A 72089-nucleotide genomic window follows, 5' to 3' on the forward strand; every position below is an offset into this window, starting at 1 on the left:
TACACCACTATTTATTTATTCATTGTTCTTATTTATTACAAAATGCAGGGAAATGTATTACATATTGCGTTCAGGCTGTGTATTACAAAATGCGGCAGATTATTACAAAATATGATATTCATAATGAAGTGAAAATGTATTACATTTTGTCGAGTTATTACATAATGCTGTGTTACACACCTTCTCATGTGTTTTTCTTGTTTCATCACTATGGAAATGAACTAAACTAAATTTGAGTTTCATAGACATTTCCAAGTTTTCAGATTATTGGGACAGACAACTCCCATGTGTTTCTAATGGGAGGTTACTGTTAACTGCTTCTGTTTTTTCTTGCTTATTTGTGTTCCCGAAATTCTTACGTCTCATCCTGTGTGAACCTCAGACGGAGAGGATGTCCCATGGTTCCCAATGAAAATCTCAGAGTTAGACCAGTGTTCCCACAGAGTGTTGATGTACGGATCAGAGCTGGACGCCGACCATCCGGTAAGATACTGCAACTTTCACTTACACTTTACATTTTAGGCATTTAGCTGATGCTGTTATCCAGAGTGATTTACAATGAGTGTTAACAGTAGAATGTGATTTACTTCTGAGATCAACCAATAGAAAGGAGGTCAAGGGTCAGAGGTCACAGCAACCTGACAATATTGCTGTGACCCTAGAATGATCATGTAAAAGAGAATAGGGAGATTTTTCAATAAAGTAGAGGAAGAAGATATGGGGTGGGGCATATGAAGTGTCAAGAGATTAGTTTTCATGCTCTCATGTCTTTTGTCTGTGTTACTGTTAATGTTATAATATTATAATATTTTAGACGTCAAAGTGGCAATCCACAAGATTCACTTTTTAATCTCTGCTGTTCAGCGCTCATCGCAGTGGTGTTCCAGCACTGCACTTCCCACAGATCACCTGTCAATCAAACAGTGTGGGCGGGGCTTGGATTTTCTGTTGATGCAGTTTGAGTTTCTCTTGTCTGTTCAGCCATGGTGGCTATCGCTGCTCAAGCTAACTACCCAGTTCTTCTTCTTCTGTTGATTCCAAACAAACCGGAAATGTAAAACGCATCACTTCCTGTATGGATTTTTCCCAGGAAAGAGCTACCAGACACCGGCTGTTTAGAACAGACAGTGGAGAAGATTTATAAACTGGAGATAGATCACTGTTAAGTTAGAGCAATCAGTGATAGAGAGGAGCAACTTGGACATTTATTTACATGAAAATGTCACTGATTGTTACTTTAAATCGGCAAAACACTTAAAAGAACATCTTGCATACTTCAAATTATAATATAAGCATTTAGCTGATGCTTCAATCCAGATTGATTTATAGTGAGTGAACAGGAGAGGGGTTTAGTGTTTTGCTCAAAGACACTAGACACAATAGACACATATTCCACATTGGTTGTTGTGGAAATGAACCTGTGATCCCCCCTGTGACCCCCCCCCCCCCCCCCCCCCCGCCCCCCCCGCCCCCGTAGAGAAAACCCTATGAGGCTCCTCCCTCAGCTGACCTCTTGACCTTTTCTCTCCCTCGCAGGGTTTTAAAGATAATGTTTACCGCCAGCGGAGGAAATACTTTGTGGAAGTGGCTATGAATTATAAATTGTAAGCATCTATCTATATTTATATCGTCTATATTCCCTCACTGAATAACACTGATTTTCACTGCTGATGGATGAAAACCTTGTATCTCTAAAAAGTGAATTTATTAGGAAAAAGCAGCTTGATGTTCACATTGACAGCCATGTATTTTTGAAATCATCAGGTTTCATGGGTCATGAAACTTAAATTGCACATAAAGGATCACCGAAGCGTTTGACTCGAGAGTGAGGGACAAGAGTGAAAAGGTTTTCACATCAGCAATTTATTTTTCCAATCTATCCATTAATTTTATTTTGTACATTAATTTCTATACATTAATCTTTGTCTCAATATAACAACTAAATAGTATAAGTATATTCTAGTCCTGCTAGACTAGAATATACAGTATGCTTTCTTTATACTGTGTAGTGGTAATTGTGTCTATATTTCTTGTTGCAAGTGAACTGTGATGCAAACAAGAAAAAAAGAGTATTTGTAAAGTGCACAGCTTAACCAAATATGTTAATTATAATCTATACATTGACCTATGTAATTTGTTATCTTAATTTTGAGAAACAATAACACTAACTATATCACTGGTGTGAGATAGAGATAAGGTAATTATACCAAAGTGGCACAGGTTATGTTGTGTAAAAATGCTACATATTGCACCTTTAAAGAATACTTACTTAAGTTGTTAAGTTTTTACTAGTTATAATTGCAGATATGTAGGCCGACATATATTGATATCTGGAATTAACATTTTCACCTGTAATCAATGAATTATAGATAGTGAGACTTAACATTCTGACAGGTGAGAATTACATATGATACATTATGATATGATGACATAGAAATATAAATAGTTAAAAATTATTCATAGATATCTAGAATTGGAGGCTGAATCAATGCTAAAAGTTCATCCAATATAACTAGTCAGAATTACATTACAGAATTAACCTTTCAACGATAATTGAATTAATGATATCAAGAATCATCATTTTTACTTGTAGTAACTGTGGATATGTACAAGATATCAAGAATTAAGAGAATTAAGAATTGATAATTAAGAGAACTTACTCTTTATGTTAACCCCGTCCCCTGCCTTTGCTCCACCCCAGCGGGCAGCCCATCCCTCGTATCGAGTACACCCCGGAGGAGGTGCGGACCTGGGGCGTGGTGTTCAGGGAGCTCACCCGGCTCTACCCCACCCACGCCTGCCGCGAATACCTGAAGAACCTGCCGCTGCTCACCAAGCACTGCGGCTACCGAGAGGACAACATCCCGCAGCTGGAGGACGTCTCCCTGTTTCTCAGAGGTTCTCCTGTCCAATTACTAGATCAGCAACATTACAAGAAACCAGTAGAAAGAAGGCCAAGGGTCAGAGGTCACAACACCCAGAAAAAACATCAGTAGAAATTTTCCTGTGACCCCAGAATCAATTCAAGTCAATTCTGCCATATGTGCAGGACATACAGAGGATCAAAATGCTGTTTCTCTCAGATCACGGTGCAGGCAAATACAAATACAAAAGAAAAACAACAAGGGTATAAAAAATACTAGGATAAAAAGATACTAAAAAAGGACTAAGAATTTAAATAATTATAAGTTAAGCTGGGGGTCTGGGAGGACAACAACAAGGCACAGATCAAGAACAAAAAACTGCAATAATAACAGTAGTGCAAGTAGTCATAAAAGGATGTGCAAGAATGATCATGGATGATGGAGTAGGAAAAGAAATAACTGCTGCAGGGGGGAAAGGGAGAAAGTCATTAATATTTTAGTTTCATTTTGTTTTCCTGCAAGCAAACTCTGCAACTCAAATTGTATTTGTTAACATTTTTGTGTTCGGTCATATATTACAGGTTAGGATAAATAGATAGACAGACAGATAGATGGATACAGTACATACAGTACATACAGACATACATACATACAGTATATACATACAGACATACAGACATAAATACAGACATATAGACATACTGTACATACAACATTGTGAAATGAGCATGAACTCTGAAACGCAGATTACATGTTATGGATGAGAATAATGTGAAGATTATGATCCTCCACCATGAAAATTATTATATGACAACAAAAGGAATTATTATTGGACTCAACTGAAATGTTAGCTAAACTTTTCATGTGACCAACAGATGAAGTTGGTCACATGAAAAGTTTAGCTAACACTTCAGTAAACAACTTTGGTTAAGGTTAGGTTCAGATTTTGGTCGTGGTTAAAATTGTACTTCCCTTCCAGTAGAATAAGTAGAAAACTTCTTGTCATGAGGAATTGAACCGGGGGTTTCAATGTCAAACCACTTCCTGTTTCTGTAGAAAACTGACATATTCGCTCTAAGACTGAAAACCTCCAGTGAGAAAAAAGTAAATTCGTGAGCTGTATACACAAAGTCCAAGGCTTTCTAAATCCAGTACAGAGGGAAGAGTTTACTTTTTTTCTCACAGAAAGTTTTCAATCTTAGAGCTTGTATCTCAGTTTTCTATAGATTTGATCCCTGTTCCCAATGAGCTCCTATACACATAAGGACTTCTCTACTTTTTCTTAATCCACAAGAGCACCAAGTGTAACTTCTGTTTCTAGTTGTCTCCTCCACCTAATCTCTCCCTCTCTCCCTTTCTCCCTCTCTCCCTATCATTCTGTTCTATGGTTGACTGTTGATTACAGAAGCCGAGAACGGCCGTGCTAATTGTGTTAATTATCTCGTTATCTTGTGAAAACGAGCTTTGTTATCTCGAGATAACGAGATAATCAACCCATTATCACGAGAAAACAAAATGTCGTTCCCTCTTATTACTTATAATGTTTATCAGAGATCAGGAGTGCCATGCCAGCATGCAGAGATGGCGTCTTGACAACTGTAGCAACTGATTTAAGCTGAAAATGTCAGATCAAGGAGTATCCATTACTGATCAACGCATCAGACTGTACTTCAATCAAGGTCTAACACAGGCAGAAATTGCGTTGTCTTAACATTCAGATCAGTCCTCGTCATTTAAGGAGAAGACTAGCAGTTATGAATCCTCCCTGATAGTCATGACCGTGATCTTGAAGGCTGAAATCAGGTGTGATCAAATGAACAGGACACTCATTTTCGAGTTCTCCATAATTATCCCGTGATCTCGAGAAAACAAAAGTTTTCTCGTGATAAATTATCTCGTTATCTCGAGAAATCGGCCTTTTGTTTTCTTGAGATAACGAGATAAATTAACCCGTTATCTCGAGAAAACGGCATTAAAAAAATAATTGCAAGCACGGCTGTTCTTGGCTTCCGTAGTTGATCACTTAGATCTAGTTAGATCTGTGACAGGCTCGTGATAAAGAGCTATGGAAATAAACAAAGTTGAACTTGAACTAATCCTAAAAACAGATTTCTCTCACTTTTCATGCACAGAGGATGTTATTTGCATTTTAAGAAATCATGCTCATTTCACAAAATTTCATTAGATCAAACTGTACATACACTACCAGTCAAAAGTTTGGACACACCTGATTGAATCTACTATGTTTTTCATTCTCTTAAAGCCATTTTGATCTAAAGCCTTATGCTCAAATGCTTTAAATCTGTTTTGTAGACAAATATAAATAGTGAAGTTGATCCTATGTATGAATTTCTTTCCAAAGCCTTTGCCTTTCCATCAAGGCAAAGGGCGGCTGCTTTAAAGAATCTAAAATATAAGATAGTTTTGATTTGTTTATTAACACTTTTTTGGTCACTGCATAATTCCATTTGTTATTTCATACTTTTGATGTCTTTACTATTATTCTAAAATGTGGAAAATGGTAAAAATAAAGAAAAATATTATGTCCCCAAACTTTTGACTGGCAGTATACACTTACATAGAAAGAGAGACTGACAGGTGTTTCATTAATTTACTGGTCCTGTTGTTTTCAGAGAGGTCTGGCTTCACGGTGCGGCCGGTGGCAGGATATTTGTCTCCCAGGGATTTCCTGGCTGGTCTGGCCTACAGAGTGTTTAACTGCACCCAGTATGTCCGCCACAGCACCGACCCTCTGTACACCCCCGAACCGTAAGTCTCCTCAGCCCTGAACTCTCACTGCAGCACAATACTTCAACTTTTATATCTGTGCTGCCATTTCTTCCTTCATCTCCTGCCACCAAAATACATTGCGGGAGGCAGCGATTTGGACGAAACTTAGGGGGATGATGCATTTTGGCACTGTGTTCTGGTGTTTTACAAAAATACACTGATTGGCCTGATGGGGGCGCTGTAAAAATTTTAAATTTGTAAGGCCATAACTGCTACAGCATTGGACTGATTTTGAACTTGGAGGGATGATGCATCTGGTTACTGATTGGCCCAAAAGCTGCCTGCATCATTCATGGGGGACGACAGTGGTGGAAGAAGTACTCAGATCTTTGACTTAAGTAAAAGTAGCAATACCACAGTGTAAAAATACTTTGTTACAAGTAAAAGTCAAAGTACAAAAGTATTAGCAAAAGTAAAAGTACTCATTATGCAGAATGGCCCATTTCAGAATCATATATATCATGTCATTGGATGATAATTATTGATGCATTAATGTGTTCATCACTTTAATGTTGCAGCTGGTAAAGGTGGAGCTGATTTGAACTACTTTATATACTGCTGGGTAGCTTAACCTATAAAAATATATCATAATTTATTAGTTGATTTATAATTTGTATTAATAATCTAAATCTGCAAAGTAAGTAGTAACTAAAGCTGTCAAATAAATGTAGTGGAGTAAAAAGTACAATATTTCCCTCTGAAATGTAGTGGAGTAGAAGTATAAAGTAGCATGAAATGGAAATACTCAAGTAAAGTACAAGTACCTCTAAATTGTACTTAAGTAAAGTACTTGAGTAAATACACTTAGTTACATTCCACCACTTAGTCACATTCATACAGTTCCACACATTCACACTGGGAGCTGCCCAGTACAACCGCAGTCTTCCACTGAGCAGCCCCACTGGAGCCATTTTGGATTTTGTTTTCTAGTGTCTCAGCTGGAAACAGTGGATAAAACCTTAAGCTGAAAAAGTTATGGGTTTTTTCTGCTTATTTGTGATGACCTTTATATCTGCGGCACAGCGACACGTGTCACGAGCTGCTGGGCCACGTGCCGCTTCTCGCTGATCCGAAGTTCGCCCAGTTCTCCCAGGAGATCGGCCTGGCGTCTCTGGGAGCGTCGGATGAGGATGTGCAGAAACTGGCAACGGTGAGTATGTATTTAGTGTTTTTTTTTTTTCCTTTTACTTCTGTGTATTTAAATTGTATCCTTTGTTGTCCTTTTTACTATTGTTTTTATTGTTTTACTCCATTTATTTCTTTGTTTTTATGCCTTTTTATTCTGTGAAGCACTTTGTAAACAGTCTTGTTAAAAGGTGCTATACAAATAAAGTTATTATTATAACATGTATATAACATGTTGAAAATACAATAAACTTATTCTAATTTTGTGTAATAGAATGTATCACTTTCCTTTAGATAATACAATATGTTTTTCATTGTTTCAAATCAACATTTACATAATGACTATGTACTATACTATACTATACTATACTATACTATACTATACTCAGTGTATAATAACAGTATGTTTTGTGTATTTTGAACAGTGCTATTTCTTCACTATTGAGTTTGGGCTGTGCAAACAAGAGGGTCAGCTAAGAGCTTATGGGGCCGGTTTACTGTCTTCTATTGGAGAACTGAGGGTAAACAACACACACACACACACACACACACACACACACACACACACATGCACACAATGCATTACTATCACAGTGCTCATACGTTAGTGTAGCCTACAATTGTGATTTCTTCACCTGGTGAGCAGTAGTATGGATACGACACACACCGATGCCCCTCCCCCTTCTCTCTGTTCGTTTCCCAGCATGCCCTGTCTGATAAGGCCTGTGTGAAGATGTTTGACCCGCGGACGACCTGCCACCAGGAGTGTCTCATCACCACCTTCCAGGAAGTCTACTTTGTCTCCGAGAGCTTCGAGGAGGCCAAGGAGAAGATGCGGTAACAAAAACAACACAAGCTCACACTGTGTGACACAGGAAGCTGTGGTAGAAACATTTAGCGTCCTTAAAGCTGCACCATTTATATATGTAAAAAATACACCTTCATTTTATCAGCCTAAATCACTTAAGTGTGTCTGCAACAGCGTCTTATCTCCACTAATTGAGACGCTGTGGATGTAAATGATTATGATTCTGATGCTGGGTATGGACTCTGAACCTCCTCACCACCTCCACTCCACCAGACACTGAGGAGAAAACAGGTTACTGATGTCATCTTACATGATTTCTGGGTGTTGAAGTCCTTAATGTTACCTAGGGCTTGCCTAATGGAGTTCAAGTTCAATTTAGAAAAAACTACAAAAAAAACATCATTATTTAGTTATATATTTTAATTTTTTTAATTTTTGTGTATTATTTAATATCTTTGAAACATAGAGGATCCTGTTAGCAAAAGTATTCTCATTCTTTCAAAGGAGTCTTTAGTTAGTTGCTATCCTCTAGCATTAGAAAAGCCAGGCCCCGTTAAGTGACTGTTTTGAATTTTAGAATTAAAATATATCCGTCTATAATATATTCCCACCAATACAGTAGTCTACTATAGAGGAGAGAGCTGCATTTCTTGTTTGCAGCCTTCTCTCACATCATCTCATATCATCATACTGATTCCCTTTGAAGATGAACTTCCTGTGTGAGGAAACCAGTCTGCTCAGCTCTGGACTTTGCTATTTCACATTTCTTTGGTTCTGCTCTGTTTTTGCCCTGACAGGGAGTTTGCCAAGACGATAAAGCGTCCGTTCTCGGTGTATTACAACCCCTACACCCAGAGCATCGACCTGCTCAAAGACACCAGGAGCATCGAGAACGTGGTGCAGGACCTCCGCAGCGACCTCACCACCGTGTGCGACGCCCTGGGCAAGATGAACACTTACCTGGGCATATGAAGCTGGTTAAGGTTGGCATGTGAAGTTCGCTCCTGTTTCATCGAGCTCTGACAGCGATTTAAACATTAACACACAACAGCGCTTAAGCAGCAGATCTGAGAACAGTGGTCATTGCAGCTGTGTTCATTTGCTTATCTGAGCTAAATTTACATGCAAACAACAAACAACATTTGTAAAATGCACAGAACAATTAAATATTATAATATGAGTAAAACACATGGAAGTGACAAAAAATATATATTTTTCACATGAAGATGAACATGTTGCATAACTTTCAAGCCCAGCTAGTTTGTCTTTTTTGTCCATTTTGATTAATTAGAAAATTGATCACTCTGTAACTTCCAATATCAGTAAAACTTAAAATAATTTAACATAAATGATTAAAAAGAAGTTAAGCCTAGGCTGAGGAGATTTCCATTAAAGGTGCTAATGTGTTGCGTTTTGAAGCATTAATACATTATTGTTACCATAAACAAATGAGAGCATGGTGGAGACGATTGGTCTCCTCTATCTCACACCAGTTGTATTGTTAGTGCTAGTGTTTCTCCAAATTAAGACTACATTTCCCATAAGCCCCATCACTTCCTGCCCCTCCTCCCCCTCCCTGAAGAGGATCAAGTTAGAAATGATTTTTCCATCAACCTTAAACTCCTTCCACCATCTGCTGCCAGAAACTCTGAAAGCTTTAGCTCCGTTTGCTCTGGAAGAACAGAACCTCTTCCTGTTTTGTGCCGTAAAGCGATCCAGCAGATTTCCCTCCAAATCCCACCAGGTGGCTCAAAATATAAATTTGCAGGGTAGAGGCTGGTAGAGACTGACAGTCTCCTCTGCGATGGTCTCATCTGTTTATGGTAATTATACTAATGTCTCAAAATTAATGTGGTAATGATTTATTGATGTTAAAATGCTACATGAAGCACCTTTATGTAGCTAATAATCCAGAAATGTAGAATTGCAATATTCTTGTTGAAAAGGTAAGAGAACTCTTATTGGTAAAATGTAATCCATACCAGATTTGCTGCCCAGTTGTCTGCTACAGTGATAAAGTTGTTCGCCAGCCTCTCTTCCTCATGTTTTTAGCTTCTTCCAAAAGATACAGTTGTATTTGAAAATACTGGTATGGCCATGTTGCCAACTCCCTTTCATATGTGGTTTCATTTTCTCTTTTGATTTGCATTATGGACATGTTTGGGCAAATCTGTGTGCTACACCCCTGCTTCTTACTCACTGTGCTTCTTGATGGAAATGGCTCATTCATGATTGTTAATCTGACAGGCTAATTTTCTCATTTGATTTAAACAGTTTAGCAAATTATCACTGAAGAACAAGATAAATATTTCCCCAGAGTACAAGGAGCCATAATCTTGTCTAAATGGGATTCTACAAGTAAAGGCTTACTTACTTTTTCAGCAGGGCTACTGTGGTTTTTCATCTCTTAATTGATGAAAAGGCAGCAACCTTTTGAATCATTTATGTCGCATCACAATCTTATCAAGATTAAGATTCACTGGATGATCTTATTTTATTCCAAACAGCCAAGCAACAAATCATCAGCAGTTCACATAGCTTGTCTCACCACTATATGACTGACACAAAACATAGTATGATGTAAATGTTTGAAAGTTCGTAAAAAATTGTGATTTTAGTTTCTGTACAGTGCAAAGCTATGAAAAAGTATATATAAAAGTGTAAATTTTCATGCATTAAAAACTATTTAGCGTGTTGGTGTTTGGTGTGAAGCATATTCCTTTGTATTAATTTTCTTCCGACACACGACTGATATAAAATGAACATCAAAATAAGCTGCCTTGAATACCTTTACCAGTCTCCATCCTGTTTCAGTGCATGGCTGTATGAATGAATTGTGTGTGTATGTGTGTGTGTGTGCGTGTGTGTGAACGTACAGATTAATGTGTCTAGACATAACAAAAATAACTTTCTTAAGTCTGATGGCTCACAAGTACATAATAACAATAACGTGCTGGAATCGTCATGTATTTTCCCAATTAAATTAACATTGCTCTGTACAACTACACTCCATGATGCCAAAAAATGCATGATGAAAAAAAAAAAAAAGTCAGGACAAACATCATGGCTTGCATATGAAATGAATGATGACTTCTTGGGAATCAGTTGTGGTCTGTGCAGTGCAAGTTCAGTCAATGTCGTCACTGTCGAACGCTTTTTCCTAGATGGGACAGAGAAGACAACACACTCAGAATCATCTTCAGAAACATTTTAGCATTATACAGGAGAAAAATGTATATTTCCAGGCCACAATTTACTACATCGAGGCTGGGATGGTATCATGTGTATGAGATAGACCTCATTTCCGTGATCTGATCTATGTGATTGCACAGGACGTATATCGTTTCCTGGTTTTAGTTAATTAGTGCCCTCATATCATTATTTTCTTGAAAATTGGGTTGGCATCACTGATACTGCTCTGAATCTGTTCAAATCCTATCTCACAGGGAGGAATTTCTTTGTAGTTGCTGGGAACGCTTCTTCTTCTGTAGTGAGACTCACCTGTGGTGTCCCTCAGGAGTCAGTTCTTGGCTCTCCACTATTCTCTATCTATATGCTCCCTCTTGGCAACATTATTCGTAAACACAATGTCCTGTTTCATTGCTATGCAGACGATACCCAGCTCTATGTTCCCCTAGTACAACCTAAGTCTTACACTGTTGGCCACTGAGCTGCTCCACTGGAGCATTTAGGATTAAGTGCCTTGCCAGAGGGCATCTCAACAGTAGTTAGCAAGGGAGGGTGAACTTCCCCTGCCCAGATTTTACCAGGCTCTTTGGGAATTTGAACCGGCAACCATGCTGTCAAAATTGCACCCTATGATTGCGCCTAGGTGCGCAGAGCATGTACTCATTTTGTTTTAGCTAGTTTTTATCCTAAGGTTTTTCATCTTTCTGGTGCATTATTCAGTATCGGATTGCATCACTTCAGCGTTTTCTCCCCAGGAATTCATGGTTATATTTTCTTGTAATCACCAGAAGGTGGGTCATAGAGACAAACTTGCTCCGCTAACCTCTCTTCAAATTGGTCCATCTCAGATGACTTGTATTTACAGCCACAGTGGATGTGTGGTAGTGTTTTCACCAAAAATCTTGCCTCACCTCTCTGAAAAGCCAATCAACATATCTGCAGTGTCTGTGGCTCCTGCAGCATAGTTACATTTTTCTAGAATGGCGTGTCTGAGGACCCTCTCTGAGACCCTCTGCAAGTGCCGCAGACAACCTGAGGACCTGTGCGACCACTGTTACCATTCAATTATAAATTAAGCATTAGCCAACTGAGTCACCAGGATATCCCACTTGTCTGTAATCTTTAGGCTAATGCTGCCGCCCCCCTTTTACCAATCTAAAGGTCGCTCACCCAGCCTCCATGCTGTTGGATCCAGGCAGAGTGATGCTGGCGGAGGTAGCGCTCCCCGAAGCTCAGGGCCCGTCTCCTGTGGACTACGTCTACGGCTGACAGCCTGCTGGTCACCTCAAAGGCCCAGGCAATCTTCTCCCTCTGGATCCTGTCCTTGGACCCTGCCTGACCCAGGTCTACCAGGCTCTGCAGGCTGGAGGTCAACTTCTCAAACAAGGCATAGTCAAAGACGTTTTTGAGCCGCTCTTGGAGGACCTCGTTCTGCTTGATCTGAAATGGAAGGAAAGGGAGGAAAATGTGCGGTGAGATCACAGAGTGAACACATGGATGAGTCAGACAGGTTGTAGTGATGCGTGTGGTGATGTATGAGGTCTATTCCTGTAAATTACACAAACAGTACATTACATAAACAGCCTCACTATGTATTAAATGTAAGGGCACATTCACACCAAACAGTGAGTGAGAACGTAATCTGAACCAATGTTGTGGTTTCCCCAGGTGACAAAAGAATCTTTTCTTGAGGCAGAAGAATGGTATGAAGATCTTTATTGGCAACAAAGACCTGAGTTTTTCTGCAGAAGAACTGGCTTCATGCCAGACCACAATAGCTTTTATACATATTTTCAGCATGACACCCCTTTAAGTTAACCACTCCTTCCCATGGGGTTTTTCCATAAGATCTCTCTATTCAGTGTCACTTCTGGGTGGGGGCCGAGCATCATGTGAGAATCGTACCATATTGATAGACTGTCTCCTAACGTTCCTATCAACGTCTCCTTGTGCATTCCTAGACGTCTGATTTCCCTCAATGTGGCAGGCTAGTGGCCTTGTGGGTTATTTTGGGCCTACTTGGAGCTGTTCATTCTGCCAGTATATGGCTTTTGAGATCTTCTGTGTTACAGGCCTGTGACTTGATCTTATGCGTATTAGGATATATGTTTACTATATGTATATATAAGCTATAAGCATGATTTTCTACTACACCAACAACAGGAAACAAACCAAAATGCAAGGTTTTAGGGGTATAAGGAAACTGGTGTTGACATCTGATAGCCAGCAGTTCCTCATGCTTGGAAAGTGTTATATCAATAAATCTCTGATTGAAATAACACAATAGTGATTCAGCCTGTACCCAATACCTGGTTTCTGGTAGGTCTTTCCTGGAAAAAGGAAGTGATTGTGTTTTACATTTCCAGCAGCAACAGCAGTTTGTCTTGGATAAGTAAAGCTTCAAGCTCCGCCCACACTGTTTGACTGACAGGTGATCTCTGGGAAGTGCAGTGCAGAAACACCACAGCAATCAGCGCTGAGCACCAAAGATGTCACCTAAATAACAAATATGAGGATCTCGAGGATTACCATCAGGATTTAATATTGTATACAAAACATTATTACATATGAACACACACCTGCTCGTCCATCACATCTCCAGAGGTTTTCAGCAACTCCACCAGTTTCTTAACGATCTCTGCAGCAAAACAAGAGGTGGGTCAAATCTGTATCATGAACTGTATATACAATGCATTCTATATAACATGTACACAGTATCTGATAACAATGATAATTTTAAACCTAATTTCGATTTCTAAATTTCAATTTGTCACCTAGATAGACTACCTGCTGCAACCATACTGTATGCCATGCTGCTTGATTGCACATAGCCACATAATATCAAATACTATATATGTGGATTTGATGCAAAAATGCTTCATATCCATTTTGGGTAAAAAATGTCATCTGTTGCTCAATATTTTAAAATCATAGATAATTACATGTTCTTAAATGTTGGTATTTTGTAAGGGGATTTGTAAAGGGATCAAGATGGTGAGATTCCACAGTGAGTTTTACTTTAATGCCAGCTATTAGTTTCTCATATGGGAATTAAATATTCTCATATGTAGAATGATATGTAACATTTACTTTTCACAGTTTGTTTTGCTCTGTCCCTTTGCACTGTATGTGAGGCCCTGCTGATCTCTTACCATGTTTCTATGTATGTACTCTAGGGCAGTGGTTCTCAACGAGGGGTCCGGGGACCACCAGGGGTCCTTGAGGGGGTTCCAGGGGGTCCCCAGCAAATTGATGAATTGTTAAACTTCACCATTATTTCATTTACAAGAAGTTAGCACAATTAGAGAATGTAGAAGAATTACTATTTTGATCATAGTCTCACTGTTATCTCTCTACCTACAATACAGATAGTCATGGAATTCTGGACAAAATCATATGGAGGTCCGTGGCCCTAATGTGAACTAAATTAGGGGTCCTTGATATGAAAAAGGTTGAGAATCACTGCTCTAGGGGAATATGACAGTGGATCATCCATCACTCCAATAAAAATCAATAAGGGATCACACCCAAGATCTGAAAAGGCTAAGAAACAGCGTCTCACCAGATTCAAGGCTAAACAAGGCAGACAGATATGCAGGTGTCATGTATGCATAAGTGCACAATCATATGATGTAACTGAGGACCCTTCTAGGTCTCCGAGTCGTTCCCCAAGGGATATTTTGATCGGTGGGTCCGGCCCGGTGCAGCACACTATTTACGAGTCAGATGACTGTGATTTGACTGTATGGTTGGACTTCTTTATGATATGAAACAATGTGAGAGGGGAAACCCACCATCTTGGTCTTCCAGGCCGGCTGCTGTCAGGTCCGCTTGAGAGATTGATGCTGAGTCAGCGATCTGTGCCAGCCTGTCTGCCACATCGCTCAGCGAACTAGCTAAAGACAGACCCACACACACACACACACACACACACACAGAGCAACAAACAGAAACACACACACACACACAACTGAATCCTCAGTTTTGGTAACAATGGCAAACCTAAATGTAATTCACTACAGGGTTTTAAGAGAACATGAAAACACACATTTTAAATGCTGCTTTTGATTCAATTCAGTTCTCCTCTTCTTGTGTCTCTTTATGGTGTTGCTATCTTGTCTCTGCTATTGGCTTTGGTCTTTTTCATGACCCTAAACTGTTTTTAACCGTGTTTGTAAAGCATTTTGGGGCTACATCGTATGAAATGTGCTATATAAATCAAATTTGATAAACTTGACCAGGTATGACATGCATGTTGGGATGCTCACCATCTTGGCCCTTTGATCTGTCCAACACCGGCGGTCCAACAACCCCGACAGAGCCCACAACACAGGGCACAGGTGCTGTCAAAAGAAGAAGTATCTCAATATATTCATCTTTTTTTGTAGAATTTGCTGCGCACAGGCTGGTAGCAAATTTAGAGGCAGTTCAAATTGTTATTATGCTCTTTTGACAAAACATATCACTCACATCTCAATGCGTCCGCAAAAAAAGAACAAGCCCACCCCTGAGATGACGTGCTGAAGCCTGACTGGAGTGACCGCTGGTTCCTCCTGGTACAGTAAGCCTCAAGCAGCAGGAACTCCTCACTCTCCTCCACACCGTCCATAGCCGCCCTGCTCTCCATTTCACCAGCTGGGGCACAGGATAGAATAGAATAGAATTTAATAGAATAGAATAGAATAGAATAGCTGTTAATTACTCATCTCTAAATATATTACAACCAGGCTAGAAACAGAGAGCTAGCTGAAAAAGCTTGTTGGTGTGTGGCTGTAGATCCATTCAGTAACATTCTCAGTAAAAGTGAATAGTGTGATAAGGTGGATTTGTTTCCAAATGTAAGTTACTGTGACACAGTAAACTGTCTTGTCTTTAGCCCTAGTCTCTACTCTAGGGCTGGGCAATATATCGATATTATATCGATATCGTGATATGAGACTAGATATCGTCTTAGATTTTGGATATCGTAATATCGTGATATGGCATAAGTGTTGTCTTTTCCTGGTTTTAAAGGCTGCATTACAGTAAAGTGATGTCATTTTCTGAACTTACCAGACTGTTCTAGCTGTTCTATTATTTGCCTTTACCCACTTAGTCATTATATCCACATTACTGATAACTATTTATCAAAAATCTCATTGTGTAAATATTTTGTGAAAGCACCAATAGTCATCCCTACAATATTGTCGCAATATCAAGATCGAGGTATTTAGTCAAAAATATTGTGATATTTGATTTTGTCCATATCGCCCAGCCCTACTCTACTGTAGCTTAAGAAGAGTCAGCTGAACAAACTAACACCGATGTTAATGCTAACATGTGACTACTAGCCACTGCTAATGTTTGCTTCTAGATATGTTAGCTAATTTGATTATCAGATGTATTAACAGTGTTGGTTAGCTGCTCCAATATGGCCAACAGAGGGTGTGGTACTGTAGGTCACCTGAAAGCCCACAGTGTGCAAGTCACCAGCAAAATGATGATCCCTGCCAAATGAAAGTGGGCTGGTACCAAGTAATTTTGGATGCCTTGCAGCACATTTGTGGGATATATGTAGCTACCAATGATCTGTGAACAAGACATGATGACAGAACATAACATAGTACTAGCATGGGTGTGACAGCACATCAAAACTCAGTATGCCTGATCAGGGCCCTTAACACCATAACAGTGTTTTTTTTTTTTTAACATTTTATATAGATCAATGTTCTTTAAAATGTTGCATAAACATGTATACACAATCACATAGCCTACACGTACATGTACACACACACACACACCACATACTGTACATACACAAAAGTGTAGCCCTGGGAAGGATGTGCAGAAGCTGATATAGCCTAGTTATCATATATTAACTACATAATCTAAATTTGTCCATTTGATTATACTTGCATGTTTTTCATCAAAGCAAAGCGTACTCAGGATTACTTACTGTTACTTTCGCTTTATAAATGCAACTCAGCTTCCACCACTGTCAGCAGCGCAATGTATTCATGGACTGCAGGAGGATCTTGTTGAACCTTGTTACTTCCCCTTTCATATAAATGCAGCCAATTAGAGAAGCTTTTGGTCACTGGTCAACAGTGTGCATATACACCATGTGTTATAGTCTGCTGCCACCCAATGGAAACAAGTTGCAGGATATTTCAGATATTAGGAGTGTGATGTTGGCCTTGTGCTCAATCAGAATTTAGTGCCTTGAACTAAATGTGTTTTGTCTTATAGTCTATTATACAGTCCATAGCTATATTATATTATTCCACATAGTTTATATCTACTTATAAATGTTGCTGCAATATCCATTGCAACAACTAACTGTAGTAATCCTACAATATATTTTAGAAAGCTAGTGCACCCATAACACAACTAATTTAGAAGTCCTAGAAGGAATATTATAGGAATACCCTGGGAGATGTTTTCCACAGGTTGACAATTTACTTCACTTGTTGGGTGGGGCCATCACACGTGATTGCAATTTCACTGTTTACCCCGTTTAACACGGAGTTGTTGTGTTAAGCACTGAGCATTGGTATTTATTAATTTTTTATTTTTTTTTATTAAACCTTTATTTAACCAGGTGAGTCCCATTGAGATTACAAGATCTCTTTTTCGAGGGAGCCCTGGCCAAGATAGCAGCAATACAAAGTTTCAAACAACATACAAGCAAACATTAAAAGCATGTAAAACAAAACATACACACATGCAACTCGCAGGATCATACGCCTAAAAGACAGACAGGAGGAAACAGGTGTAGCTAAGGAAGCAAGTGCAAGTTCCAAATGAATTTGCCTCCAAACCCTTCACTACATTTTTGAATGCCCTAATCGGGATCAGCTCATCTAGCTGCAAATCTGTCTGCAAGTGGTTCCAGGCTGCAGGGGCGGAGAACATAAAGGCCCGTTTGCCAAATTCAGTGCGAACCCTAGGGACGGACAGTAAGAGGGTGTCATTAGAGCGCAAACAATAATTACTGGTTTTGAGTGAGATATACTCACAAAGGTAAGAGGGGAGCAGACCGAGGATGGACTTATAAATAAATATGTACCAATGAGTGAGTCTGCGCAAGGCCAGTGAAGGCCACTGAACTCTGGCATAGGGTGCAATGATGAGTGAGAGCTTTCCAGCCTGTGACAAACCTCAGAGCGCTGTGGTATACAGTATCCAGCCAATGCAAGCACTGGGCAGAGGCGTGCATATACAACAGATCGCCATAATCATAAGGTATGTAAGTATTATATAGGCAGATGAATACAGGTGAGGCTGATGAATGCAAATAGTATATGAAATGTCTCAAAAGACTGCAGTTATAAATGCAAACTAATTTACCACTAAACTGGAACACAGTTTGTAATGATTAAACAAAAAGCTGCAGACAAAGCGTCTTTAATTTCAATATATCACTTCCTGTTGTGGATTATGGATCAGTTGCTTACCTGCGGTGAGAGCGGTGCTGAACCAAGGAAACTATATATAATACATGCTTTACATTTTATGATTCTTTTATAGTTTCCTTGTGCTGAACAGGGAAATACTGTACGACTTGTACTGCACTGATATGAACTCTTTATCAGAGCGCTGGCTAGATGCCGCCATAAAAAAAAGTGTCAAGTTTCTGTTGACAAGACAAGCACATGCGCGGTTGTACAATTTTAAGTTTCACTTTCGCTTTCATAACAGGAACAAAGGTGATTTCAATGGAGCCTGCCAGGGTCTTCATCTCCCTATAGTCTCTCTCTGCTTTCTTTCAGCTCCTGGGTTTCCCTGTTTGCCCGCCAGAGGTCACTAGTGTGTTCCCCAGCCAGTGGCAGCCTCTGCAGCTGCATCTTGTCTCCTGGTCACCCAGCTGTCTTACATTGGCTCATTAGGCCAGTCCAGAGCCGTTGAAAGAGAGAGTTGCGACACTCTTTGTTCTCGCCGCCACGCGATCACGTGGTTCATGTAGCTCTCAATAGTTCCAAACAAATCCGTGCTGTCACCTTGTTTGAGTGGTTTTCAGCGGGACAGACAGCAGCAGTGACTATATTTACAGCAATTTTCGGTAAATATTAACGCCTAATGTACATTGATTACTGTTGTGTTCTATCATTTAAATGTCTGCTACTTTATTATTATTAGTTACATTTATTTATATTATTACTTACTTTATATTAGGGCTGAACAATTAATTGAAATTTTATCGAAATCGCAATATGGCGTACTGCAATTTTCAAATCGCAGGAGGCACAATATTTGTTAAAGGCAAAATGTGTGTCAAAATAACATTTTAAATTAAATATTGTCATGCTGCAGAGATGTCCTGGCCTACATATCATATTCTACAGACTTAAGAAAACATCTTTGTTTGGTACAGATCCCCGCAAAAATCACATGAGAAAATGAGAATAATGATGTAAAAATTATCATTCCCTCTAATATCGCAACTGCAATATCAGTCAAAATAATCGCAATTAGATATTTTTTCAAAATCGTTCAGCCCTACTTTATATCACTAGGCGGCAATATTGTAAAGCAGAGCTAGAGATGGCTACGATACTATGCTACTATGCCAGCTACCTACTGAGGACTATTGTTTTACTTTACATTTAACATTAGCCTGTTGAATTAAACGGCACTTGTTGTTCTTTTATTCATCAGCCCACATTACAATTTACTACGTTGCCGACACTTATATTCAGTATATATAATAGCATTTCTGGGGAGTGGCGGAGAGACAGCATTAATCAGTTTTTCTGTGTTTAATTTTGGAGGGAAGGGGGACTGTTCCCATAACGTAGTGAACATTTACGAAAAATATTAATGCATATATACTTTAAATGTATTAATTTACAGTATGTATGCATTAATATTTTTCTCGTGCTTCTATGGTCATAATTGCTCACATTCTAATGTTATCTTAGGTTAAGACATTCACATAAACATGCACACAAAGTGAATATGGAAATGCAGAGTAACAGCTCGAGGTATGAAAAGAATACAATGTACACACTATAGATCAGATATAAACACTATAGACAATAGTGTATTCATATTTATACTTACTTAAGTCACTTCTACAACAATGTTCAGGTTAATACACTTGATACATTTACCATAAATTTCAATTAATGTAAAATGAACTTCACAGAAGTCATTGAATTTCATGTTGTTAAACTCAAGGCTGTGTAATGGGGTTAAAATCAAGTAAGTTAATTGAAGGCTACAACCAAAGGAAACAGGCAGCAAGTTCAAGTATGGTCAACACAATTTTGTGATCAGATTTTTGTTAGTCGGCATTAGAGGAGGATACGAATAAACTCTTACTGAGTCAACAAATCACATTTTCAAAGATCTTCTCATGTCATTTTTCTTTGGTTCCCACTCTGAACATTTGCTGCCTTTTGCCTTTGTTCGGCAGTAAAGTGGCCGGCCAATCGATAGACTTCAACAGTATGACGACACGTTCACTGGCTAAAAATGTCTCTCTGGTTACTTTGCAGGATAAACCAGAATAGAATAAAAACATTATCACCTGTTTAAAATGGATTGACAAAACATTACATGAAATTTGATGAAGCACAAATTTGAAATTCCGAGTCTCCAGTGCATATTCAAAGTCGCCAGAAACTTCTTGTTCATCCATTATAGCAATCTCAACCTGGCAACCGTAGTGTTTTAGTAGTACATAGAAAATAGATGGAGCTTTTGTTGTTTGTTCCTACAGTGCAGCCTGAAACCAGCTTTCAGACTTTCGTTTCGTACTTTGTTCTTGTAGCTTTTGTGCTAAAGCTTGTTCCTGTCACATCGGTGGCATTTTGGGTATGCAAGTCCAGAGCCTGTAGTCAGTTCCGCCAATCGGGGGTAATGTATAAATATTAGTCAATCCCAGTTCAGTGGTGTTGGTCCAAGATGGCGATGCTACAGTGAAGTATGGGCTACTGTCTGATTTTGAACATTTGATATAATGTAAAACTCCAAATAGGATCAAATTTATATCTGGTGGCAAAATTTTACACTTTTACTGACATTAGATTTGCATTTGTGTTTGGTCTGGCCACTACTGCTTTTCCTCACTTGGCTTCAAAGACACGCCCACTTCCTGTTCCCCTGGTTGATAGAGGTCGTTGAAGGGCTTGGTGAAGTTAAACATCACATAATCAGTGTAATAGAAGTCATAGACCTTTTGCCTCTCTGTGGAGGTCAACTGTGCAAAGTAGCTTTCGGTGATTTTGGAGGAAGTCCTTTCTTCGAGGGGGTTCCTGTCTTTGAAGTTGGGGTAGGTGAGGTTACTCGGCGCTCCGATACTTTGCAACAGAAAGTTAGCCTCTTCTTCTATACTCTCGAACTTCCCGATGAAGTTGTATTGGAGAAGGCAGGGGTTGCAGAGCTGGCTGACAGGCTCCCAGTGGATGTCCATCCCCACTGGCCGATTCACATCTAGCAAGTAGAGGACAAACTCCCTGAAGGTGACCCCGTCGCCGGTCTGCAGGTCAACTAGAGTGGCGTTTGGACGGTATCTGTCAATAATCTGGCGTCCAAACAAGTGGTGGTAATAAGAGTTTGGGCTCTCGAACTTATCACGGAAGGCCGACACCAGCCGCTCGAAGGGCTCCCGCACGAAGAGGAGCTTGGTGTAAGAGTGGAGTACCTTGTCAATGTCGACGCGGCTGTAGGACTCCAGGCGGCGCAGGTGGTTGTCGGTGTGCACCGTGTTGTGGGGGATGTCGCGGATGGAGGAGGCGGTGCTTCCACCCAGGATCATGAGCACCCGTTTCCAGTTGGAGCAACCGACCTTGGGCACCTCACAGTACAGCAGCCTGTACTTGTCGTCAACGTAAATTTGCGCCAATTGCTGGCCCGAGATGAGCTGTTCGGTGATGCCGGATTGGTATTTGACGCAGAACTCAGTCAGCGTACGTTGCCGGGACACCTGTGTCTTCGCTATCCTTATCTGTTGCTGTTGTTGTTCTTCCTCATCAGTAGGGGTGCTAGAGGTTCCAAAGTTACTCTTTAAAAGCAGTTTCCTGTGGCGTTTGGGGACAGGGTATTTGGGGCTGGCTGCCTGGTCTTCAGACGCCGAGAGTGATGAGTCGGGCAACTGCTGGACAGCAAGAGAAGTTTGGTGAAGGTCGAGACTGGAGGATAAGTTTTCTGGTCTTGGTGTTGTACCTTCGTCTTCAGTCTGCCCTGGATGGAAGCTCCCAGTAGCTATGTTGTCTGTGTCAAAGTCCTAAAATGTAAAGCGAGCACACAGGGGAAATGACAGATAAAGTTGTGTTGAATTTGGAAAGAAGAAAAATTATTTGCAAGTGCTTGAACATTTTGGAGAAAAATAAATCATTACCTTCACGTTTATCAATCAATATCTCTAAGATATGATGCAGTCTATGCAAATATTAATATTAAACAAGGACTTCAGTTACAAAAGAGTTCAAAATTGCCACTGAATTCTATCCTCAAAAACAGAACTAATTTGTATGCAAAGGTCTTATGAAGACTCATAACTTTATTAATAACCCATAATGTGCTTTACTTTCATGCTGGTAATCATTTTGGAATTAGGTTTTGTTGTCACATGCACAAACACACACATATTAAATACTATACAGTTTTCCCTCTGTATTCATTTGCCAGTGTTGCACTACCACAACAAGGAAATTACCACCACTGCTAGAGAAAATGTGAAATTAAGATTAGCACCATAATTTTGTCTTACCATCATCTAAAACTTTTAGAAGTAATGATTTTAATATCATTATAAAGCATTTTTATCACTACAACCTCAACTTGAAACATAACTTATACACAAATAGCAACAGAGCTACAGTTCACTCACCTTATGAACGGGCCAGCTGGAAGCCACCATTAAGTTTGCACCTGGGAAGCACAGATATGAAAACAGTATGGTTGATACATTTCATGAAAGCAGGTAATAGCAGTGTATGGCTGCTGTGTAGTCAACAGTATACAGTAGTATTAGGAGCAACCTATCCACCTATACACCCTATATCTTGCTGTATACCTTATACTTCCATACCCTCATTTTTAACACCCAACATGCCAATTTCCCCCTGCCATTTTAAATTTTAAACATGAAAAACCATGTCACACTAACCAGAATCTAACAGAGCTCTTATTGGTTCTTAGTTCTTCCCCTAGCACTTCTCTATTATCCATGATTATTTTAGGGTCACAGGAATATTTGTTCCATCTTTTGTCGCTTCGTGAGATGGCCTCTAGAGGGCGTCTCAGACTAAGAGATGGTCCTACCCGATCTGAGTCACTACCTGATCTGAGTCACTACCCGATCTGAGTCACTACCCGATCTGAGTCGCGCATGCGCCATTTTACAACATTACGAAGTAGTATCCAGTTACGGAATTATATTTATCACCACTTTGGCTGATGTGATGTGACACATGAGGGGTTTGTTTGCTCCATCAGTGAACTACCCAACTCGGTAACATTAGCGATTAATATAAAATGGCCATGGCAACATAAAAGCTATAGCTGGCTAGTGAGTCTGCATCAACCTTAATGCTATTCAGGCGGGAGACAATTACATTTGTCTTTCCAATTGAAGAATCTGTGGTAGTGACAGAGCTAATGGCCGAAATTTAAAGGTGGGTCTGTGCCGTAAACCGTTTACGCTCACGCATGTGCGACTCACATCTACGGTCACATCTATCGGGCAGCGACAGTGCGCATGCACGACTCAGATCGGGTAGTGACAGGCCCTTATGCCGCTTTTCCACCACATGGTACCAGCTCAACTCGCCTCGACTCACTTTTGGTAGTACCACTTTGGTTTTCCACTGCAGATAGCACCCCCTCAATGTGCCCCACCCCCCCCACAAATGGTCGTCATAGCGACACTGCGAAGCCGCATGAAACGCGACACAGTAACAATGGAGGATATCGAAGGGATGGTGTTCTTGATTCTCGGTATGTGGCTGTTAGTCACAGCAAGGAAACAGATTTTATTTCAGAAGAGGCTGAAGGCAGCAAGACAAAAGACTGCTCTCTGGCTTCTCAAGGCGACGCAAGAGGGTAAGCTAACCTGGTAGCTAGCGTTAGTATATACGTCCCGTGTCGCGATGACGATTCTCTCTGACCAATCAGTAGTCTGCAGTGTTTTCACGTCACCTTTTGGTATCGCCTCAGCTCGCTTGGAACCTCGACGGAGGTGCTACCAAAAAAAGTACCAGGTAATATGGTACCTGGTACTTGCCCAATGGAAAACCAAAAAAGGCGAGTCGAGTCAATACCATGCGGTGGAAAAGCGGCATTATTGGTTCTCCGTTCTTCCCCTAGCACTTCTCTATCATCCATGATTATTTTAGGGTCACAGGAATATTTGTTCCATCTTTTTCACGTCGTGAGATGGCCTCTAGAAGGCATCTGGCCCAGAGAGTCTCTTGACAGAGGAAACAAATCTAGACCGGAACGCATCGGTACGCCATTCCGGGAGTGAATTTGACAACTTAACGCGCGTTTTGGTTCTTAAAAAATAAATACAGATCAGTACCAGTGGTTCTACCTGTTTTAGGAGCTTAAACTACTGGCTCGGTTCGTTTTATGACCAAAGTTTTCCGGCTGGGACAGTGCTTAAAAACGGAAAATTCCACTCAACCGGGATGCCGGGCAACATTAAACAAACTCACAATCAAATGACAGCCACAGTTAGTTTAATCTGAGCCGCGGAGCTGACAGGTTGTGTTGTGAAAATGTCGAAAGAAGAAACTAGACGTTCTTTCCTATTTTCAATAAAATGTGAGTGATAAAACAATGTGTTCAAGTTAATTTTCTATGACGTTTCTATGAAGTAGCACCATTATGAGTGAAGCTAGGCTGCTGTATTGCTGCCTCTCCACCAAGTCAAGTATGTATAGCTGCAGCCTGGAGCACCCCCAAATGGGCGGGGCCTCACCTCACCATGTTGACATTCCAAAACAGCCCAATGAACAGAAATCTATCTGTCAATAATTCATGCCGTGGGCCTGTAAAGGATCTGTACTTGTTCAATTTCCCGTCACATTATTATTCTATTTCTTAAATGAGGTATGGCACTGCAACAATCCCCAGTTCTGAAAGAGTAGTAAAAAAAATAAAAATAATTAAACTGATACCATGTACTTAGGACATCTGAGGGAGTACTTTAAAAGATGTCTGGCCTTAAATCATTCTGCAAAATTCAATATGAAACAAAGCACCAATTGACAAAGCCGCTGGGTTAATAAGTGGGGTAACCCCGGCTGTGGAAATAGCTCCTCTCAGTAAGTGACTGTTTTCACTGGAGACGGACATGGAAATCACAGCATCCACTCATGATTACACACCAGGAACGATACATGGCACAACACTGCAAACCCTAAAAACAATGCCGCCCCGCCAGACTGGGACCATTTTTGTTGACTGGTTGAAGGATTCTCTCCCAATCTGATACAAGTGAAAGTGACTTGCCTTCAGTGTAGGTTTTTACTGGGTAGTGCTTCCTATTGTATATGAATGACATTAAACATGACAGTCTATTCAGTCTATTCAGTATGTGAAAAATAACTGAACTACTCCTCCTGCTCCTCGTCCTGAAAAGAAGTTACTGAGCCTAATGTAACTAGTCTCTGCTTTGAGGCACATACAAAGATAAGATGTGACAAGAAGTCATCCTTCTGTTACGGGCGTGGCCGAACCCCGAGAAGATTCCCTAGTGTTTCCTTGTGTTTCTCCTTCCCTGTGTTCCCTGTCTGTCTCTCTCTCTGTCTATGTTTTGTTTGTGTGTGTATTGGCGTGGGCGTGGTCTCCCTTCCTCGTTCTTCTGGCTCCCGGCTCTGCTAATCCTGCACACCTGTCTGCAATCGGCTCATCACCTCACTCAGTCTGCTCACCTGCCTCTCATCAGCTCATCTACCTGCAGTATATCTACCCCGGCTCTTCAACCATTCTTCGCCAGATTGTTGTTTCAACCACAGTGGTAGTTACGCTCAAGGCCAAATCTAGTTAAACTCCCAGTGACTTTGTTTCTCCGTGTTACCTGTGACTAACCAGCCTCTCTTATCCCAGGACCATCACCCGCCTGCCTGCTTCCCTGCCTGCCAGCCACCCCCTAGCCTCCAAGCTACCCCTGCCTGCCATCAGCCCCACATCCAGATCCTCCCTTACAATAAACCTTTTCCTTACCCTCACCACCTTGTCTGTGTCCTGTGCTTGGGTCCCACCTGTGTTCATAACACCTTCACCACATAAGTTCTTTATTGCATCATTTGAAGACAAATAGCCACACCCCAACAAACATCTATTTTACTTTTTTTTTAAATTTTTTATGCTTTATTTGACAGAGACAGTGAGACAGAGAGAGACAGGAAGGTATGGGAGATCTAGGTGGCTGCGGGAAGGACTGAGCCTTATGGTACGTGCTCTACTCGGTGAGCCACCAGGGCACCCCCATCTATTTTACTTTTTGATTTTATTTTAGATTTTTTAGAATAGAATATGACGTCCAAATGATGGCTGGTTACCTGCCAAAGTGTCTGGTGAAGCTGACAAACTCATGAGCCAAAACATGTTAGCATTTGTTTGATTTGACAAAGGTAACAGATTACATAATGCCACTTTAAGCTCATGCCTGGTGCAGGTGGGTGATCTCCCACCTTGCTCTACAGCATGAAGAACCACTGACCTGTCTGCTGCTGGAGGACTTCGGTGAGATCCTTCAGGTAGACGAGCAGCAGCAGGCATGTGGCTCCCAGCATCATCAGGAACCACAGGGGGCAGTGGAGGGAGCAGGGCAGCTTCATGACGACGGCCAGCCGCCTCCTCTGGCTACACAGAGCGTCCATCAGCCTACTCTCCATCTGGCTCAACCCAGCTCAGCCTGGACAGCACAACCTGACAGGAGTGAGCTCAGTTTTTACATCCCTACTAAACCCCAACACTAAACAGTATGTGATGAGTGAGAGAAAGAGTCCAAGTGGCTCAGAACAAAATAAAAGAATGATTTAAAAAAACAAAACAAAACTAATTCAGTTCAACCAAATATTCCTCCCAAAAATGAAAATAAAAGGGATCCACTCACTCAACACTGTTCAGTCAGGTAGTCAGTCAGTCAAATCCCAGCAAACATTTCCTCAACCTGTCATGGGACCGCTTGTTCCATTGCCTGCCTCTCCTGCTCCTTTCACTCCCCAGTCCTGCCATTCTCCACCTGTCCACCAGATATCCTCGGACTTCCCCTCATCACCTGTTCCCCCCTCCTGCTTCCACCACACCTGTCTGTCATCAGCCCATTAGCCTTGTGTCCTTGTTCTGCTTTCTCCTGCTTGTTCTGCTTTCTCCTGTCTGTCATAAGCCAATCACCTCCCGGACTCTCCCCTGCCAGCCAGCTGTCCCTCATATGTAATCAGTCTGTATATCTTGTCTTGGTTCCTTGTAGTCCTTGCCAGTTCGTCTGTTGTGTTTTCGCTGTGTTACCTGTCTTTGTTGTGTTCCCCGTGTTTCCAGTTTTGTCACCAGTGTTTTGTGTTCTCTGCTAAGACCATTCTGCCTGGTTTGTACTCTTAGTTTTGCCTTTTGCCTGTCGGCCTGTTTTAGTTTTGCCTTTTTGGATTTTCTGTTTTGTACTCAGTTCTGCCTCAGTTCTTCAATTAAAGCCTTTTGCTTTAGTTAAATTCCCTCTCTGCCAGTCTTGCATTTGGGTCCTAGTCTCTGCCTCTCCTGACATTACAAACTGGCAAGGACTACAAGGAACCAAGACAAGATATACACACAGACTGATTACACATGAGGGACAGCTGGCTGGCAGGGGAGAGTCCGGGAGGTTAATGGCTTATGACAGGCAGGAGAAAAGGACACAAGGCTAATGGGCTGATGACAGACAGGTGTGGTGGAAGCAGGAGGGGGGAACAGGTGATGAGGGGAAGTCCGAGGACATCTGGTGGACAGGTGGAGAATGGCAGGACTGGGGAGTGAAAGGAGCAGGAGAGGCAGGCAATGGAACAACCGGTCTATTTGGTTTATTTGGACCATTTGCCGACATGACAGCATATAATCTTAGGGGAATGGTGATTTCGAGGAAAACAGTGGTATAACTGAATAAACACTGTATTAAATTAAAGGATACATTTTTGTCACTTGAGTGTGAACGGTAATGTTTACGCATGAATCGCAAAGGTTATTATTCTAAACGCAGTATGCTATCATGTATACGGCCAATATAGGGGCTAAAATAGGTTTATCTTTTATTCCAGCATTTCCTCTAGTTGTCTTTATAGGAACTTTTATTTTTCCTTGCACATCAACACTACAAGTAATCCCTTCGGCCTCCACCGCATGCGCCACCGGTGAGATCAGGCACTTCGAGTTTGACAGGGGATGCGAGTTGGTCAGGTGAGTTAACAAAAGGCACTTCGCTTTAAAATGCAAAGACGTATCGTGCTTTTACCCTTTGCATTCAAAACTTTTGAGATTGAGGCTACATGGCTTTTTTTTCTAGATAGCTGGTTTTCGTATTTGTAAATAACAATTGGGGCTCTGTGTTCTTTAGTGGGAAATGAAACACGTGCATATTCGTGTGGCAAAGAATGGCCTCTAAAATGACGTTGGCATTTAAACACTCCAGTTAGCTGCATAGAAAGCACATAGGTTTAACTGTTGCACACCACCACAATATCAGCACACAAAAGTTGCTCAGTCTATAGAAATATATAGGAATCACTCTCCGCCGTGCCTGTGAGTAGTGTGTCATTTCATGTATAAGTTCAACAACTCGTGCTTAGCAGGAGGCAGCGAATCAGGGACGGACAAATTAATGAGAGGTTTGGCTGTGTGACCTGGCAATAGCCCCAAGGCTAGTCGTAAGCTTGCTCCCAAGTGGCTGCCCAATTTCAAAACCCACTGGTCCTACTTGTTTGATCACTCTGTGCGCCTTACAGGGTGATCAAACAAGTAGGACCAGTTGGTTTTGAAATTGTGCAGAGGAAGATGAGAGAATTGTCCATGTCTCTCCTCTCTCTGGTGTATGTACAGTGTGTACATGTGTGTGTGTTTGTACATGAGCATGTGCATGTTTTCTGTAGTAAATCTGTATGAGTTCATGTATGTAGAGGTGTACGTGCCTGTGTGTGTGTGTTGTAACAGTTTGGACCTACACACAAGTTTCTGGGGTGCCAGTCAGGTCTCTATGGAAGCGTAATGCATTCAGTTGAGAAAAAAAAATTACCCTGTTTTTCTGAGATAATTATCTCAGAATTCTGAGAAAAGTTTGGATTAAACTAAACAGACGGGACATGTTTGCTTCCATGAAATCGAGCTCTCAAGTAGGAATGAGAGCTTCTCTTGGGATTTTGAGATATCTCATTAATTCAGAAAAACAGAGCAGAATTATTTTTTTTTCCATGAAAACTTTTCTCAGAATTCTGAGATAATTATCTCGTTAATTCAGAGAAACAGGGCAATTTTTTTTTCTCAACTGAATGCATTAGCTTCCGTAGGTCTCAGTCTCAACCCTGACAATTATGTTAGTTATAAGTGTGTATAGTCAAACCCACATAAAGGATGCATATAAAAAAATCATAATCAATAAGTTCACATTATACACCCTGGTGACACTGTATGATTGTGTGATAACCAAACAACAAATGCAAAATATCTCACAAAATAACCATGCTGAGGCAAAGATACATTTTTAGTTCAGTATTCAGTTCAAGGCGATTCAGGAGAGTAAGCCAGCAGTATGTGATGAGTGAGAGAAAGAGTCCAAGTGGCTCAGAACAAAATAAAAGAATGATTAAAAAAAAAAACTCTTCATCAAGAAGTGATTCAATCCAGTTCAATCAAAAATATTCCTTCCCAAAAATGAAAATAAAAGGGATTTACTCACTCAACACTGTTCAGTCAGCTAGTCAGTCAGTCGGTCTATGCAGCCTTTATGTCATAGAGCCTCCACTCCCCAGCAGTCCTACTCCTCCAGCAAGATAAGTGACAGCACAGCGTCACTTATTGCGCCAATGTTTTCTTTCTCCCACTGAGAAGCAAAGGTATACGCCTTGAGAAACATTTTAAGTATGTAAGCTGTGTTAAGAATGGCCTCTCAAATGACGTTTGCATTTAAACACTCCAGTTAGCTGCATATATAGGAAGCACATAGGTTTAACTGTTGCACACCACCACAATATCAGCACACAAAATCAAAAGTTGCTCAGTATATAGAAATATATAGGAATCACTCTCCGCCCGCCTGTGAGCAGTGTGTCATTTAATTCATAATTCCAACAACTTGTGCTTAGCGGGAAGCAGCGAATCAGGGACGGACAAAGTAATGAGAGGTTTGTATGGGCAGAAATATGTGTCACTAGAAACTGAAATGTAATTATTAGGGGGCCCGAGCACGATCTCGCGCGAAGCCCTATTGTATTTCGTTCTTGGTCATGATTTTTATTTTTATTGTTTGCTCGCGTTTTTGAGGGCCTAAACGTGCTCGAAAAGTTGCGAAACTTTGCACATGCGTCAGAAGTGGTGAAAAATTATATATTTTATGGGTCTCGCTCATGGGCGTGGCAAAACGGCTCGATAGCGCCCCCTACAAAATTTAAACAGAGTATCCCTCGCCGTACGTTCATCCTAGACTTACGAAACTTGGTAGGCACGTGTATCATGTCCAGACTTAAAAAAAAGTCTGGTGGTACCATGCGCCTAAAACCAACAGGAAGTCGCCATTTTGAATTGATTGTGACATTTTTGGGCGTTTTTGGCCATTTGCAGGGGTCGTACTTTAACGAACTCCTCCTAGGCGGTTGATCGGATCCATGTAAAACTTGGTCAACGTGTATAAAAGAGTTTGACGATGAAAATTATCAAAAGCTTGCGTTTTCGTCACACGGCGTGGGCGTGGCGTGGCGTCGAATTTTCGTGTTTCGCCACGAAACAGGAAGTGGCTTGTAACGCGACTGTACATGGTCAAATCTGGACCAAACTTCACACGTTGGATGAGAGTCCCGGCCTGAACACATCTACATGCCAATATTCAGTTATAGTCATAGCGCCACCTACTGGCGACAGGAAGCTTGAGTTTTTGTCACACGGCGTTGCCCTGGCGGCGCGGCGAATTTCGATGTTTCGCCGTGAAACAGGAAGCTGCCATAACTTCAGTGTACATCGTCCGATTTGCACCAGATTTCACATGCTGGACAAGAGTCCAGGCCTGAGGACATCTACAGGCCGATTAGGAGTCATAGGCATTGCGCCACCTACTGGTGACATGAAACAGCAAGTGAGTTGTAACGTAACTGTACATGGTCAAATCTGGCCCAAACGTCACACGTTTGACTAGTGTCCAGGCCTGAACACATCTACGTGCCGATATTCGGTTATAGTCATAGCGCCACCTACTGGCGACAGGAAGTTGTGTGAACTTGAGTGTACATTGTCCGATCAGCACCAGATTTCACATGCTGGACCAGAGTCCAGGCCTGAGGACATCTACAGGCCGATTGGGAGTCATAGGCATTGCGCCACCTACTGGCGACAGGAAGTAAGCCTTGCGTGACGATCGCCACATGATTTACATGCAATTTTCACGGTGTGGGCCACGTCGACCGGTCGGTGTCCGGTAACGACGCCGCGGCTGCTGCACGCCCCGACCGCGGCACGCCCCGACTTGCACACAGAGGCGAGGGCCCGCTCATCACTGCTTGCAGTTTTAATTTATATTTGAATTGCTCAACTTTGTATTGTTTAACTTGAATAATTGCATTGAAAAACTGAATCTGAATAAACTTGAAACTGAATGTAATATTATGAAATTGAATTAATTTGCTCTGAAACTGTGTTCTCACAATTCAAATTCAGTTCTTGCAATTCAATTTCAGTTTACTGAGACACACATCCTGGTCGTTGAGGAAGAGCAATCGAGTGCAGATTCACAGAACTCCTTTTCGGTCAATCAGCACCTACTGTATGTTTTTGACCATTTCCTTCACTCTCATTGATCCATGGACTTTATACATGTTGAAGAACATTTCTTTCGATCATGGATGAGGCTGGGACTGGACTGTCAAACACGGTAATATCAGTTTACCATATATTTTAACGATCTTTTGACTGTTTAACTGATGTTAACGTTGTAGCAATTGTTGTAGAATTGTTTCGTTTTGTCAGCAAGCGTAAACAAAGTTTTGGCTGTCGTAATGTTTACAATTAAATTAGGTTACTAGCATGTAAAGATACAAATTAAAAATATGAAATGAAGGGATCTGGAATTTTCGGGCCAAAAACATGAAAAGGAGTTCTGTGAATCTGCACTCGATTGCTCTTCCTGAACGACGAATAACTAATAAATTCAATTTCAAATTATGCTAATCAGATTCAGTTTTTCAATGCAATTATTCAAGTTGAGCAATTCAAATTCAAATATAAATAATTCAATTTCAGTTTCTAGTGACACATATTTCTGCCCATAGCTTTGGCTGTGTGACCTGGCAATAGCCCCGAGGCTAGTCGTAAGCTTGCTCCCAAGTGGCTGCACAATTTCAAAACCCACTGATCCTACTTGTTTGATCACTCTGTGGGCCTTAGAGGGTGATCAAGTAGGACCTAGTTGGTTTTGAAATTGTGCAGGACACGGAGGAAGACGAGAAAATTGTCCATGTCTCTCCTCTAAAGCACTGGTAGTGTGAGTGACTGTAATCCTCTCTGGTGTATGTGTACGTGTGCGCATGATGGCGGCAGGTCGTAGGTGAAGTGCAGGTGAACGCCGATTGTTTTTTTTATAATCTAAACACCCGCACCCCACACCCGTTGTAATTACCATCGTTAATGTAATAGGTGCAAATTAAGATGCATTGGCAACTTCTGTGGACTATGTGCCTGATCGCGACAATCGTTTACACCAACACTGGACTGGACTAAAGCTTCAGGGGAAACTTGCATGTCTTCCCTCTGCTGATCATTCTGTCTCTCACTCATTCCTCAAGAACACTGCGCTCAGTGAGGACATTGTCACATTCACAGTAAAAGCCAGAATACAAGTTCTTCCCACCAGACTCAATCTTTCAATCTGGTTTCCTACTACTCAGGTTCCTCATTGTCTGCATCATGCCACAGAACAGGTAACTGAAACAATGTCACACATCTTGAATGGCTGTTATGCTTACAAAGGACAATGTACACAGCACGTCACGACAGAATAGTGGTCGTCATAGCAAAGGACTTATCTAACAATTTTCCACCCTCAGTGAGAATGTACAAGCATTCCTGTGTCAAACCTTCCATGTTCCATCTCTGTAATAGTAACCCAGACACTTTTTCACATCTGTCTGCCAATACACCAGATGTTGTAGTGGTCAATGAAGAGTCCAAAGAAGTGTTTGTTTTAGAGGTAGCCTGCACCTTTGACTCCAGCCTAGAGGAAGCCTTTATGACCAAGGTCATTAAATACCAACCACTCCTAAATACCATCTTAGAGCTAGGTTATAGGTGCAGACTACTTGTTTTCATATTTGGCAGCTTAGGACACACTCACAGGTTGGTCGTAAGAGAGCTTCAACAACTTGGGATGCCCAAAAAGGCTAAACGGCTTGCAAAGTACTGTGCTGTCTCTGCTATCATTGGCAGCCGCCATATACTGTATGGCGGAGACGCTGCTACTTGTACCCCTGAGAACCGAGTACTATGTTTTGTATAGTGAAGACCTATGCCACTGGTCCATGATTTTGTGAATGTACTCTACTGCACCTTCAATATTTGTGTCCTTGTACCGTTTTCTTCTATGTGGACATAAATAAATTGTTAAAATGTGTGTGTTTGTACATGAGCATGTGTATGTTTTCTGTAGTATATCTGTATGAGTTCATGTATATATAGGTGTACGTGCCTGTGTGCATGTGTGTGTGTGTGTGTGTGTTGTAACACACAAGTTTCTGGGGTGCCAGTCAGGTCTCAGTCTCAACCCTGACAATTATGTTAGTTATAAGTATGTATAGTCAAACCCACATAAAGGATGCATATTAAAAAAATCATAATCAATAAGTTCACATTATACACCCTGGTGACACTGTATGATTGTGTGATAACCAAACAACAAATGCAAAATATCTCACAAAATAACCATGCTGAGGCAAAGATACATTGGTAACACTTTACAATAAGGTTCACTAAGTTAAGGGTTAGTTAATGCTTAATAAGCATTAACTAACCCTTAATTAACAGTTAACTATGTGTCTGGTAATCATTTGCTAATGGTGTTCATGTTAGCTAAGGTATTAATTTATACATTGTTTAATCGTCATATTTTTAAAATATTAAATAATGTATAAATTAATACCTTAGTTAACATGAACACCATTAGTAAATTACACATTAGTTAACTGTTAATTAAGGGTTATGTAATCTCATTAAGCATTAAATAACCCTTAACTTAGTGACCCTTATTGTAAAGTGTTACCGATACGTTTTTAGTTCAGTATTCAGTTCAAGGTGATTCAGGAGAGTAAGCCAGCAGTATGTGATGAGTGAGAGAAAGAGTCCAAGTGGTTCGGAACAAAATAAAAGAATGATTTAAAAAAAAAACTTTGTCAAGAAGTGATTCAATCCAGTTCAATCAAAATATAAAATAAAAGGGATTTACTCACTCAACACTGTTCAGTCAGCTAGTCAGTCAGTCAGTCTATGCAGCCTTTATGCCATAGAGCCTCCACTCCCCAGCAGTCCTACTCCTCCAGCAAGATAACCGACAGCACAGTGTTCTCCAGCAAGATGGACGTCACAACAACACCGCTTGTCCTCCAGCACGATCGGACACTCATTGAATGCACTAAATGTGTTTTTTCTCTCTACAGGACGGCCTAGCCACTTAGACGGATGCTACTCTCCTGCTGTTGGCAAACACTCTCCACTGCACCTGTGAGTAGTATGTCATTTCATTCATAAAATTCCAACAAAATAATGAGGGGCTTGGCTGTGTGACCTGGCAATAGCCCCAAGGCTAGTCGTAAGCTTGCTCCCAAGTGGCTGCCCAATTTCAAAACCCACTGGTCATACAGGCCCACAGGGTGATCAAACAAGTAGGACCAGTCGGTTTTGAAATTGTGCAGGACACATAGGAAGAAGAGAAAATTGTCCATGTCACTCCTCTAAAGCACTGGTAGTGTGAGTGACTGTAGTCCTCTCTGGTATATGTACTGTATATGTGTACGTGCATGTGAGTGCATGAATGTGTGTGTGTGTGTGTGTGTGTGTGTGTGTTGTAATGGTTTGAACCTACACACAGGTTTCTGGGGTGCCAGTCAGGTCTCAGTCTCAACCCTGACAATTATGTTAGTTATAAGTATGTATAGTCAAACCCACATAAAGGATGCATATAAAAAAAAAATCCTAATCAATAAGTTCACATACACCCTGGTGTACTGTATGATTGTATGATTGTGTGATAACCAAACAACAAATGCTAAATATCTCACAAAATAACCATGCTGAGGCAAAGATACGTTGGTTACACTTTACAATAAGGGTCACTAAGTTAAGGGTTATGCTTAATAATTAATAGTTAATAGTTAATGCTTAATAAGCATTAACTAACCCTTAATTAACAGTTAACTAATGTGTCTGGTAATCATTTACTAATGGTGTTCATGTTAACTAAGGTATTAATTTATACATTATTTAATCGTCATCTTTATAAACTATTAAATTAAACTGTATGATTGTGTGATAACCAAACAACAAATGCAAAATATCTCACAAAATAACCATGCTGAGGCAAAGATACATTTTTAGTTCAGTATTCAGTTCAAGGCGATTCAGGAGAGTAAGCCAGCAGTATGTGATGAGTGAGAGAAAGAGTCCAAGTGGCTCAGAACAAAATAAAATGATTACAAAAAAAAAATCTTCATCAAGAAGTAATTCAATCCAGTTCAATCAAAAATATTCCGTCCCAAAAAGGAAAATAAAAGGGATCTAGTCACTCAACACTGTTCAGTCAGCTAGTCAGTCATGCATGCCATAGAGCCTCCACTCCCCAGCAGTCCTACTCCTCCAGCAAGATAATTGACAGCACAGCGTCACTTATTGCGCAAATGTTTTCTTTCTCCTACTGAGAAGCAAAGGTATAGGCCATGAGAAATATGAAAAAACAAACATTTTAAATATTTTATAAGGATACTAGACAAATATACAGAAAATAAATAAATCCTATAATACATTTATAAGGATACTAGACAAATATACAGAAAATAAATAAATAAATGTCATGCAGCTATTACAGGTGAATCTATACACGCACCACAGAAAATCCTAAGTAATACCATAGGAGATTAAAAATACAATTGAGTACCATATAGGTCACTATAGAGCACCACAGACACACTATAAGTCACTAAAATATTATGTGATACCACAGGAGATAGCAATGCCATAAAGTGAGATAAGCTCATTATAAACTCACTGTTGATCACCACAGACACACCAAGTCCCCATAACTAGGAATATTATAGTGATTTGAATGTAGCGACACGACAGCCATACGAAATAAACTGTTTATTTATATATTAAATCTGTTATAGCCTATACAATTTCAATGCAAGCACAAAAAGCATGCCGGAGATTAGAAGCAGAAGTTTAATATTCACCAGTTGGTGCGCCTTTTAAACGTCAATAGCTCCGTATCGATGTAATATTTGTTCTCAAATTAGGCTTTCTTATAGAGAGGAACACGGAGCCAATGTTTCACAATGTTGATTAAGCCAAAATCACCTACGGTTGTGTTGCAGCTCCCACTTGCAACCGGGCTGCTTAGGGACTGTCAAGGTGCAACACAGGCAGTTTCAATTTCAAATAACTTCTCTGTTTCTCATCCCAATAATCTAGAAACAAGTCTGATTTGGCCTTCAAAATAAAAGCCAATAGGCTATGTGCCATTTTGCATAGAGGTACAAGCAGGAATGTGACAGATCGATAGATCGATAGATAAGAGCTTTATTATTCCCAGAGGGAAATTCAAATTGTTACAGCAGCAAGACACTTAAGACACCAGACGTAGACAAAACAAAGCACCAATCAGTTACATGATTAGGAGAATAAAAAATAAAAAATAATAAATACCAATGCAAGAATAAACTGTGTTTATAACATGCAAATGTAGCCTATATGTGCGAAGCAGTTTGTTGGACAGCATATGTGCAAATACTTACATATGTCACAAGTGTGTGTGTGTGTTACATATGTTGTAGGCAACAAGTTTGTGTGTGCGAATGTGTGACTCATTAAAAAAAAATGATGTAGTGGAGGATAAGCCTTTTATCTGCAAAATAGTTTCCCCACTTTGTTAGGCTTACAACATAAGATAGCACTGTATTGATCCTCTTGGGGAAATTCAGGAAATAAAATCATAGTGAACATCATAGCCATGGTATTAGGCTGATTTAAGTTATGTGAGGATAGAGTCTTTTAAGGGGAAAAACATTTTAATCCTTTTCTGAAAATAAAAAAAATAATAGATTTTTTGTTCATATTGCAGACCATTTCCCTTATTTTGGTCACCAACACTGGAAACTGGCAACACATTCCTCAATAAGGGTTTTATTGAGAATGTTTTGAAAGGAAGTGCTATCTCTTATTGTGGCACACTTGATGCTGCAATGCTGAGCAACACCAGCGGTGTGAGCGACTGTGTAAATAAAGTGAGTAAGTAAAAGTTTATTTAGTATAGCACCTTTCACAGAGCAAGGTCACAAAGTGCTTCACAAGAGTAAAATTGTTAAAAATAAAAATAAAAATAAGACCATAAATACAGTAAAAAAGAAACAAACAATAAAACTTAACACACAATAGACAGAGACAGCAAGAGGTGAGACAAAGGCCAGTTTGAATAAATGAGTCTTCAGCTGCTTTTTAAAGGCATCAACAGAGACCTCAGATGATATGTCTACAGGAAGAGCGTTCCACAGTGTTGGAGCCACAGCTTCAAAGGCACGATCACCTTTTGTTTTCAGTCGGGCACGAGGGACAGCCAGTAAGCCCTGGTCCTAGGACCTAAGTGACCTACTGTGTGATATAAGGATGGAGCAGGTCAGAAATGTATACAGGTGCCTGACCATGCAGGGCCCTATATGTGAAAACAAGAACCTTAAAATGAATCCTGAACTTGATGGGAAGCCAATGTAATGAAGCTAAGATGGGTGTGATGTGAGTCATCCTGCTGGACCTGGTCAACAGCCTTGCAACAGCCTTGCAGCAGCATGTACGGGTCAATGATTTGATATGCTGATCAAAGTACATAGACTGATCAAATATAACACCGAGATTACTAAGATTAGACTGTACAGCTGAACAAAGGGACCCAATACACTGAGCAACCTTGGAAGCTATGCTATCTGAAGCAGTGATAAGGACCTCAGTCTTATCTGCGTTCAGGTGTAAAAAGATGTTCGCCATCCAGTCCTTAATGGCAGTCAGACAATCGTGCAAAACAGTCAGTTTGTCAGTTTCATCAGGCTTAAAAGAGACATACAGCTGGATATCATCAGCGTAACAGTGATATGAGATACCTTTAAATTTGCTGATAATATGACCTCAGGGAAGCATATACAAAGCAAATAATATAGGACCCGAGACAGAACCCTGAGGCACACCACAGGAAAGAGCAGCAGTTTCAGACGTGTAGGGACCAAGCGACACAGAAGAACTCCTATCAGAGAGATAGGAGGAGAACCAGTCCAGGGCGCTGCCAGAGACACCCAGCCATTGCCTAAGCCTTTCAGTCAGGATGCTGTGATCTACAGTGTCAAAAGCTGCGCTAAGATCCAGCAGCACCAAAACAGAACATTCACCCACATCAGAGGACATCATTATATCACTGGGACTCTGAGAAGAGCTGTTTCAGTGGAATGCTTCTGACGGAAACCAGATTGGAATTTATCTAAAATGTTGTTATAGTTTTTGGGAAGGGATGGTGTTGCCTGGCAGACTCAGTACAGAGTCCCAGCTCAGCCCTCACTCTATAGTGGCCTATTAGCCTGTACAAATCTTCTTACAGCACAAGTTTCTAATGGATAACAGGCTGAGGTCGAGAGATATTCGTCCAGCGGCTGACTGTCTTTGTTCCCAGAGTCCACCCTACTTCCACTCCCGAAGCACCCCTAGTGGCTTGTTAGGGATACCTGTGAGGAGCCACTCTGGTTAACGACAGCTACTCCCTAATGCATCAGTTGGTGCGGTTGCTGGAAAGTAGTAGGCAATAAGTACACTATTACTGCCAAGGACATGTAGTTTACAATTCTAGATTAACCCTTAAGAACCTTCATCTGGTGGACCTGGCTTAGCAACACTTTATCTGGAATCTTTTACATCCACAAGGAGAGGCATCCTTCCTCGGTGAGAGCTCCCACAGAGAATAGAACAGAGAGGGTTAGGTACTTCTTTAGATGGTTTGCTTTATTAAGTTCTTTGGAGCAGTGGCGTCAGCAAAAGCTAAACCTCAATACAGATGAGTTGTTAAAAATGCAAAAACTATAAAATCAAAATCACAGCTATAATGAACCAAGTAGTAGTAGTATAATGTGTAATAGAGATGATGAACATGAAACTTGGTGGATTTCCACAGTCGCTCTGCCCTCCGACATTTACGCCGGCAACAACGAATATTGTCATTTAACCAGGGGGATGAATTTACGGTGTGTGCATGTATACTGTATATATTTCTATAACTGTGTTTTTGAGTGTCTCAGCGTGTATGTGTGTGTGTGTGTGTGTGTACGTGCCCGTCTGTTTTGTATGTGTGTGTTTATGAGTCTTTCCGTGTGTGTGTGTATGCCCGGGCGTGTGCATGCATGTGTGTGTGTGTGTCTGTGCCTTTTTCTGCCCCACAATACTTGCTGTTACATTTTTGTATTGTGATAGATTGAATTTCGATATATATATATATATATATAGATATATATATATATAGGGCTGAGACTGCTTGATAACCCCAATGACAAACCTCAACCCTGTAACATTCAGATGAAGTGGCTGGTGGATGGTGCTGCTGTCTGATGGTCCAGCAGAGCCTGATGTCCTCTGTAGTCTCCATCCATCTGTGGGTTATTGCATCATTCTTTTGACATCTGATTCAGCCTTCTGTATGAATGCTCACCCTGGATTATTATGGTCAGAAAGGACTGTAACATCGATTCCTGTGTATTGATACATGCTCTCCACTGTTATCTCCCCACCTGCAGTATGACTAGACAACAAAACTCTTCTCAGCTGGGGCTCTCTGGGACAAAACCCAGCTAAACCCACCAAAACACCTTTACACTTGCACAATGGAGTTTATTCATCTTGTGATGACCCCACCCCCACCCCCCGCCCTGTCTGCCAGTGCTTGTGTGCTGAGTTTCTGTGCTGGTGTCTGTGGGCGGAGCGGGAGGCTCATCAGTGCAACTGGCGGCACCTGGGCCCGGTACTGCCAGGGCCTAAGAGCTGCACTGAGACCATAACCACTGTGGCTCTCCTAGTGACAGCACCACTTTGGCTTTTGTTTGTGTTCTCCTTAGTTCATTTTGGCACCATACAACATTACACTTACACTTTTAACACTGACAAAATGGGAGATGCACACAGAGCCAGTAGGATTGACAATCCTTTTATTAAAGAAATAACATATTAACAAAACTCAAATACTGCGATGGCGTGTGGAAATCAGTAGTCAGTGATGTACGGGAGTGGATGAGTATACATCATACATAATGCTTTTCTGAAAATATTATTGATTTTTGTTCATAATGATGGTTGTTTTCATTATGATGATCACCGACTGGAGATCACAGTTTACACACCTGTTTATTTACCAGAACATCACTGACAGATGGGGTCTGTGGTGTCCATCTGGTGTTCTCTGACATGAAAACATTTGGGAACCTCCAGTTGAATTCATGGGATGCGACACAGAGCGACTGTCTTTCATTATCAAGAAGAAAAGCAAAAGTGGGCTGCAGACTGAATACAATCAAAATCTAAATGAAGCATACCGTAAAACTTCAATTGAACGCAGAGTCCCTTTTACTGGCCGGGTGTGGCTACATGTTTTGACAAATAAAGGCCGGTCTCAATTAGAAGTCGGTTGCAATTGACGCTGTGAAGCAGTTTACTTTTTTTTTTACTTGCATTCAAACGTCAGTCACATTTGCTGATCGCCATGGCGGCACAGAGAAAAAACTACGCCCTGAAATTCAAGCTGTCAGTTGTCAAATTTGCTGAACAAAAATCAGGAGAAGCAGCAGCAAGACATTTCTCCGTTGATCTTTTTTCGGCTTTCATCCTTTCTAAGGTAGGCTACCGGTATTTTGATACGGGGCTCGCTCTCTCTCTCTCTCTCTCTCTCTCTCTCTCTCTCTCTCTGTCTCTCTCTCTCTCTCTCACTCAGTGCATGAGGTTGGCCTAGATGCGCTGTCTCTCGGAGCGAGATCAAATGAATGATTCGTAACTGATATGTTATTCGATGGCCTAATTTTTATACAAGTAATATTCATACTGGTTTAAATAAACAATTTGATAGTATTTCCCATCTTTCTGTGTGTGTGTGTGTGTGTCTGTGTGTGATATATGTCAATTAGTGTTCAATCAAACTTTTTGTTGCTATTTATTCAACTGAATTGAAGAAGATATATTTGAGTGTTAATGTTCAGAGCTGACCTCCCTCCACAGGCTGCTTCAGTGTCTGCAGCAGCTCTTTGCTTTGTATTTGGTCTCCCCCTGTTGGTGCAATTTGGAAAAACAGCATCATCCCCACTTGTAAAAAGTGGGGATCACTTGTGATTATTGACAAGCTGCCAATAATCACGGTCTGCAGAATGTGACTCAATTGTCTGCAGAATGTGACTCAGTTGTCCTGAGTTCCATAAATTCAGCACAGTGGCATCTTATGATTGAGGCAGGGCCAAGAGAGGAGCTGTTTGAAGAAGAGGGAGCGTGTGCTAGTGTGGTTCCCAGGCCAACCAAGGCCAAGAGGAAGAGTGCTGACAGGGTAGAGGAGTAACTAAATTTCAAGAACTAGGTTCTAACTAGGAACTAAGTCAGAGGAAGGTCACCTAATTCATGTTTTATGGTCCTGTGACAAAGTTCAAGAATTTTGGGCCAGGATATATGATATTCTCTGTGAGATATCAGAGACCCAAACTCCATTCAGCCCCAGATTGTTTGTTTTAGGTGATGGATCAGTCTTAATGGGAGGAGACAAATATATTAAAAGTTGGGTCCAAACTAGTGTCATGATAGGCAGACAGATTATTCTCAGAGGATGGAAAACTGAGGGGGTGCCTTCAGTCCAAGAATGGGCTGCTGAGTTGGCAAGAGTGGCAGCGTTTGAAAAGATTAAACGGTTTGGTAGATTGGATGTATATATTAGGAAATGGGGCAAATACTTAACCTTCTTGGAGGGCTCCTGACATGGACCATATTCTGGGGGGAGTCGCATGTTTTGTATTTAGTGTCACAATCTATGCATGGACAAAAATATGCATCTGTTCTGTACTTCCTTGTTTTGTGATGGTTTGTTTTTTGAGTTTTGTCTAATTTTAACTATTCTGTCCACTGCATATGATGGAACGTATTTATGTTGACAACCAAGGCCAATTGTGTATGTGGTGATGACGAGTTGGGGGGGGGGTTAGGGTGGGAGATTTGTGTGTATACTTTGTGATGCATATGTTTTGTATTATGGTTAAGAAGAAAATAAAAAACTGTTAATCTAAGAACTACTCCATGAGGCAGAGTTTGGGGCTGTGTATTCTCAGCAGTCCCACAGCTATACTTTTTCTTCAGTCTTGCTATTTTATTTCACACTTGTTAGGCTTTTTTTTTTTTTTTAGTATTTATTATCTTTATTTAACTGCTGTTGTTATTCATTTAATAAAGGGAAAAGAGAAACCTTTGCATATGAAGTAAAATAAGGTACAGAGCTAAATGATATAGTTTCAGGCAGGGGTTAAAGTGGGCCGGGACGATCCGGAACGGCGGAAATCTGATTCATACATAATGTCAAGCGAGTTCACAGGGCTGCCAACTCTCACGCATTGACCGAGAGAGACTCACGCAATCACGCCACAAGTCCATTTTCTCACGCAGTGAAAAACAAATTCATAACTGAAAAATGTTGCGGCGCGAAAAGAGACACTGACAGCAGGACAGACGAGACAGAGCAGCACAGCACAGCAGAGAGTTATTCAGACCATCAGGAGGAAAGCGAGACATATACACAAATTTATTATATTGTAATTTATTCCCATGCATGCTGCTCAGAGTAATCTCAGTCAGCGGCTCTTCTGCGTCTCTCCCTCTCCTCTCAGGCAGGAGTGAGTTGCTATGGTTACGGGGACGCTCTGTGTCTCTGTCGCTCTGAAACTTTCTCGCGATTCCCAATAATAGGTTTTTTAGGTTAGTATGCCTATGCAAAATCATGAATGTAAGTACCTCAATGCTGAAATCTAGTAATATAACATAATTTTACATTTTTGGTTAACATTTAACATTATACAGGGTTGCTGTTTCTTGACTTAATCCAAGAGGTTAGGTCACAATAAAAGGCCACTCTAAAATGTGCAGTTTTATCTTGAAAAAATATATTTATTAGGCATTGAACTATGGATCTCACATGACTAGGGCTACAGATATGCATTTTTGTGACCACCATTTGCCTCATGCAGTGCGACACATCTCCTTCACATAGAGTTGATCAGGTTGTTGATTGTGGGCTGTGGAGTGTTGGTCCACTCCTCTTCAATGGCTGTGTGAAGCTGCTGGATATCAGCAGGAAGTGGAACACGCTGTCGTACATGCCGATCCAGAGCATCCCAAACATGCTCAATGGGTGACATGTCTGGTGATGCAGGCCATGCAAGAACTGGGATGTTTTCAGCTTCCAGGAATTGTGTACAGATCCTTGCAACATGGGGCCGTGCATTATCATGCTGCAACATGAGCTCTGGTGGACATTCCTGCAGTCAAAACTTGCAACATCTTTGTGTTGTGTGATAAAAACTCCACATTTTGGAGTGGCCTTTTATTGTGACCAGCCCAAGACACACCTGTGCAATAATCATGCTGTTTAATCAGCATCTTGATATGCCACACCTGTCAGGTGGATGGATTATCTTGGCAAAGGAGAAGTGCTCACTAACATGGATTTAAACAAATTTGTGAACTAAATTTGAGAGAAATAAGCCTTTTGTGTGCATAAAAAATGTCTCAGATTTTTTATTTCAACTCATGAAAAATGGGAGCAAAAACAAAAGTATTGCATTTATATTTTTGTTCAGTATATATATATATATATTTAAATGTAAGTAAACAATATTTAAAGGATTTAGACTTAATTTTGAAATGAACTCATCTGCAATATTGTATTACTCATTATTCTGTGCAATTTGTATTATTTATTATTTTTATTAATTATTAGGCCTGCTTAAGGGCAAGTGTGTTCCGTTTCAAATACTCTGCTCCCCCTCGGCCCCTGACCCCTCCTCTGCATGTGGCCACTCGTGACCTACGGTAGTACGTATTACCAAAAGCCGAGGGGAAGTGAAGGAGGGCTTGTTAAATGACTAATGAAACGCAAATCTAGTGTTCACTCCAGTTGCCTAACTATGCCAGATTTTGGATTGAGAATGAAACAACTACAGATGTGAATTAATTTCCTTGCTGCAAATTGCCAAAAATCTTATCAAATTTATGTCTCAGTCCTTCAAATGATCCTCAAATGATCCTCATTATCATTGAAGCCGTTGAGTCTTGTGAGGTTATGATTCATATAGCCTATGATTTGTGACAACCAAGTGAAATACATGACAGATAAAAAGTGAAAATGAAAATGGTGAAATCGCTTTAATAGAAGGTTCCTTAACACCTTCTTTACATACAGTTCTCTAATGTCTGATTTGAAGCATTGCAGTCCTTAAAGTGGCCAAAATTTGTACTGTGGGGTTTTTGTCCATGACATTTCTGTAACAACAGTAATAATAATGATCATTATCGTTATCATCATCATAAGTACTAGTAAGATAAGATAGCACTACATTAATCCCCTTGGGGAAATAGCAGTAATTGTCCGAGCAATAGTAATAATACGTATAAGTACTAGCAGAACTACTAGACTTGTAGTAGTAGTAGCAGAAAGTAGCACTGGATAGTCGTAAGGATTTTTTTCAATATTGATACATATAACGATATGGCTCATGTAAGCAAAATCACAAGTTAAATAATCAAATTAATGCAAATTCATTCCATTGAACTACATGGTAATGTTGAAATTTTAAAAAGGGTTTCACACCTCAATATATCAGAGTCCTTAAATTCAATTTAGACAACAGAATTGTGTGTCATGATATCCCAAAATCACCATATAATCACAATATGATTCCACTGAAAGACGATAAAGGATCATATTGAATTATTGCTTTATTATCCTTGCAGAAAGTATGTTGTAGTACAGCATAGGTTTTGGTAGTCTGTTTTCAGCATTATTGTTTATTCTATGGGCATATTCCATAGTTTATACAAATATGAAATGCTATAGGTTTCTATAGCATCTTTTCTAATACTGATTTCCTTTGAGCCTGAAAGAAGGCAGTCCAGAATAAGCAACATATGAGGGACAAGTGTGATCCCTGCAGCAGCCAGTGTGGCCGCAGACCGCCATGTGTCCTGTCAGAGTGTCAAAGAAACACAGAACCTCCACCTTCTCCCTCACTGGAAGTCACTCCGGATAAGCCAAGTGCCTGAAATGTAAATGTGAAATGTAAAAAGTCAGGAGTTTACCCACAAATGTAGCTTTTCCGGGGAGATTTGCATGCTGGACAATGTTTCACAGTCGCGAAGGCGAAGAATCCCTCCACAGCCTCGTCTAACCGTGCTCGCACTTTCATAAACACTTCCCATCCATAAACAAGTCCAATGGACCGTCGCAGGTCTATGCAAACTGCACCTGGGAGTGTCTGGCTGTCTCTCTCTGTCAGATGTAAAGGATGAGGAGGGGGAGCAGGCAGACACTTCACATCACAGCACAGCCATCACCCATCCATCTTCCTCTTGCTCTGCTGAGGTCAGTTCACGGCACTCTCAGTTTTCGGCTATCTATCTCAATCAATAGCTAGAACAAATAGGCCAAGTCGTCAAGACAGAACACTTCTGAGAGTCCGGTTTACTTTTCTGTGATCTGTTTGAAAGGATGCTTGTTGGGAAGCTTGTATGCTTGTAGCAAATCTGACTTTCTTGTGCAATCTCATCTTATTGAATTCATCAAATAACAAGTGTAATGACATTAATGAACAAATGAGACTATGTCTGCTGCTAGTTCTAGATAATAATTCTTGACTACTGTTTTCTTTTTCTTTAAATATTGATACATGAATATTCTATCACTGAATATTGATATTATAAAGCCTGCCACAGTTTGCGCAGAGTTTATGTGATCTATACTGTAGCCATTGAACTTTATTGATATACTAATGTATTCTGTGTTATACTGATGTACTCTATATAACTATTCACCCTGCAGTTGTTAAATCCCTCTTCACTGCAGGGGCTCCACAGTTACCACTAAGGAAACATAATGGGCAACAACAGCACTTCTTCGGCTTCGTCGTTTGTCAGCAACAGCAACAGCAGCATGCCAAATGGAGGAAGGCCTCTATTTGATTGGTTCTTTTTCCTCCCACTATTGTCAGAGATGAGCATGACAAAGGTGATAGGCCAGTGTTACATACACACTGATAAAATGGTGTGGTTCGGCATCAAGATCTTCATCCTGGCGACCGCTCTGCCGGCCAACGCGGGCCTGATGTGGATGCTGCTGAGCGGCAAGAGGGCGCTGTCTGCGTCCGAGGTGCTGGGGCTCAACCTCTCCGTCCTGGACGTCCTGTACTGCCTCTGCCTGCCTCTGGACATGTACACCACCCTGCACCGGCTCTCCCAGGACGCCCAGTCTGCCGTCGAAGCCGTCTTTGCTCTCGACATCTTCGGCTGCCCGCTGCTGCTGACTTTCATGTGCGTGGAGCGTTACTTGGCGGCCGCCCGCCCCGTGGCCTACATGAGGCTCGGGAAGCGGGAGTACCGCGCCGCCTTGTGCGCTTGTGCCTGGCTTCTCACCCTGGCTGTGGCGCTGCTGGCCTATTTTATCGGGGTGTTCCCCATGCTTCTGTACTTGGCCCTCACCATCTCTGTGCTGTTCTTGCTCATGCTGCTGTGTCTGGCGGGTATTGTGTGGGTGCTGTGTCAGAGCGGGCCGGGGGAGGGTTCGGGGGCCAGCGCGCCGCTGAAGAGGAGGGCTCTAAAGAATATTCTGGCTGTGATGGTTCCATCGGTGGTGGCATACACTCCTCTGGTGGCTCTGGTGCCATTCATGGCTGTGATACACTTTCACAAGGAAGGGAAAGCCAGCACTGCACAATGCCAAATCCTGCAAATGCTCCTGGCTTTCCCAAACTTCGGCCTGTACATCGGGCCGATGTTCTACCTGTCCCGTGTCAGACAGTTAGCCTGCTGCTGGAAGAAACAGGATAAAAGCTTTGAGCAAACCCCAAACTCCAAAACGCAGGCAGAATAGGAATCTCTCACACTGTAACTGTTCTCAGAAATTCCTCCTAGTGATTTGCTTTTTTGAATCAAAGTTAAGATCATGGCTATTACCTCAATGTGTGGTAGGTTTAGGTTTACATTAGTTGCACATGCAAATGATAAAAACCCCAAGGAGCTTATGGAAACATTTCTCCACACGGGTGAATCGGGTAGAGATTGATGAGAACTACAAAATGCATCAATAACGAGTAAGGGAAATAAGATAAAATAGCTGTGAGTGCTAGTGTAGTGTTTAAAAACTTCTCAAGTTAATATCCAAAAACCTCCTCTAGTTTATATCCTAACCGCTTATGCTAAATAACATGAATATAAAGTACGTTAGTAGAATATGTGGACCTTTGTCTTTACAGTAAATATGTATCAGAGTTTTCTTTATATCCCAACATTGATGACTGGGAGTGAGTGTTGATGAAACTGAAATTAAATAAAGAATTCATATGGTTCATTCACTTTGTCATTTTTCCCATTATTTCCATCTCATCTGTCTCATACTCATCCTTCCGAGTCGGGAGGCAACAGACCTGGAAGAAGTTTTACATGTTATGCAGAACAAAAGGCTCATCTCCCACTTTGTCAGCTCCGCACAAAACAAACACCTCAAATGCAAATGCAAAATGCAAATACATCTTCCATAAAAAAAAAAATACAACAGCTCTGCAATTTCAGGGCGAGCTGAAGGCTTTTTCTTCAACTTGTTTCTTCACCATACAGAACAATGGAGGTCGAACTGTAAATAATGGCTCTGTTCAAAACCGTTCCCTATCACACAAATAGTCCACTATATAGTGTGTCCGCCATTTTTTACTAGTATCCGAATTCTCAACATTTGATTCACTATATAGTTCACTATAAAATATCCACAATGCACTGCAAATTGTCGTGAACAGACGATGTACCCTACATTTTCTCCTGTATTCCACAATGCAATGTGATCGTGTCTTACCAAAGAAGAAGAAGCAGTTAGCTAACATGTTAATTAGTAGAAGTTGGTCTATTTACCGGTTGACAGCATTGGCGAATCAACAAAAGCCGTCTTAGATGCCTCATTCGAGTTAAAGTTCACCTCCGTTTTGAACCAAGAGCAAAACAGCAACAGGAATCATCGTTGCAGGTCAGCTAACTACTTTAGCCACCAATACAGGAGGTGATATGAAAGCTTGTGCTAGTCGCTAGCTCACAAGCTTGTTAACCAAACCAAAACGTGTCCTATGTTTAACCCTAACCCTTACCATATTAAGCGAATACAGAGCTGGGGAACATCTTTTTCAGGTTCCCATTATGTGCTATATAGAGCTGGGGAACATAGGACCCTGGTAACATAGGACCTTGGGAACATAGGACCCTGGGAGAGCACATATGTAGAACTGGGGAACATACATGTAGGACCCTGGGAACATAGGACCCTTTGTCATGTTCCCATTATGTGCCATATAAATCTGGGGAACATAGGACCCTGGGAACATAGGAATGACTCCAACCAAAACAGCTTGCTGCCATTAGGAGCCAGCACCATAGCTGACAAAACCATACTTGCACATGATTAGAATTTCAACAAGTTATTTGTAATTTAATGTTCAAACCTTGTCAAAATCGATACTACCTGAGTTTGGTCGTTGCCCATATAGTTCACTATATGATATACACTACACGGGGAATAGTGAGTGAGGGAATGAGTGAACCATTCTGAACGCAGCTAATGTGTAAGAAATTAACGTGGATTATACTTCCTGACTAATTAAATCACTTTCAACTTCCCGTCAGAGATTTTCAGGCTTACACAATCCTTTTATGAATGTTCTGGATATCATTGCTTGTGAATGACTCGAACTTTAACACAACGAATGACAAAAAAAACAAATTATTTATAAAACTGTTCTAGAGATTCCATTCTGTCAGATCTCGTCTTCGGTCTCTGCCTCAGGGTTTTGATACGGGAACAACGGGTCAAATGTTTCGTTGACCTGCACACGTCCGTCTTCATCCACTGTCTCCTGCAGCCGGGGCCGGTCCAGCGCCAGCCACAGCCTGAGCTTCAGCTCTTCAGCCTGTCCCATATTGTTCTGAGAATGAGATATGAGAGGTGAAACTTTAATAAAGGAAGAATAGAATAAAAACAGAAAAATACAATATGAACAAGAGGGGTTATATAAATATAGGCAACTGCCAATTTCACACTAAAGCATGTTGAGTAGAATGTATGAGGAAAAATATGGATTACAGCAGTTGTTTTAACAGCAGAAAATAATAGGATACAACAACAAAAAAAAAAATAAAAACAGAAAGATGGAATATAAACAAGACTTGTAGATTAAAATAATTTAAAGCTGCAACATGCAACTGTTTTCACATTAACACACCAATAAAGACAAAAGACATATTATACTTCATTATCTGTGTGTTTATGCCAAAATCCTCTGTTTGCCTGAAATTGGCTTTTCAATGCCTTTGGGACGTTTTGGGGGAAGCAAACCATTCCCTGTGGACGTGTCATATGGGCGTGGCCAGCAGTGAGTTGGGTTGTGGCTGTCAAGGTGAGGTTAGCGGCCACAGCAGAAGGAAGCTGTAGCAACAACAACCATGGCGGAAAGACAAGCACTAAAAGAATAAAGTGCAGTCAACTTAAAGGAATAGTTCACCCAAAAATGAAAATGTCATCATCTCCTCCCCCCTCATGCCAGTTGAAACACAGGTGAAGTTTGTCCATATAACACACAGGGAGGCTGCAGCACAACTCCATAGCAGCCTTCTCCAAAACAACTGAAGTCAGTGGGGACCAGTTCTTCAGAGTTCCAAAAAGACCTACAGTATATTTACACCATCATTTAGTGCAAATCTGAACTACAGCTGATTGATTTGCAACAAATAATGGTGTATAGGTCTTTCTATTCACAGTGTGATTGTTTGGCTGTTTTTGTTTTGGAGCTCTAAAGAACAGGTCCCCATTGACTTCAGTTGTTTTGGAGAAGGCTGCTACCAAGTTGTGCTGCAGCCTCCCTGTGTGTTATATGGACTAACAAATTTCACCTGTGTTTCATTTGGCATGAGGGTGAGTAGATGATGACAGGATTTTCATTTTTGGGTGAACTATTCCTTTAAATAAGAATAAAGCAAATGGGGGTTATTTTAACAACCATCAATTTCAACACTAGATCATGTATAATGTTTGAATGAAAAGTTTGGATTACAAGTTTCTTGGATGAAGACACAGCGCCACAGGCAGCAGGCTCCACCACAGCGTTGTAGACGGTCCTGAAGTCCTGGACACTCAGGCCGTGGATCAGCAGGGGCTGCTGGTCAGCTGGAGGGCCTGGCTCAGCGGCGGCCCTTTTACGCAGATCGGCCAGCATTAACGCTCTCTTCTTCCTCGGGGGATCGTTGTCACCGGTAAAGCTCGATTTTGTCAACGATACCGTTTGCAATCTGAACGTCCCATATTCTGTCTTCACTCCCTGTTCAGAGGAAGAGCAGAGAGAAAACATAAGGCGGCACAGTGAGAGAAACTGGTCAATATCCATTCATTCTGGATTTGTTTACTTATAACATTTGTTAGCCTACTGCAAAAATGATCTATCTAAATAATTCAATCATCCCATTTTGTATGAATAAAACATATGGGGAAAAGTATGGATAATGCTGTAATCCATAGTTGTCCAGTGAAATTGGTGGTTGCCTATATGTTTATATAACCCCCATTTGCTATATTATTTTTATATTCTAATTTTTTGTCCCAGTTTCCCAGTTTCCCCACAGGGATCATTAAAGTTTCATCTTATCTTAGTATTGAAAATCGTATTTGTCTTAAAACAAGTGAAAAAAAGCTGCCTGTGGTTGAGATTTTCCCCTTGTTCAAAACGGAAACTTATTTTTGAAGGATTTCTTGAATCAAGTGTCATTTTCTTGATACTAGTGGAGTGATCAGGCTTCAAGTTTCAAGATGCTGACTCCTGTTCCTAGAAAATTCCTGAAACTGCATTGGAAACAAGCAGAATTATGTAGGCTAACTTTCTTTTATGGAAAATATTTTTTTTAGGACTGAATATGAGACTAGCCTAAATTAACTCTTGAAATCAGTAAGTATTTAAGTGCGAGAGCAGAGGGGCAGTTTAGACTTTTTTTTAATATGGACTTGATTTTGTCTGCTTGGATGATACAAAGCCAGACAAATAAATTAAGAGCCCTACTCAAGAACTTAACATATCCATTAAAAATATTAACCATTCACTATCTCTACTAGGCCCTACTCTATACTATGTGATCATTTTTTCATCCAAGTGCCATAATTTGATTTAAAGTGGTCTAATCAAACATTTTGTATGAGTAGGTGTCACTTTCTTAAACTCATTCTGGAACAAATCTCTTCAAATCTCCATAAGACTAGAGAAAAGACAAACCTGCTGCTTCATTAAAAGCAGCAGCTTCGTCTGCTCTCTGCTCCTCCTTCTTCTTTGTGGTTTTTCTAACCTGGGAACCAGCAGACTTTGCCTCATCACTGGGAGCTGCCGGCTGGAGAGCTGCCGGCTGGAGAGCTGCGGCGGCCGAGGCAGTTTGGACCTCGAGGTCGGACGACTGGTGCTCCAAATCAAGTGTCTGCCTCTGTAAAGGGATGTTGTAGTTTGGTGGATTTGAGCTAGCTCAACCTGGTCCCATGAAATGAGCACAATGTTTTATGGTATAGATGCAGTGTCACGAGGCAAACAGTTCCCCTCCATTCATTGTCTATGAGCAGCGAATAACCATATGTGCACAACAGGATGGGTACGAACCTATGAACCAGGCCTGTGACGCAACAAGAAAAATGTCATATAATGCAAATGAGTACAATGGTTGCGGCGTGAGAACCATAAAATCAGATTTGGGCAAAAAGCAGGAGATTGTTCGTCTTCCTGGTGTGTAACATTACCAGACGTTACAAAATACTTTACCTGCTAACCAGCTTGCTAGCCTATCCCATCACATCAATTTCAATTTAACTTTATTTTCAGACACATTAGTCCATATCAGCAAAGACAGAGAAATATAAAAAAGTTAAATACGAGGACAAAACAGCACAGACATATGTACAAGATCATGGCAGTTCACAAGTCCACAAGTGATTAAAACACATACAGACATTTGTTTCAATGTTTCCAAAAACAAGAGGAATACCTTGAGTCACTTTGTGTAGGGTCAGTTAAAGCCATTATGATTACATTTTTTGAATCAATTAGCCGACATACATTTATACATATGACATATAATTATGGATTTTATTTTGGCAGAATAAAATTAATATAATGATGGGGACATTTACCTTCAACTCCAATGTCCCAGCTTCAATTCCCAACTCATGTGAGTGAAGTTTTAATTTTCAGCAAAAGTTTTTCTTATTTCACTATGAGTCTTACCCTAACCTTAACCAAAATGTTTCAGTTGCCCAACCTTAAAGTTTTAGTTGCTTAAACCTACCTGACCCTGACCTTAAGTTACTTGCAATCCTTTTCACGACAAACACTTGAAAATGACCTGTCCAATTTGTGATATTAATCTATTAATCTGGAGGAACATAATCTTCATATTATTCATGCCCACAGCATATAGGCTATGTGTTTCAGAGTTCATGTTCATTTCACAAATGTTTTTCAGACTGTCTTGCCTCGCTTGATAAATTGACTTTTAAACTAGAGAGGAAAATAAATTCAATCAGGTCATCAGAAGGTAATCTCAGTGAGGGTTCAACCAATTTGGGCCTTTCATTACAAGTCATACATCGGCCTGTCATGTTGTCCACCTCCAATATGACGGAGGTTCCTCCCTGAACACAATATGTTTTTATTGTTATTATTATTATTATTATTATGGTTATCATTATTATCATTATTATTATTATTATTGTTTCAGATGGCTGACCAGAGAAATCATTCCAGTGTGGTGTGGGAGGATTTTACTCCACAGCCTCAGGTGTCAGTCCCTAAAATCTGCAATAAAATCTGCTAACCCACCTAAAAAAATGTCATTAGTCTGGCTTTCAGTGGCGAGATTTAGTGTCCCATGATGCTCTGACTGCTGTCTCACAGGTTTTTCCACCCTGATAAGAACATTCTGCGAGAAACACTGGATACATTAATTTTGGAGTATTTTTGGGCATTTAGAGTCTGCCAAATTTAAAGATATTAAATATCAGCACAAAATATCAGGTATCAACAGCTTCAATCAAAACATATTGGTAGCTGCTTTCAAAAATCTGTTGAACCCTAATCTCAATTTCCTTTTTGTGGCTTAGGTCTACTTTAGCACAATTATGACATTCATTATAACAATTAAAATACTCTTTGCCTGAATAATGATAATATGTTCCTTACCTTCTCCATTTGTATTTATTACTGTCTGGAAATGTCACTGTTTTCAGTTGACAGTTAACTTGTTTATTTTGAAAACCAACAAATGAAACCATTCAGAACTACTGAAGGTTCTAGAACCTTTAGAACCACATATGCACCAAGTGGATGTCCACTTATCAGAATAAATCTTTAAACCTTAGATCTTTGACAACCTTGAGAAGAGACAAACACACAATAGACAATCAAATAAAGAGCTAAATTAACACACAGAAATGGCACTAACATCCTATTAATTGAGGTCTTTGTTCTGTGAGTGTGCAAAACACCAAAGGATCTCTGAAAGTAACAATGCCCCGTATCATCAAATCAATAACCCATTGTGATAAGGCTACTCTGTGGCCAGTGCAGTCTTTCATGATCCTCAGGATACACTGGTGAAATATGAGGCAGAGAGGAGTAGCCAATAATGTCTGTATTCTCCCTGTAGCAAGGGAGTGAGCCACAATGAAGCAGACTATGGTGAAGAAAAACAGGTGAATTAGCCTTTGAGTTCAATCAATATGTGCCACCACAGAGGAGCACGCTATCTATTATTTCAGCCCTATGGCCATAAGATGCCACTGTGCTGAATTTAATGAACTCAAGACAATTGAGTCACATTCTTTGGCTCCTCCACAGACAGTGATTATTGGCAACTTGTCATTGGCATCGTGAGCCTTTACAAGCGGGGATGATGCTGTTTTTCCAAATTGCACCAACAGGGGGAGACCAAATACAAAGCAAAGAGCTGCTGCAGACACTGAAGCAGCCTGTGGAGGGAAGTCAGCTCTGAACGTTAACACTCAAATATATCTTCATCAGTTCAGTTGAATAAATAGCAACAAAAAGTTTGATTGGACACCAATTGACATATATCACACACACACACAAACACACACACACACACACACACGCACACACACACTCACCTTTGCACACAGTTCTAATGCGGGTCTGGAAAGCATGAAAAAAAAATATTGAATTGCTTCCAGGCCTTGTAAAGTACATAAAACCCATTAGAAAATAATTCACCATCACACTGCGATCCAGTTGCCCCTCAGAGAGACTCTGTAAGCCACTAAGCATCACACTGACTGTAACCCACTCATTCTATATCACAGTAAAACTGTCAGTGTTAATTTACCTCTGAAAGTGTTAAAATGGACTCACATGAAACACAATGACAATTTTACAGTGTGGTCGCTGTGAATGAGAGTGGCAGCTAAATGCCTAACATGTAAATGTAAATCTTAGTCTGTGAGCTGTGCTTCATTTAGATTTAGATTGTATTCAGTCTGCAGCCCACTTTTGCTTTTCTTCTTGATAATGAAAGACAGTCGCTCTCATGTCGCACCCCATGAATTCAGCTGGAGGTTCCCAAACTTTGTCATGTCAGAGAACACCAGATGGACCACAGACCCCGTCTGTCAGTGATGTACTGGTAAATAAACAGGTGTGTAAACTGATCTCCAGTCGGCGATCATCACGGCGATCATCATAAGGAAAACAACCATCAATATGAACAAGAATCAAATATATTTTCAGAAAAGCATTCATTTGTGCTCTTTTCTGCCTTAAAAAACCCTATCTTCATATAATGGATATTACTTACTATGGTGTAGCCTATACTATCACCGAAAAAGATGAATAAACTCCCAGAGAGACCCAGCTGACAAGAGTTTTGTTGTCTAGTCATACTGCAGGTGGGGAGATAACAGTTGAGAGCATGTATCAATACACAGGAATCGATGTTACAGTCCTTTCTGACCATAATAATCCAGGGTGAGCATTCATACAGAAGGCTGAATCAGATGTCAAAAGAATGATGCAATAACCCACAGATGGAGACTACAGAGGACATCAGGCTCTGCTGGACCATCAGACAGCAGGGTTGAGGTTTGTCATTGGGGTTATCAAGCAGTCTCAACAGGAAGGTCTGCACTTTGTAAAGACATTTTTATTAAATTGTTGTTTACACTCTAGAAAGACAATGCCATCGCTAGAAAGATTTATGGCTCAGAAATAAACAAAATTCTGCACAGTCAGACTTTGTTGTCGTTTAACTTTTATTTATTACATAGTCTTGTTGTTGTATTGAATCCTGAACCCTGTATTGTGTATCGAATTGTACTGTGTGATAAGCATATCGTCCGTAATCGCTACTCATTCTGGTTCCTGTCTCATAATCATAAGATAGATATTCACCTTTCATGTCATAAGATAGATGTTGGACCCCAGCTGACATCTTTTCAGCTGGAGCAACCACTCTACTACTAGCAAACAACATGTAAGAAATGAATATACCAGCAAACATGATACCAGTAAACAAGGTCAGCTAGTGTAAAACCTCTGATCAGAATAGTCAGTCATATTCATAGTGTTCCCATGATGTCCATATACACAGCTCATTGGCTATGGCTGTCATTTGATTATAATCACATGTTAATTTATTACAATCACCTGTTATTTTCCTACCAAGATGGCCTGTGTGGTGATGGAACAGAATGCTATGAATACATTCAACTTCTACCCAGCAAAACAGTCACTGTTCATTTAACTTTAAGACAGTAAAAATCAACACCATGCCAGTGTTTACATTCACACCCAGCAGAGTTAATGTGACATTTGTGGTAGTTTTGAACAGCCGCCCAGAGCCACGTCAGCTCTGTGAGTGGACTAACAACACTCCAATCAACACTTGTCAACAAAAAAATAATCATCACTCAACACTTACTAACACTGGGAAATATGCAGTATAGTGAATTAAATATCAGTGAAATTAAAATCTTTCTCATTTTGCTCCCTGTAACAAACCCCAACCCCCCCATCCCCCCACCCCCCAAACACAGACACAGACACACACACAAACACACACACACCGAAGGACCCATGGGAGGTCCCTGGACCGCAGTTTTGGAACCCTCGAATTACACTACAGATGTAGTGTAGATGTAGTGCTGTTAGTCATTTTTCCAGCACGCTGCACAGCTCCGAGACGCTGCAGACCTCCACCTGCCCGCCCGCTCCTCCTGCTCCTCCCCGGCCCTCTGAAGCTTTGTGCGGCGCCGTTGCCTGGCAAAGCCGGCGGTATCGGCGGCACGGAGCTCCCCCGGGACTGCCGGTGGAGAGCAAGAAATAGAAGCAGGAGGGAGGAGCGCGCGCGGGCACACACACACACACACGCACGGCACACACACACACACACACACACACACACACACACACACACACACACACACACACAAAGAGACACTCATAAACGCACACGCAACATATGCAGACCCACAGGCATACACACACATACAAACGCACGCATGCACACACACACACACACACACACACACACACACACACACACACACACACACGGAGAAACACTAAACATATAAACACACACGTACAAAACAGACGGGCACGCACGGACACACACACACACACACACACACACACACATACTCGATGAAACATACGCATAAACACACACAGAAATACTGTATATACAGCAGCCTACACACACGCATACACACACACACACACACAAAGAGACACACATGCACGCACACAGTTGCTCACACCGCCGGTGCTGGTCAGCATTGCAGCGTCAAGTGTGCCACAATAAGAGATAGCACTTCCGGTCAAACAATTCACAATAAAACACTTATTGATGAACGTGTTGCCAGTTTTCGTGTTGGTGACCAAAATAAGGGCAATGGTCTGCAATATGAACAAAAATCCTCACATAACGTATGATACCAATGACTTTATGTTGTAAGCCTAACAAGGTGGGTAAACTCTATTCTGCAGATAAATGGCTTGTTAAAATAAATGTAGGTGGGTTTATCCTCCACTACATTCCTGCATGTAGGCTACCTCTACGCAAAATGGCACATATATTATGATTTTATTTTGAAGACCAATATCCGGTATTCCCCTAGTTGTATCCGGTTAGCTTGATACACTATTCTAACGGCTCGCCTCGCCCGTCTCCAGCCAACTGAGTTGTGGTCTGTCCTCCTAAGTTTGGGTGTTTTTCCCCTCTTTTTTATTCTGTTTCATTGTGGAAAGCGGGCATTTTAGCGAAAGACAAGAGGTTACAGTCTCCATGTTGTCCTGTCACCGGTTCGTAGCTGCTTTTTGCCCGAGAAACCGAGGTCAACAAACCCGGGAGAAGCTGACTTTCTAACGGACCGGTAAACTCCGCCGACAGCGTCCATGCTGATTTCTACACAGGTGAGTAAAAGGGATAATCAAATTTCAACACGACTTTTCTACGATTTTGACCTTCTTACTTTGTTTTCGACTGTGACTGTGTCACTTTTCGACTAGCTGTAACGTGTCATTATCTCTGCTTCTAATCTCCGGCATGCTTTTTGTGCTTGCATTGAAATTGTATAGGCTATAACAGATTTAATATATTGATTAACGGTTTATTTTGTATGGCTGTCGTGTCGCTACATAAAAACCACTATAATATTCCTAGTTATGGGGACTTGGTGTGTCTGTGGTGATCAACAGTGAGTTTATAATGAGCTTATCTCACTTTATGGCATTGCTATCTCCTGAGGTATCACTATAATATTCCTATAGTGACTTATTGTGTGTCTGTGGTGCTCTCTAGTGACCTATATGGTACTCAATTGTATTTTTAATCTCCTATGGTATTACTATAGGATTTCTGTGGTGCGTGTATAGATTCACCTGTAATAGCTGCATGACATTTATTTATTTATTTTCTGTATATTTGTCTAGTATCCTTATAAATGTATTATAGGATTTATTTATTTTCTGTATATTTGTCTAGTTTCCTTATAAAATATATTATAGGATTACTATAACACTTTTCATGAGATGTAAATGTAGGCTAATTGTCTAAGTAGTCGGCTTGTCAAAAAGATGTAAGATAATCAGTTGTCAGTGTTAAAACTGTGCCATTTAGGCTCAGTTTATAAATAGCTTAGTTTTTTTCAAATGATTGCTGTTTTTATAAAAACATTTTAATTACAGAATTTTGTATGCCTGTGCCCTTTTGAATGCAGTCTTGATCAGACATGAAGGGTGCTGATAGATGTGAGCCAGACCTCTGTCTCTCCTACTGAATCACAGTTGGTTTATTGGCCAAGGCTCGGCATCATTGCTCCCCCAAAGTTCCACCTAGTTGCTATTTCTGCGTTGCGCCTTGTGCTGAAACCCTTGCACCGTCCAGTCGAAACAGCAAGGGAAGTAGCCGGCCAGGAAGTAGAAAGAAAATTGAGGAAACTTAAATTCTAGCAGTATCTGAAGTTGTATGGGGATGTCGGTAGAAAAGTTTGCTCCTGTTTCTGACCAAGTGAGCATCTAACCAAGTGGGATCTCTGACCATGGGATGTTATATCTTCAGTTGCCCAGACAGATTCTCCTTCCAGCAAGATATCGAGCTGGGAATGGCTCTTCTCCCTGCTTCTTGAACACAACTTCCCCCGGTAGAAAAGCTCTCTCCTGGAGGCACACTTCTAGCCAAGTAGGTGTGTTATAAAATGCAGTGGAGATCAGCAATCTATGAACTTTGGATGTTGTATTTTAGATGTTATTTTTGATGTTATATTTACACAACGCTAACAAGATAACAAGCTGGGAATGGCTCCTCTCCCTGCTTCTTGAACACAAAACTCTCTCCTGGAAGCATCTAACCAAGTGTGTTTTAAAATGCAGCGGAGATTAGCGATCTCTGACCATTGGATGTTATATTTTCAGTCACTGATGTTTATTCCACATCCAGCAAGGTGACAAGCTAGGAACGGCTCTTCTTCCCACCTCTTGAAAACAACTTCCCCAAACACGGCACCAAGCACACCGACCAACCGGTTCCTACCTGAAAGACTCATAACAATACAGCAGGTGTACAGTCAGCAGTCAAAGAGGAAGTGTGCAGGGAGAGAGGAGCGTTGGTTCAGATTAAGCTATCATAACTGTGGATTTGTCTGAGCTGCACTATTCAGAGGAAGATATCCGTATCTGCAAAGTGTTTCCCTTTGGCAGCCCACAGAAGGGGCCGGGGATTGAGACATAGGAGCTTCAAACAGATAGCGTATCCCACCTGTCACGCTGGGAGAGGAGGGGAGAGGAGAAGGGGATTCATCTCCTCGTTTCTCCTCATCTCCTCTGTCAAGGAGGAGTTGAACGAGCCGCTCTGCGATCGCACTGAATTATTTCTCTCCTCGCCGCTATAAATAGCCGGGCTGTCCTGTGCACCTCGCAGGCCTGGGTGGGAATCTGTGCTGCCCGCTGCCAGAGCCTGAACACAGGGGCACACACACACACACACACACCCACACACACACACACACATGCATATAAACCCATACATACATGAACTCATACAGATATACTAGAAGACACACACATGCACACCGGAGAAGACTACACACACACACACACACACACACATACACATTCATGCACTCACATGCACATACACATATACACCAGAGAGGACAGTCACACACACACTACCAGTGCTTTAGATGAGGGACATGGACAATCTTCTTGTCTTCCCCTGTGTCCTGTGTAGCATTTATTAGGGCCGGGCGATATGGTTGAAATCAATATCATGATAATCGTAAGGATTTTTCTCAATATCAATATATATCACAATATAGTTCATGTATATAAAATCACGTTAAATAATCAAATTAGTGTTCATCTCATTGAACCGAATGGTGATGTTAGGTGTGGTTTCAAACAAAACTGAAATTTTCAAATAATATTCCTACCATACCTAATTTTATCTGAGTTTTTAAGTATAATTTGCTTGTCATCATAAATTTAGACAGCAGAAATGTGTGTCACGATATTAAAATATCTTCATATCATCACAAAATGATTCCACTGAAAGACGATAAACGATAATATTGAATTATCACCCAGCCCTAGCATTTATGTGCAATAAATACCCTTAATGGATACTGAAGGTAAGTGACACACAAACACAAGAACTAGTTTATATCAATTGTATTGAAATATTTCAACAGAAAAAAATATACAACTTGAGATCTCTTGATAGGAAAAAAAAATAGACAACAAAAACCATTCAATAAATAAATTTAATAAACCTTGCTGAGGTTTCAAATTAAGTTTCTATTTTCTGTGCACCTTCAAATTCACTGGCCAAGATGGCTTAACCATTTACTTCAAGATCATGTGACAATAGTTCACAATCAATGTTAAATTCAAACCTATTCAAAATGTAATATGCATTCATTCAATACACAGTAGCACATGTAACGATGTCCACTTATTGCATAGCCTTCCAAAGAGTTCATGTAAGTATTTAGGCTGTGTGAATGTGCATACGTCTCTATATGTGCAGTGCAGCAGCCTAAGCAGGTCCTACCACTCTGGTGAGGATGTGAAAGAAGCGGACTGATCTCACAGAAAAGCACGAAATGTGAGGGAGACACGACTATAAACAGGAACAAGCAAATAGTAAACATGTTGTCCCCCACCAGTGATGTAGTTCCACCCTTGGGTCAGTCAGTGATTGCTGAGTGGACTTGAAATATGAGTGAAATTGTATAAGTGTTTTCGTATGGGACAATGGAAGGACAGATTGACCATATATTTCTGTTGCCTACTCTCCTCAGAATTAGGCTTACAAGTTATATCTTGAAATGTAGTAACTGTAATTGTCCTGTTTTTACTCAATACAGTACAAAATATAAGAACTACAATACGCAATAAATACAATCCGTACATTACACAATGTACACTACAATACAATTTATAATACAATATACAATATAACATACAACACCAGGAGCGTGAGTGTTATGAATAATATAAATGCTAAATGATAAGTGATATATGGTATTGCACAGTAGGTAAGTGGTAATTCAGTTCGTGGTGGAGAAATATTATTTTCCCATAATACGTGTCCACAGCAGGTAACTCGCCGTTTAAGAGATTGTGTTCATTTCACATATTTGTGTGAGATCATGTTGGAAAGAAGCTGATGAAAGTCTCTTTTAATTCCACCACTGGAGTTGGACTATCCTTCCAGCAACGTAGGTTCTGACTGGGTAGCTCACCATCAACACAGTGATTCTCAACCTTTTTCATATCAGTGACCCCAAATTTAGTCCACATTAGAGCCACAGACCCCCATTTGATGAGATATTTTGTCTTGGACCCAAATCTGAGAATATTTTTATTGTTAGATATGATTTTGTCCAGAATTCCATGGCTATCTGTATTGCAGGTGAGATAACAGTGAAACTAAAATACTCATTCTTCTACATTCTCTAATTGTGTTAAGTTCTAGTAAATGAAATAATGGTGAATTTAACAAGTCATCAATTTGTTGGGGACCCCCTGGAACTCCCCCAAGGACCCCTGGTGGTCCCCAGACCCCACGTTGAGAACCACTGCTCTAACATGTAGAGAAACCAGTCTGTTAAAGTGCTATTTTGTCAGCCAGAGACTTAAAGGAAAAATGAATGAATAAACGTGGTCCAGGCACATTCTCTGGAGGTTTTTGAAAGTCATTCTGGAAAACGGACATTACAACACACTTCACTTAACATCACTCCTGTAATGCACTGAACATCACAGATTGATTGATGATATATAACAGTGTAAGAGGATCTGAGGGGGAATTTTCTTTTAAGTTACCTATCCTTTACAAAGTACCATCATTTGTCTTAATTTTGTACCATCAGTCATTTTTAAAGAGTCTTAGTAATTTTTCAAGACAGCTTCAGCACCCATTTATTCAAGCCATTAAGTATATGCTGTAAGATTAAAATGTAGTACCCAAACTGTGTTAATGTAGACTGGTGAGTCAAACTTGTAGGCTTATATACAGATAATGCTTTAATTATCTCTCTCTGTCTCCATTGCTGTGATTTTCAGAAGTTTTACATGTTTGCAATTATCAGTAATGGGAATAACAAACCTTGGAGTGCTAGTAGTGACAATGGATTCCTGGGTTAGATAACTCATTTCCAGGCTCTCATGCAGTCTGGAAAACCTGCACATTCAAGGCTAGGCTAGTTTTCCGGCCAGAGAAAACAGAGACAAGGAGAAAATAAATGTTTTAGGTTTTGACATCTTGGTAACAACCTTATGGTTTGCGGTACATTGCTTACCAACTCACTCAGACAGTGATTTTTCATTTCACAGGAACTTAAAATAACATCCACAGTATGCAGTTTGAATGCTGCGTTATTGTATCTAATTAACACAAAACCTAATAGACTAGTTAACGGAAAACGTGACTGAGTGCTTTAAATCTAAATTAATTTCCTTTAGTTAGTTTATACTAACATAGCATTCAAATGGTGTAGGTATTATTTAGTATTGTTTATGATTTAATTCATACCGTTTCTCAATTTAATGAGTTGAATTTTAATGGTAGGTTAGTGCAAATGTGGAGCAACTGACTGAAACAAAGCAGTTACTAAACTGAGTTGGACATTTTTCTTTCAGTGTCTGTACAGGAAAATTTTTTCATTTCTGAAAAGGGTGCAAACGCTATCATTTAAAGCAGCCTTGCGAGCAGAACTCGATGCGGCGTTTCAGCTGTGCGCTCTCTCTGAACTGTGCTCTTCAGTAAATCAGTATTAGGATTCAATTACCATAAGCACCTTTAATCTCAACATACGCCCTCTCTCACGGAGGAAACACTATCCCTCCACCCACGCTAATGAGAAAAACCACACTCCAGGATTATTCACCGGCGATGTCAAATAATCTACAAAGGACAGTTATTTATGGGTGGAACGCATTAATAATACATTTAAAAGACCCCCTTGCTTTCCAAAATGGGATTCAGCTCTGGTTTCGTGGACCTTTTGGATGCTCTCCCTTATGACCACTGCTGTCTTTCAGTGACCTTTGCTGTCGCTGGGCTTTATACCCTGTTTTCCCTCGGGTTGGGCTGACGTGAACAGGCCCAGCACGGATGGATGTTTGTAATGGCTTCCTCCCATCCTGAAGAAACAAGACTCCAGGGACCAACCATGCATCTTTTAGTGTTATGCTAATGGATGCTAAGCTTCCACACAGAGTACTGACGCTTTAAACCAAACCACGGCTGTGTCGTGTTTGCTCCAGTTCTCTCTCCCAGCTCATCTAGTTTTGGTGTTAAATATTGTTATTTGAAAGGGTTCTCTGAATGACCTCTGAAAGCCCAGTTGGACAGTCTGACTGAGTGAATTGGGCCTTTGTGTCGTCTCATTTAGCAGGCTGTGCCAGTGGTCAGGATATGTCAGCTGCACTCAGCGTGGAGAGGTTATCAAAGCCTAATCAGTTGGTTTCCATTTGAGTCATGGAAAAATTCTATTGATTAATACCGTCAAATATTTAGTGATTAAGAGTTCATCCATTGCTGGTGGCAAAGAGGATTTTGTGACATTAATGATCAGGCCAAAGCTGACTTGGCTTGTGAGTCGCTCGTTTGTGCTTTGTGATTTTCGTTTTTGTGGCTGGATCTCAGTGTTGTTATTAAAGCTCCTCAGATTGTACAGCATCACTTGAGCTCAGACACCATGACTTGTTAAGTACTCCATAGGGGGCAAAATGAGAAAAGTAAAAAGTGATTCTTGACAAATATGTTGCTTATGAAGACATTGTTACTTCCCTTGTAGTTACAACTGAAACCATTTCATGCTTGGATTGAATGTGAAATTGCTTCTGGATTCTCCAAACCCTGGTGCTTTTGACTGATTCACAAGTGTTTGCAGTAATATTATCATCATTGTAGAGAGACACTTTGTGGTGCTTTGCAGTTGAAAATAGGAAAATGTGGCTTTCATTCGATCACAGCTCTGCTATAAAGACCGAAGAAAATGGGTGCTATTCACTCAAACTGTAATGCTACTTTAAACCTAACTCACAAAATGGGAAAAAAGATAATCATTAGGCCCTAATTCTTCAGAGTTCAAGAGAAAGCCAAGGGCAATTTCTTTGAAGCCACCACTCTTGACAATCATGTATGCCTGGAAAATCACAGTCCAGGGTGGGAAATTAGCAAGAGCTTGGGGAAAAATATGTCCCTCAATGTCCCTGAAATTGAGGTGACCAGAGCAAAAAACTGCTAGTGGAAAATCAATTAGCTTTGCGGCTTACACTGCTTTTTTGTGCATTTGTCATTTTTGATTTGCCTACATAGGAGAACATTTATGCTAAATGTTAAACATATGCAACATGCTAAAATTGAGTTGAGAAATACAGAAATGTTCTCCAAATCATTTTATGAGAGTGGAAATGCCCCAATAGAAATTAATTAATTAGTTGGTTAATTTCTTTCCCTGGAGTTTTATTAAGCATTTTGGTAACTGTGCAGTTTCCAGATGAGTAGCTCTTAATTTGTTGCCTGGAAGGAGACTAATTTACATAAGCTGTTAAATTTGCCTTTCCGTCTTGCTAATTTCTAGTAAAATAATGGTATTTACGAGATGCAGTACCATTTAGGCCTATTGTCCCAAAAGAAATTCAGTTTTTAGGTCAGCACAGAAAACGCCACGCAGCACACACCGTACATTATACGCCTACAACTCATTCAACATTTAAAAACGTTCAGTTAACAAATCAGTTTAGTCAGTTTAATTATGCCATGTACTCAGCAGTAGGCAGCATCGAAAACAACATTGAAAATCTGTAGTTATGTCCTGACATTCAGATAAACTTATACCATGTTTACACCTTACTGTTGCTGTTGAGAGTAGTATATGTTAGGATTTTGGATAAAAGGATTTTGGTTTTGAGATTGTTCCATAACATTTCTAATTCACATTCTTGGTTGCCTTGTGTAACTTGTGTTGGGGCATCATTTCAAGGACCTAGTTTTCTAATCTTTAATGAAGTATTTCAACTGAAATATATTTTAAGGCTGGCTGAATGATTGCAAGGGACAGAAATATAAAAGTACCAGAAATATAATCAGGAATATAATCTGTAAATCCGATGAGTTGATAAGCCACCTCCTCCACCACAATAAAGGGCCCATAGCCCCTTCGATGTGAGTTAAGTAGATTAATCCCTTTTCATTCCCTGATGAAACCATAATCTTATATGGGATAGCCTATACCGAAAACCTCAATGTGTCTTTGTGTTTATTAAAATCATGCAGTGTGGAAAGGAACCAAGGTGAACAAAAGGTTGAATGTTGCCCCACAGAAGCAGAATATAGCGTAAGGCCACTGCTAAGATAAGCATCTACCAGGCAGTTTGTTTATCCTCACCTTTAAGATAGGTCAGCTATTAAAGCAGAACTTACTGGACAACGGTGAAGGCAATGTGATGAATGACTCCCTCGACATAAAAGCTTTGGCTGTGTAATTTACTCTGACCCTATTTGAACAACCTTTTTAGCTGCATAGTAGTGGCAGCCCTCTCTGTAACCGAATACAGTATCACAGCCCCCTTCTCATTACACCTTCAAGGCAGTCCAAGGAAGTAGCCTACTTGGGAAGTGTGGAGAGATAAGCCACAATCCTTTTTGACATTTCTGGGTCTCCAAATTTAGAGTTGAAAATTGTCACTTTTGCCTCTTTTGTTCAATTTTAGCACGGGATCGGCATAATTTACGCCGTATTGCAGCTTGAGCTGTTCCCAGCTGACTCACTCTGTTATGAAGTAGGGACACTGCAGTCACAATATTGATACAGCACAACACATTTGAAGCAGTTCAATATTACCAATCGTTTCCTATTTCAGAGCGTTGATGAGCCACCTCAGGGAGGTAGCATTTGTGGATACAGTGCATGATGGATGATGTGCTAGCCTGTCCCGCTGAGATGAAGAGTGCTATGTTTGTCCGTAGGTCATCAGACAACACACACAGTGGAGGGTGCAGACAGCTATTGATCTCTGAGTGAGTTCTCCATCTGTCATGTTAATCCGGGCACCGCGGGACTCTCAGCTGTATACGGTCCTCTTGGAAAACCTGATCAAACTGTCTTCCGCCTGGGCTGAGACTCAGGCAAAAGGGTCAAAGGTCATCAGGCAATACGTTTGACTCAGCGAGGATCTGAGAGAGCTGAAACTGGATCCTCTGGCAGGAATTCTCTGTCAGGATTACAGCTGCCCCATCATTTGATTATTTTTCAGTAACCAGTTACAATCTGCTGAGCTGTATGTTGGCTTTAGATTCAGGGGGGAATTGAAGAAACACCATGATGTCACCATGCTGATGGCCTTAGTGGGGAGTTTGTCTGTACTGACATAATCTGGAATTGGAAAAAAGCATCACCTATTGACTGCTGTTCATATAACAACAGATAGTATGTGACAACTAAACATGAGTTGTAAATTAATTTTCAAGCTGTTGAGGAAACAGAGACTAGTTTTATGGTGGGATTGGAGCGTCCCTTTGGGGCTAGGCTCAATAAAAGATCAAAGAGATTTTGAGCTTGTAAAAAAGATTCTGAGCTTGTGAAATGATTTTTGCAAATAATTTGAAACTTGCAGTTGTACATCACCATTTGTGATCATGTGAAAAAAATGTGCATGGATGTATTTGAATGTGTGAATGTTTAAAAAAGATTTAAGCAAACAAACATTATTTGTAAATGTGTAGAAAAGATTTGTAAACAACATTTTGTACATATGTGTAAATAAAATTTGTGCACAAATGATTTCAAATGTGAGGTTGCAAAAAGAATCAGAGCAAACAGATACAGTTTTGTGAATGTATAAGATTCAGAGTAACAAACTGCGTGAAAAACGTTGCTCAAAGTTTAAGTATGTGTTCATCATGACGGACTTTGACAGAGAGCGGAAGGCTGCACTTTTTTTTAACGCCAGGGAGCTCAGGCTTGACAGGCGGAGTTAGCCGATAAAATAAAAATCACATGCTCCATAACAACCAGAGTAGGTCACAAATCATTAATAAACAATGTAATTTTTATTTAATAAAACACATGTTCACAAATTTGTATATCACTGATATACAACTGCAGTTGTTGCACTGTCTCAAATAATTTGCAAAAATCATTTCACAAGCTCAGAATCTTTTTTACAAACTCAAAGTATTTTTGACCCTTTATGACCCTAAAAAAATCCCAGTGTGGAGCTTTAACCAAGAAGCAATCTGTTAGCACCGTTGGCACTCCTAAGTACAAAACCAAATGACACCAGCTATTCAGAAGTTAACCAACAAGCTACTAGACTCGGATCCATTACAACTACTAACAATGCTAACAAGTCATTTGCTGTTAAACTGAAGTGGCCATATGAACCTTTTTCCCTCTGTAATTACCAATCAAAACAGAAAATGTCATGGTATTGCAACATAAACAAGTGCGGTAGTGCTTTCTCGGTGCTCGGGTGGGTGGGATGTTAAGCCACCAGCCTCCAGTTGGTTGAAGCTTGTTTGACTTCTGCTGTACTGCCTGGCTCATGTGCGCACAAAGTATTTCCCTTATGCGGGGCCCTTTGTGCTCTGCAACGCCTAAGGAGTGCATACTGTAATTCCCCTAAGCAGTGTGCATGGCAAAAAGCATTATGCACGAATGAACCAACCAATGAACACACAGAGCCCGGCTCTCATAGAGGTGCATAAAGGCCTATACTTTGAGATGAGGTGACCTTCTTACAGCTGACAGCAGGGTGATAAGTGGTTAAAGAAGCCGTCCTGTTACTCGAAGGTCACAGGTTCAGTCCCCACAACTGTCAACATGTCTTTGAGCAAGACACCAAACCCCTACTTGCTCACTCATTTGCTAAACTGTGAATGTAAAACGCCAACTTATGCTTTGAGGGTGAACCTTGCTGTCTTGATTAGGTGCTGAACTGTTCAAATGAGTGTTAGATATTATTAGTTTGTTATCAATTCCAGTTCTAGTTTTTTGGCTCCAGAAAGACCTCCTGAACTGGACATCACTGCTCAACTCCTGACAAATGAGGCTGCTAAAAAGGAAGTATGGACATGAGTAAATTAAAAGATGTGGAAATGTACTTTGTGGTTGTGACAGTGCTAGTCAAACATCCAGCAAAGATAATATTACAGCGATTGAGAAATGAAGAATGAAGAAATGATGTAGAAATTAAAGGACTGTACTCAAATAGCTTTTACTATAATTGCTGCAAGTCCTTGGGAGCATGGTGTATTTTTTGAAGTACTAACTATCATAATGTGGTCACAGAACTTTGTATTGCCCACACGTTACCTTGGAAAGGAGCCTCAGTGCAGTACCTTGAGTTAGCATTGTTGTATGCCCTTGAGTGCTGAATCATCAAAACTCCACTGTAGATTTACAGGTAGAGAGTAGAAAAATGACTCGAGGCTGTTTTGAGAACAGATTTGTTGTAGGCATAATTTTTGTGGAGTGGGGTGTTTTTTTGGCCTGTATCCTCTCCTCAGAGTAACTTGTAGTTGTGCAGCCTACATTTCCTAACATAAATAAAAAATCATTTTTGACTTAATGGGGCCTTTTAAAGATGTAATTTTTAAATAATTTTCTTCTCATTAATTTGGGATAGAAAAAAACAAGACATTTTCAGATGTTCCAGAAAACGTGTAGCCTAACCTTTTTCAAAAATTGTTCCTTATTTATTTATCTTTTGATGTGTAACATCAAGAGAGCAGGAAAAGCTTTTTGTCCAACACACTTTTTGTCCAGGCACATGATCCACAGGGCTTAAAGACCTCCGGCCAGGTGCCAGATTTCCGGCATATGGACGTTTTAGATTCACAAACTATTTTCGACAAAAAAAAAACTCACTTCATGTTTTTTTTGTTTTTGATGCGTTTTATCCAATCATAGTCAGCGAAGCAAAGCAATATTTTACATTTACCAGTGGAATGCGAGCCAATGAACAGCAAGCTACTTTCTATCACAATGTAGCACCGATTCCGTGGTGTAGCACAGCTGAAATATGGAAATGAAGTTTATGAAAGCTGGTGAAGATACACGCGTCACTGAGACAGGAGTAAAAAACAAACGGCAATCGGCATGGATTGAATAAACGGGTGGACACTTGGTGCGACAGATTAAGAGAACCGGGTGTTTGTTTTGCGCTGTGTGCTCAACCAGCAGAAAGAAAGTGCTCTTTCCACATGAGGTCAACCCCAGAAACAACGGCGCTGTGCGCGCCCCGATATCTGACCACATTGCCGGGAGCGACAGTTACAGCTGCCGCTCCAACAGCAATGACAGACCAGAACCTGATCTGTCTTTCACAATTTACAATCGTCATTCAGCATAAAAATGTGGCATTGCTTTGGCTGTTCTCTACAGAGGGTCACCTGGTAAGAAAAAAATAATTGATGTGGAAATCCATACGGGCACCAATTGGTAAACCACACACGGAATAAAACCACGCGCATGGATTAGTAAATTGTGCCCTCGAATTAGTAATCAGTGCACACAGAGTCCTAAACCATATCCGCGGATTAGTAGACCGTGCACATGGATTTGTTATATGTATATTGATAACGTCAAACAGGGACACCACAGCGACCCATAGAGTTGCATATAAAATTTAATTAACATGCTTTTTCTCCAAGCATGTTTTATAGGGAGTAAATGGGTTTCATATTGTCACCAAAACACACATCGGATCATAAATTAGACCTACAATGTGATTAATCAATGGTTATGGTTCACATATGGTCTCTATATGTATGCCAAGCTGTGTGTAATGGCTCTGGCTCACTGTATATAGGCCTAAAAGTTCCTCTACAAATCTGTGGACATGGTTTACTAATCCGTGGGCACAGTTTAGGAGTAAATTGTAAGAAAACTGTGATTTCCGCATCATTTTTTTTTTGTACCCAGGTGACCCCTGGGGGGCTCCACAGTTATCCTTATTGCACTAGGTTTATAGAATAATAATGCTGTGTGTTGAATATTCATTCATTCAGCACAGAAATGTCTCAATTGTTTTTGTTGTTGTCCTTGTTATTGGACTAGTTTTATAGAGAAATAGAGAAATAAGTGTAGTGCGCTGACTGCCCCCCCCCCCCCATCAGTCAGGAACATTTCAGGCTCAGAATGTTTTTTTGCTTTAAGCCCTGGATCCACAATACCATTAATTCAATGTCATATCCAAGCGCAGAAAAGGGCTGAAATGTAGTTTTGTATCCCACTTGATTATCTTGCACTTATTTTTCAATAGCAACAAAAGAGGATCCCCATTAAACCATTAAAGCTGTGATAACAGAAGATGTACCCTATCACAATTCCCTGAGAGTGAGAGCAAAACCCATTTTCGAGTTGGCCCAGTGTAGCACAAAAGCTCTTTTAAAATATCTGTCCAAGACTCATTTCGATTTCAATGGGGAGACAAGGCTGAGAGTCGAGCGCTCCACGGCTCAACCCAGCGTGAACAAAAGAACTCATGAGACTCTGAAATAGAGGTTGGATGTCTGATTCACTAACTGAGGACTGTTAATATGATTTCATGAAATACTGTAGGCATACTGTCTAAATGATCAAAGTGACTATAAAGTGACTACATTAGGTTCAAATCAAGACCTGTGATGCTGTTGGTGATGTAGGAGTTTGAACTTATTATCTTGTTTTAGGGTTTGTCTGATCTGGTCTTTCAAGGCCAATACTGATATTTTTGGATGTAAGCTGCCTATATTTTAATTATAATATAATACTTTTCTGCCAATATATCTCTAAATTTGACAATTTTCATGCCAAAACAAAGTATCCAGTGTTTGAATTGTATTTTTGTCAGGGCGAAACAGCAGTATTGATCAATTCTACAATAAATGCAGAATCAAACAAACTGCACCATATCCATGATATTGGAGGTAGATGACACTGGACTGACACAAACGGATTTTAATAAGCGGTCAATATCGGTTTCATATATTCGCTATCTCTTTGCACTCATTGTAAGACAGTCTGGATAAGACAGTCAGCTACGTTTCTAAAATTTACAACAACACAATCCACCTCTATCCAAACCCGCTGTCAGAGCTCTTGTTGGGAAAATAAAGTACCCTCATACTGCTTGTAAAAGAAAGAACTGTTGTGCCACTCCTAGCTGCCAGTGCGGCAATGTGGCGACTCCTGAAGTGAGAGTCCAAACTCGGATAACTTTGAGCCGATGGCCCTTCATGATATGCAGACCCCACTTGGTCTTGTTTGCCTGCACACAAGCCAATCTGTGCCGCACCATCTGTGGCATCTCTGCTCATTGGTCACCAGGGCCTTCCCTTCCCAAGGGATTTTGCTGCATGCTGATGACGTCACGTCACCGCTAAGAACAGTGGGAAATGTAGTTCCTACAGCCCCAAGTCCTCCCTTGTGCTGCGGTTTCTCTTAAGCGGAGTATTACGCTTAATAGATTTGCTCTTATCATGTCACAAGTGTATCTATTTGCAGTTAATTGCATTTATTACTAATATGATCATTAATGGGTGGTTGGCTAAGCTTAATATTCAAT

At 40.6% G+C, this 72089-nt stretch overlaps 3 protein-coding genes across 4 annotated transcripts; 1 reads left to right on the plus strand and 2 right to left on the minus strand.

Moving 5' to 3' along the window:
• Nucleotides 1-450: 450 nt before the first annotated feature.
• Nucleotides 451-8788, plus strand: LOC139664864 (tryptophan 5-hydroxylase 2). Its single transcript, XM_071543841.1, has 8 exons — nt 451-483; nt 1537-1604; nt 2702-2898; nt 5498-5633; nt 6678-6804; nt 7205-7300; nt 7483-7616; nt 8385-8788. The coding sequence occupies exons 1-8, from the start codon at nt 451-453 to the stop codon at nt 8557-8559; spliced, it is 966 nt and encodes a 321-aa protein (XP_071399942.1). The 3' UTR covers nt 8560-8788.
• A 162-nt stretch (nt 8789-8950) lies between these two features.
• LOC139664865 (apoptosis facilitator Bcl-2-like protein 14) lies at nt 8951-18359 on the minus strand. Of its 2 annotated transcripts, none has more exons than XM_071543844.1 (7): nt 16712-16752; nt 15247-15411; nt 15045-15119; nt 14571-14672; nt 13356-13414; nt 11947-12216; nt 8951-10747 (listed from the first exon to the last, which is right to left on the minus strand). In XM_071543844.1, the coding sequence occupies exons 2-7, from the start codon at nt 15401-15403 to the stop codon at nt 10715-10717; spliced, it is 696 nt and encodes a 231-aa protein (XP_071399945.1). In that variant the 5' UTR covers nt 15404-15411; nt 16712-16752; the 3' UTR covers nt 8951-10714. The 2 variants fall into 2 exon arrangements, with proteins under 2 accessions (XP_071399945.1, XP_071399944.1); XM_071543843.1 differs by lacking the exon at nt 16712-16752 and adding an exon at nt 18213-18359 and having other exon boundaries at nt 8969-10747.
• A 1457-nt stretch (nt 18360-19816) lies between these two features.
• LOC139664862 (carbohydrate sulfotransferase 8-like) lies at nt 19817-29690 on the minus strand. The gene is made up of 4 exons (XM_071543839.1): nt 29630-29690; nt 26432-26640; nt 22592-22632; nt 19817-21985 (listed from the first exon to the last, which is right to left on the minus strand). Exons 2-4 carry the CDS (start codon nt 26604-26606, stop codon nt 20813-20815), a joined length of 1389 nt encoding a protein of 462 aa, XP_071399940.1. The 5' UTR covers nt 26607-26640; nt 29630-29690; the 3' UTR covers nt 19817-20812.
• Between the last annotated feature and the right edge of the window lie 42399 nt (nt 29691-72089).

The sequence above is a fragment of the Centroberyx affinis genome, unplaced genomic scaffold (genome assembly GCF_046629955.1).
Source record: "Centroberyx affinis isolate AG114_WGS23_722 - 3 ecotype Tasmania unplaced genomic scaffold, CSIRO-AGI_Caff_v1 ptg004384l_1, whole genome shotgun sequence".
In the NCBI taxonomy this organism is placed as follows: domain Eukaryota; kingdom Metazoa; phylum Chordata; class Actinopteri; order Beryciformes; family Berycidae; genus Centroberyx; species Centroberyx affinis.

Coding starts and splice junctions, on each gene's coding strand:
- LOC139664862 (XM_071543839.1), bottom strand. CDS start 26,606: ATGGAGAGTAGGCTGATGGACGCTCTGTGTAGCCAGAGGAGGCGGCTG. Junction 22,633..26,431: donor AGTCCTCCAGCAGCAGACAG/GTCAGTGGTTCT, acceptor TGTGCTTCCCAG/GTGCAAACTTAATGGTGGCT. Junction 21,986..22,591: donor CCAGCTGGCCCGTTCATAAG/GTGAGTGAACTG, acceptor TTTACATTTTAG/GACTTTGACACAGACAACAT.
- LOC139664865 (XM_071543844.1), bottom strand. CDS start 15,403: ATGGAGAGCAGGGCGGCTATGGACGGTGTGGAGGAGAGTGAGGAGTTC. Junction 15,120..15,246: donor TTTTGCGGACGCATTGAGAT/GTGAGTGATATG, acceptor TTCTTTTGACAG/CACCTGTGCCCTGTGTTGTG. Junction 13,415..14,570: donor CGGCCTGGAAGACCAAGATG/GTGGGTTTCCCC, acceptor GTTTTGCTGCAG/AGATCGTTAAGAAACTGGTG.
- LOC139664864 (XM_071543841.1), top strand. CDS start 451: ATGTACGGATCAGAGCTGGACGCCGACCATCCG. Junction 6,805..7,204: donor ATGTGCAGAAACTGGCAACG/GTGAGTATGTAT, acceptor TATTTTGAACAG/TGCTATTTCTTCACTATTGA. Junction 7,301..7,482: donor CTTCTATTGGAGAACTGAGG/GTAAACAACACA, acceptor TTCGTTTCCCAG/CATGCCCTGTCTGATAAGGC.